Raw genomic sequence first — 72,089 nt, forward strand, 5'->3', positions numbered from 1 at the left:
CACAACCTGAGTTTCTGCTGGCAGGTAGGCTGCATCATCAATTTTTGGATGAGGAAATTGAATTAGGCAGGATTGGTGATTGGCTCCAGGCACTGTGAAGTGCAGTGTAGAGATACCAGCACCAGTATGGATATATGTCAGAAGGGTGCTCCACCCAGGCTAATTAGTCTGCTGGGGAGCAAGGTCTGTCAGGCTGGGCAAAGAGCTATGCTAATGCAATGCTTCTGCTTCCGTGTGGACACCGCCTGCAGAGATCCTACGGCCGGCCTGCAAAGTGCTTCAGATCCCTGCAGACCCATTTCAGCCTCAGGGGAGGCATGCAGTACATTCTGCGGCATTGGAATAGAGTTCCCAGAACCAGGTTTCCTGTAGTTGGGCTCAGCGCTGAGAATCAGACATAGGCTTCCTCGTTCCTTTATTTAAAAGACATTCATTATTTAACAAAAAAGGAGGTTTTAATTAAAAGGACCCAGACTCTAAAAATATGCCACTGTAGTCCATGAAATACTGAAGTCAGGAATTTGCTGTGACTCAGTTGCTGATTGTAAACGACGACCTAGGGAGGGAGGGTCTGACTCAGCAGATGCCGGAGCCTTCAAAGGGATGAGAGTCCTTGCCAAGGAGTTCCACCCTTTTTTCCTCTGTGAATGTGTCTTAAGTATCTCAGTCTTGTATTGCATGATGTATAAAATGCATGTATGCTATTGCATTGGCACATCCAGAATAGAGAGCACTGGAACATCAGATTGTCCTGAAGGATTATGATTGTATCTGCGTGTGCACAGCATTTCATCACCGGGCAAGTAGCAAAACCTTCCTATACAATTAGAAACCCTTAAGCTTTATTAACACCAAAGCTGCAAACATTTCAAAATAGGTACTCTAAAATAAAAAAACCTAAGTCTTCATCAAAAAAGTTTACGACACAGACATCACTTACACCAAAACATCCAGTCTCCCAGCATGCATCTGGACTTGAGGTAAATCACAGGCTTCCTCTGGGAAATCACCCTCTTTGGACTTCTTCATTCCAGGACTAGGTGCTTTCTAAGGGGCCAAGACAACTCTCCACACCTGTTGCCAACCTGTTTCGTAACTTCTGCCTGTGTGTAATCTTTTTAACTAAAAAGATAAGAACACAGGGAGTTGGTCTATATTTAAAGAGTTTTTCTGGCGTGACTATGGTATAATTACGACAGCAAAATCCTTACTGTAGGTTCAGTTCTACCATCAAAAGCCCTTTTTATTGTTGTTATAATGTAATCTGTTCAGCAAACTGGTTTAATTTATACCAGCAAAACAACTTTTTTTGCTGGTATAAGCTGTTTCTCCATTAAGGGTGTTGGCTGTTGTGGCACTAATGGCAAAGCTACATCTAAGTGTAGCTGTGCCTAAAGGATGAACAGCCATTTTCCCCCTTGCAGGTTAGGGCTAAGGCACTCTGAATACAAAAGGGATTAAGAGGCATATGATGGGTGGGTATTGGGTCAAAAGAGAATTTCAACCCATCTTTCAGGCTGGCTTCTTTGCATAAGCCCCGTGTTTTTACATCTGTGTCTTCACTCCGGAGACTTTTTGGCTTGCAGCAGCTGACAGTACTGAACTAGGCACCTACACACCCCAGCGCTTGTGCTGCCATTTCACATTCGAGACATTTTTTGGACTGATATTCAGAGAAGAGCTGTTCTTTTTTCATAGAACTGTGTGTTAAAACCCCCAAACCTCAGAGCAGCAATACTCCCCCACAGCCCATCATTTTTGTATGCCAAGCTAGTTAGTTGTTTTAATCCAGCTGTAACTTTACATTTATATATGCTGAATTTCATCTGCTTTTTTGTCATGACCTGGTGACTCCTGATGCGGGGGCAATGCAGGCAGAGAAGCTGCTATCAGAGAAACGCAGGTGTTCAAAATCAGGCTCTCAGCACTATTTTCTTCACCCCTCAGTCCCTTCCCATAACTTTTGCAGCATTTTTTTAAAATTGTTTTTCTCTGCCTTTTTGTGGGCTTGGAAGAGACCTCCTGTCTGTGGGAATTTGCTGCGCTAATGGGCTGTGCAGCCCTTTGGCGCCGGCGGGCAGCGGAAGGGGGGAGGTCAGCGAGAGCTGGATGCTGCCTCTCCCTGGCCAAGGGACCACCTCTGCCAGCAGCCAGTCCTTCCCCTTCACGAGCAGACACACGGTCACAGCTGCGGCAGGTGGTACATCACGCTCTGCTGCTGGTTCCTGCTCTGCCTGCCAGCAGCATACGGGCCTGTTTGTGTCCTCCCGAAGCAGACTGTTGAGGGAATATTTTGTCTCGTGGCTATAACACCTGCAAATGTTTGTTGAGAAGTCAGTTCCTGACTTCCTGAGTAGAGGCACTTTATACTCAGTACATGAGTATATACCTGAGTATAGGCACTTTTTGGGTTTCCTCAGCTACAGGAGACCTCTGCTGGGAGCGATGTAGGTTATGCTCCAGGATTTATGGGGAAACTCTACCCAGTGCAGCAGCCGAAGGTAAGATTTGGGATTTGAAATCTGTTTTGGTCCTTCCCTGCCAGCGTGGTGAAAGTGCTCATGTTTGCAGTTGACAGATCGAGGACAGATCAGGCCGTGCCACTAAAGCCTTGGCAGAAAAAGGCCAGAGGTGAGAAGGACAACTGCAAAGGTAGCTGCGGCAGGGTTTAACGCCAGACTAACTCTGCAAGCTGCAGACAGCATGTCAGCCCAGGCTGCTGAAATTTAAACTGCCTCCTGTATAATTTATCTCAAGGGTTGCTTTGTTTCCTGGAGCAACCCCCAAAAATCACCTGTAAAAGCTTATTGCAGCAGGCAGAGTGCTGCAGTTCCCACTCTGGTGCCTCAGGGTGGTCCACATGGAGTGGGGTGGTGTAGGGCCCTACCACCCCGTGGGTTCCCCTGGCATGGGAAGACAGTTACAGATAGCCTGAACACTTTCTTAATGGTGTATTTTTTCATGTGAGGTAGTGATGGCACTGCCCCAGGGATGTGCGCTGGGGGGGAGATTCCACCCATGGGACAGCGGCAGAGTTGGCCACAGATAATGTCTCTCTGAAGGCATAGTTCATGCCATGAGGAGACGTCCTGGCATACAGGATTTGTAGCTTTTTAATAAATACTTGTGATATATTTGTTTTTATGCACATGTCCTCGGTTTTCATATTTAATCTAATTTCAGCATTCTGTGGCATTAATACCAGAAATAATAAAATAGGATAATGAAAGGAGAGTTATAGTCTCATAGCCAGTGCAATGATTACCTGTTTTTTTCCTTGAGACAGAAATGCTTCAACCTTTTTAGAAAACCTCCTAATACTCCCACAGCAGATCACTGAAGCCATTTTCAGGGTATCATATGCCAAAAAACACACGGACAATCTGGAAGGAACAGGTGTACTGGCTCCTGTTGCTGCTTGAAGAGGTAAACAGCTAATTTGCTGCTACTGCAAAGGAGGTAAACATTTAGCACACAGAAACTTTCCCTTGGAAAAAGACCCACCGGTGTTGACCTAAATAAATCCCAACAGTCAATCTTTTTAAAAAAAGTTTACTGCTCTCCGAGGAACTGACACTGATTTTGCTTCACAGCTACTTGTGAAGAGGAACTTTTTTACGAGGCCTCCCTCTGGTTTGCCTGGATGAAGTCCAAAAAGGCCGTAGGAAGACAGCATACCTAGGGTTCCCAAATCATTTTGAAACATGAGCAGAGCAAGTCTGGAAATGCTTAATGTCTAGTATGTCCAGGTTTATGCACAAAAAGAAGAAGGTGGGCTTGGTAGTGCTCTCCGTTTGTAAATGTATTGGACATTTTACTCTCCGTGAGTGTTTTGGTGGGAAGAAACTTTGCTGAAATGTAACCATTGGAGTTGACATTTTTGTGCTGATGGAATGCTTCAGGCTGAGATTTTCCATGCAGTGTTTTTTAGGAGATGAATTTCGGGCCAAGCTGTTCCCAAAATGAGACAAGGTTAAGAAAAAATGGTAACTTTTGCTGCTGATTTAAAAAACAAAAACAAAAGTATTTGCAGAGATATATTTCTAAGACTCCACCCCTGCAAAAATCTTCCTAACTGCGGCCAAATTATAGAATTGTGGGAAAACCGAACATACTTGGTGGTGATTTAGTCAAAGCTAGCAGGTAAACCTGCGTGTGTTCAGCATGCTGGTGCCTGGGGCGGAGGAGGCTGCTCTGTGCTTACAGCCGCTGCGGCGCGGCCAGGACAGCGAGCGGAGCCCAGGAAGCCGGTCGCCGCCTGCCCCATGCCTTTGGAGGCGTGAAGAAGAGAGAAGAGTTGGATCTGGGGATGACAATGCTATATTGGGACAACAGCAACAAAGGTACCATCAGTAAACGGCTCTTTTGCTTTACTTGTTTTATGTAGCAAACCTGAACATCTTCCTCACGATAACTCTTTGTCTCTCTTTTTTCTCCGGTTGCTTATTCTCTTAATCCTTTTGTAATACTTTGCTATCGGGGTTAACCATCTTCATGCCTTTACACATAATCTAACTTTCTTCAGGTTATGAATGTTTTCTTTAAATTGCAGATAGGGCCAGTAGTCCAACCAAAGGGTTGTACCTTTAGCGGTAACTCTGAAAATCAGAGTTCTCGTTAAACGTGACCTGCAGCAGTTGTTGTTTTTGATCAGATTGATACCTACTTCCTGTCTTTCCTCTATTGCCTTTTTCTAAATCTTCAGAGTGTGTTTGCAACAACTGAATCTTTCAGAGGTTTGCATTCAATTTGAAAATTGTACATCTGAAGATGAAAGATAAGCTCCATATTTTTGTGGTAAAGTGAGGTTTGCCAGGCCCCTTCAGAAATGACAGAAGTGTTTCGTGGTTTGTTTCAGTTAGCATGGGCTTCAGTCAACACACGAGCCTTTTGGTGCCCTCACTGAGCGCACAGCCTCCTCCTCTATGTATTAGTGCAGGGTTTTTTTAATAACACCTGCAGAGAAGTGGAGAACTCTGGTTTCTAGTTTTGGCTACGTGGTTGTAAGACAACTGCACCAACACCAGTTTCCAAGACACCTGTGAACAGCTGTGTTTTGCACCCACTGTTGCAGCTTCTTGGTTTTAGGGCTCTATATTGTCAATATCTCAAACTCTTAGAAGGTTGTTATTTCATGTCCACTGAACATTTTCACAACACTGTTACTTTAGACAAACAGTTTGTATATGAGATTTTCTGTGTAGTCCAGGATCCCAAGGAACTGTCGTACCCACCTCATGTGTACTGGAGAAAGCACACTGCAGATGGCAACATTATTGCTGTGGTCAGGCTGTGCACATTTTTGTGTTAAGTCTTTTTTTACTGAAGGACATTTTTTCTTTTAAACGGAATTGACTTTTTTTAAGTGTTAGCCCAGCAGCTCTTTCCAAAGCTGCTTAGAGCCTCTGTTTAGTTTCTCTTCTGTTTCCCAAATCATGTACCTCTTTACACATTTACAATTTCTCGCATTTTTCAATTGAGATACTTGGATGCCAAATAATAGTTTGCAGAGCCAGGGTATCCCTATGGGAATGCTGAGCAAGTACAAATGTTACTAGGTTTTCCTAAGAGCACCTGCCAGAACCCTGCTGATGCCTTCAGTACAGAAAAGGATCTGGCATCAGATATGTCTCCAGAAATTTTTCCTTTGTAGGTGTTGGATTTTTTTTTTTTTAATATATGTTTAGTTATAAGAAGGTCTTTTGTTTCTCTTACAGTGACCCCAGCTGAACTGTTAGTTCTTTTCCCTTGCTTTAGGAGGAAGTCTATTGAACACCTCCTCCTGCTCTGGCTTGGAAGCAGGAGAAGTTCCCCGTGGCCCGAATTGCTGACTGGCTCCTCTCCTCTAGTTCTGAGTCCTTGGCCCAGGAAGATATTTTCAAACACCTTCTTACTTATTTTGATTATAAGTCTCTCCAGTGAAGACCAGCTCTTCAAATGACCTATGCTTTCTCTCATTCTTACCCCATTGATGATTCTTTTTTCCTTTGGTACTGCCTTTCCCCAATTGTTATTTATCAGTACCTTTATCTGCATAGTCCTTTACTGAGGAACAGTTGCTTCACCCATGACATCTCTATTATACAATATTCTTCTAATTCTTCTATCATTTCTCTAAAATAATTTTACCTTTCTTTCATTTTGTTAAAATATTAAATAGCATAGAGCTATGATCTAACTGCTGTGAAAGATCACTAAAAATGTGTTTATGTTTCTGCTCCCAGTTACCTTTTGAAAACTATCAAAGAACTAACTGTCTTTCTCATTTAGTGTGTATAAAGCTGAATTTAGTATTGCTTCTCTTTCTTAATAAAAAAAGTCATGTGTCTCAAAGTTGAACTTCTTAGAGAAATTCAGGGTTATTACTTCAATGCTGGTGCTCCTTTATCAGCAAAACCTGTAGTTTAATTTTAAAAAAGTTGTCAACATAGTTTGATATGATCTGCTTTCCATAACCTGTTGATTGGTATTACTTCTATTATTTGCCTTAATTCTATATTAAGCAGATCTCTGATCTGCTCTTCTGTTGTGTTTCTGGGACCTCTGTCAGAGTGGCAGGCTGGGCCATTTACACTTTTAGTCATTGGTGTAACAGTAATTCTCTTCCAGATATCTGAAACTTAACTATTGCTTTAAGGTTATTGAAAACCAGTATTAAAGGTCCACTGACCTTCTCCACCAGTTCTTCAAATTTTTAGACTACAAGTTACCTGAACCAGTTCATTTCTGTACGTTTAACATTGTGTACCTCGATCTAACTTCTTGAGTATTTCTGCTTCTTTTACTGACCTTTTTACAGTTCTTAACTATTAACTGATACTTATTCATTGTTCTCAGCTTTCAGTCTTTTGAATTATTATCCATATTCTTATGGTTATTTTCATCTCCTTTTTAAAGCAGATTGGCATCTTAACCACAATTTTTGTTTATTATGGTGGCTGTTTATTATTATATCATATAATATATAGTGTATAATATTATACTGTATTTATAAATAATATGTTCTTTTTCAGCATCTAGGAAAATTTTCTTAAACATTTCCCAGCTATTATTGATAATTTTCTATTTAGATTCCCTCTTCCAGGTGATTTTGTGCATAACTGTTAGCTTTGTGAACTTGGAACTTTCATAGCGCCAAGCGTATAATTCTGTTTGCACATAATTACATTTGTTAAATCACCTAAGCAATGGCTAATTTCTATTCTCTGATCAATTTTTCTGTGGCAGAATGAGACGTAATGCAGAATTCCCTTTGTGTAGATACAACACTTTCTGAGTTAGGAAACTGATATGTAAAATGTCTTCAGGACAATCTGGTTTTGGCACCAAGAGACATCCAGCATATTTCACTCTGCTTGAAGTCTGTGTCAGTGCAGCTTTTTGTACAGTTTGGGCAGATACTTAAGGAAACAGGCACTCTGCGCTCTTTTGTGATTGCATAGGCTGTCTGTAACCTCCTCACATGCTTTTGCAGTTGGGACACTTGAGGCATTTGGCTCTCAGTTGTCCATGAAAAGGTAATGCTGTTTTTGACAGAGAGCCATTTTATGACATTCTTGCTCATTGAAACCTTCCTAAATTGGAGGTGAATCTTGATTTTAAAGTTCTCACTATGAAGATCTTCTCACCAGGTTCCATCAGTATAAACTGAGGTGAGTTTGTGCTCCTACATGAGTGGTCTCAATTCCTGGTGTCTGTGACCCATGCTTACACCACTGCTGTACAGCCAATTACAGAATTTCTCCTCTTCATGTCTCATAGCGATGTAATTAATATTGTTCTGAACATCTTTATTTTGAACTGGACATTTAGTTTTATTCCTCCTTTTTCCATTTTTTCTTTTTTATGAGCATAATGTACTTTGGTCTAGTCAGCAAGTAACTTAGAAAACTGATCTCTTTCTACTGAGATGGAGGTAGTCTGAACTCTAGTCTACTTTGAACAGTAAGAAGAACCAGTAGAGTTCCACAAATCCAATTTCATTAGATATTCCCTATATAACTCCTGACAACAAAAGATCAGAAATTGTCCTATAGATGATAGTCAGCACCCTTACATACCTTGAATTCATCTTGAAAGTTGCTCAATTCTATGCAATTTTAAAGCAGCAACTTTGTGGGAAAATAAATGATTATATAATTAAAAGTTGTATGATGCACACAAGAAGACTGCAGTAAGATGGCATATGCAACATCTATTCTAGTACATCGCACTTTTTGAATGCTAAATATATGATGTTTATGCACTGTTTTTGTACATGTTATATTTCAGGAGTTTTCAAACCTTTGTGTTCTATGTATCACAATAAATTTTTGTACCAAAGTATGAACACTTTTAGCTGGAACTCTTCCTAGACATCTTCTTAGAACCCTCAGAAAAAAATCCATGGACCCCAACAGAGGTGTGTGGACCACAGATCAGAAGACACTGACGCATATAATAACAATTCATTTGGTTATGTTGCTGAAACATTTTCTGAAAAATAGATATAATATTTTTCCTAAAAACTCTGGATTCGTCTAGTCTCCTCCAGTAGCTTGTTTTGCAGCTGGACTTGCAAAAAAAGTACACTTTGTCTCTGTTTGCTGGTGGAACATAGTTTGCTAGCTGGGTTGCAGGTATAGATGTGGTCTCTGTTCCAGCTTAACTTTGAAGGTAAGTTTCTAGTTTTTGAAAGGGACTGGGAATAACTGAGAAAACAATGAGTACTCCCCCACAAAACTCTCCGATCTTCTTGAGAAGGGTCTGTCACACTGTGGTAGAGCCAGAGCCTTGGCAGGACTTCCACATTTAGTTCAATTGCAATAATTCAGTCTAGAGCTGTAGAACACATTAATCACGGTGCATCCTTTTGGTAGAAAGGACAGAGGGAAAAGCAAGCATATTTCATCAATAATACCAACTGATCATCTGAGTTTAGCTACAAGTTGAGCAAAGGTGAAAGAGGTGGCAAAAGAGAGCTGAAGAAGCTTGAAATAGGCATGTTGTCTGCTGCTGGTGCTGCTCGTAGAGCCAAATGCTTGAATTTCTGCCACTGTGCATTAGAGGAGGCAGCGGCAAAGGGATTAATTTCTCCTTGGCAGATGACTAACTCTGCACTGCTTCCAAAAGAGGCTGCCAAAGAGGACAGGAACTTGCTAAAGGTGCTCAAGTATGCCAAATGCAGAGGCTGTGTGAGTAGGCAGAAGTTTACTTCAAAAAGAGAGGCCTTTAAAGAGCACTTCTGGGGCATGTGGGGTCAGGAGCTGATGGAGGGCTGTGAGAAGAGGAGCAGGGTAATAACGTGCCGCTTTGACGGAGAGCCACGAACTCTCCAATTTTAATCTGAGGGCTAATATCTACTCTCTCCCAGATCCCAGGCAAGGTGAAATCCATCCCAGTTGAAACCACAGGGAGTTTTCACATTCATTTCAGCAGGGCCAGAGTGTCGCTTTTCTTGAGAATGGAATAACATTGACTGAAGTGAGGAGAATGGTCTGAGAATAAATTAGTTATCTTTTACAGTGATTCAACGGTAAGTTGTTATTACTGCTGTGAACCACATCCTGCAATCCCTTGCATATAAACGTAAAGTTAATACTAAGCTTTGGTAAAAAAAACATTAGCAGGCCAAACCGCCGGCTGATAGCCACACAGGTTGAAGGGCTCTGCACAGCTGTAGGGTGCAGGGTCTTATGGCCCCGCTACGTTTCAGTGCCCCTCCTGTAGCAGCTGAGCTGTTAGCTTGCCAGAAATGCCTTCAGTTTATCGTAATCAGAAAGTAAATTTAGTATGTTTTACCCTGCTCTTAGTGTCGTTGGAGATGCAGTTACAGTTCTGCCCTAGAGTTAGAAATTCGGTTTTAACTGCTGGCCTGGGAGTAGAGCTGAGAAAGAGAGCGACATACAGACAGGGGGTGAGTGAACAGTTAATTCTCCGTTTGATGTTGCCTGAGTTTCTATTTCCTCACACAGGGCAAGGCTCCATTTCTGGTAGCAGGGGAACGGCTGATCATGTCCAAGGCTAAAAGAGGCCAGAAGTTCTTTGTAACTGTCACGGGGTCATGAGCTTTTGTCATGGTTCCTGTTTAGCCACATTGCTGGAAAATGAAACAATTCCCCTTAAATTCAGGAAGTAATGCTAGTTTCAAATCAATGTACATGAAAGAATTAGTTTCCTTATATTAGGAGGTGTCAGAATAGTCCCCCCCCCAACACACATAAGCAGGTTGCTTCAGGAAAGATGGGGGCTGATTAGGTGAGTAAGATGTCTTACAGTATATGAGAATTAAAAGGCTTCTGTTTGCATGGGACTATGAAAACTTGTTTTGTGGGTTTCATTTTACATTTATACCCTTTTGGTTTCATGTTAGCTTTTTGTGTTTGACTATGCCGTGCCCCAGAGTGAAAACCACACAGCCTACTTGGCTTGCAGTAGCAACAGTGTGAAACAGCAAAACCTTGCGATGTGAAATCACAGCAAAGTCCCCATGATCACTGGAGAGCTGACCAAGTTTTAAGAAGACTCAGACTACTAAACTACAAGTCCCACAGAGCAATGGGGCACCGTGCTACAAAAGCAGTTTAATGCTGAACGACAACTAGACGAAGGTTTGGTCCCCTTAAATTTCAGAAACATTAAATAAAATACCAGAAAATCACAAAGCTGATTGTTATCAGAAGATGCCACTATGCCACATTTCAGTATTTGCAAAAGAATCTGTCATGAAATAACCATTGGTTTAAATTTCACACAAGTTATGCTAGGATTTGTATTAAATGTCATAAATAATCAGGAAAGAGGAGTTGAATAGCAAGGTGACAACTTTTCCAGATGACAGTTTAGGAGAGAGGAAACTACAATTTAAATGAAAGAACCCTAATTGTAAGCGGACAATGAGAAACTTTATTTTAGTTATTACCATTCAGGGAAAAAATCTTGGAGACAATGTAGACAGTTTATACAAAAATCTCAGTTCAATGTTCAGAAGGGTTGCAGAGGTAATTAACACTTTAGAAATGATTAGAAAAAGAATAGACAAAAACAACAAATATAATAATGCCACTATATAAATTCGTGTGCCCATCCCAAATACTGGGAGTAGTTCTGGCCTGTCCATTTCAAAGATGATACACTAGAATTGGGAAAAGGTAAAAACTAAGAGCAATAAGACAACCAAAGTAGACTAGCACTCTTTGGCTTGGAAAAGAGAAATGATCATGAACAGAATATTGCAAATATTTATAAGATCTTAGAGGTATAGCAGAGCAGATTGTTTGCAATTCTGTTAGTCCAACAGATCAGAGGACCTACAAAAATTATTAAATGAGACTGCAATATAAACACAAGGAAAATCTTTTTTGCACACCATACAATTATGTAGAATTTGTTGTTACTGAATGATGTGGAGATAAAAAATATACAGGGGCTCAAAGGTATTAAATGAAGAAAGGAAGATTAGTCTATCAGTAGCAGATAAACATAGTGTATCACTCAGGTCAGGAAGGCTCTAAGTCACAGACTGCCAGAATAGGGGAATCTGTGCCAGGGAACGGATCGTGCTGGGTTGCCTTGTCTACTGTAGCCCACTCGTAGGCATCAGCTGCAGGCCATGAAAGACAGGAGCTGACCAGTGTGGCAGATCTTATATTCCCATTCACTTATTTTGGGAACTCCCATTTTTCTGTTTCCACGTCCAAATTTTCATTTTGGAATTTCAGTTTTGCTTACCAATTTAACAAAAACAGACCTGGATGAATTAGAATTTGGGACAGAACATCCTAATTTTGCTTAGTTCTTGTAACTGTCACATGACTCAATCTTATGTGCATTGAAGAGGGACCCAGCCGAGTTAAAAAGGATTTTGTAACCTCTTAAGGAGGAAGCTTGTCTTTAGGAGTAAATGTTTACTCTCTGAAGCCAGACAACTTTATGTAATGTCTTCACCCTGTAGGAGATTTTTGTTTGCTTGTGTATAAGCTAAAGGCAGTAGTTCTGCACCTGAGCAAGATACTAGTTGGCAAGAGACAAGTGATAAACAGAGTTTCTGGCCATATGTTTGCTTCAAAAGAGACTAGCAAGACTCAGAATTCTCCCCAAAACTTGTTGCATGCATATGATGTAGCCGTATCTGTAGGTGAGCCCAGTAACGGCCTTTCGACAGCTGTAGTGGACCATAGCTGCTGGGTCTGCTCCCGTTCGAGGCAGAGCCCTGTGGGACCTGCACCCTCTGCGGCAACAGAGAGCAGTGCTGCTGCGGGTGCAGGTGCGCTGATTTGCATTGGAAATTACCGCGTGGCTTTCCCAACAGTTTAACTAGGTCAGTTAGGGGTGTGATTGTTTACTCAATAATTAGCCTTGAGTCGAGGCACCTCTTTCGTGGGGAATGAGCTAGGAGAGTACCTTTACACGGGCAAAACGGAGTCCAAACTCAACAGCTTGTATCTCTTTAGCCTAGTGATAAAACTCTCATGTATAGATAAAGCCCAATAGTGTTTAACCCTGGAATAGATGCCTTTTTTTTTTCCCCTTCCAGTAATTAAATTCAGCTCCAAGTACTGACATTAGAGCATAGCTCTGAGAGAAACTAAGGCATGTAAAACATCATAAGCTCATTTCTAATGTGATATAAGAAACCAGCTATCTGTTGAGAGCAAGATCTCCGGGTGAACAGAGGGGAGTCTTTAGATCGTTAACTTAAAAAAAAAGAAAACGAAAACCCCAGATGCCCACACCTACTCTGTTATTCAAAAACCTGAATATCATCAGGAAGTAGTGAGTCATCACCTGGCCATCGCGTTTGCTTATTGTGCCCCTTTTCAGTACTATGTATCTCCTGAATGTGGAAATTAGGCTTCTTTTTGCCTTTGGACAAAGTACTCGTACCACTATGGAAGCACATACTGCACTGCTTTTATTAGCAGTACTACTGGGTGCAATGGCACGCAGGGCAAGCCCTTAGCTCCCCGTGTTGTGGGTGAGCCTCCGAAGGCGCCACGGTGACTGTGTTTGGGCACCAGCTCCTCAGCTTGCGGGAACAGGGCAGGCGTTTCACAATGCCGCCAGCAAGTCTGTGCAGCGGCTCGGTTACGCGACGCCGAGGACGCCCCGCGCCGCGCACGCGGGTGGGACGCGGGACGGCCACGGCCCCTTGCTCCGGCAGATGGAGGTTGCTCTGCTGCTGTGTGCGTGTAGAGAGCTGCACTGACAAGTGTGTTGGGAAGACCAGGCTTAAAAGGGCCCAAACAAGTTGCCCAACATATTTTTAATAGATTATTGCCGTAAATAAATGGCAGAGAATCAGTGTTATTACTGCAAGAAGGTCATGGAAGTCATTTGTATTTTAAAACAGCCTGTTAGCGTACATTGTGGCATTGCTATTAAAGTAACCAGTTCAGCCTAATATAATACATCTAATTATATGACGTGAGCCTCATCTGATGACTTCTGCCAATTATGTCTGACAGGGATATTTTAGATGAGAGGCCATGTGTTACAGCAATTTCAAGGGATGAATATAACATAGCATATGTTTTCAAAAATAAAATATCCACTATGTTATTTGCTGTGATTAAGTACCTACCAATGCAATTGTAAGGTAGGGAAGCAGGCCTTTCTGGTTAGTGAATTATGCCTGTGCTGAGTCATCGCTGGGTTTTTTAAAGGTTTATTATGAATGAAGGGCTGGGTCAATGCCAAATTCCTTGTTTCTGGCTGCTTCTTTTGTGCCCTTGCAAATTGTTCAAATCCCTGGAAACAAGCATCTTAATATGAGAACTTCTAAACTCGCAGGAAAAATATCTTAAACTCAAAACTTCCAAGACAGGTACTGGAAGGAGTGAGCCTATGGATCTGAAAAGAGGAGGCTATCAAAATGAAGAATATGACGTAGTAAAATAGTGTAATTTAAAATTAATATAAAGGTTGACTATGGGAAAAAAAGAATGACAAAACAAGCTGTTAACATCTTCCACTACAGAGCAGAGATGCAGCCTCATATGAAAATGTCTGGGCAGAAGATGAAAGGAAAATAAAGGCATCTCCAGTCCCTCTGAAGGTATCAATGGGATAAGAAGAAGTGGGTAGAGATTAGAGGGCTATTCTTGGTGCCTCCTGTTGATGTTCAGCCAGACACTGAGCAGAAAGAGTTCAAAATCTGTGGGCCAGAGAGAAATGAGAGAGAGCACAGGACAGAGAGAAAGACATATGTTTTATGTGATGTTTTTTAATGTAAACGTGTACACAAGCTTTTGAACCTCACCGCTGGGCTGGAATGATGTTCCCCCTTGCACCTGTGCTCAGCCTGCTGCACCTCAAATTGCAGAGAGGCAGAGACTGCCTCTGCCCGATTTAACCATCTTCTGAGGCAGCGACGCTGGTCGACTGCAATTTCCCCAGGAGATTCCTGTGGCTGGGAGGCCACAGAGCCCAGGTCCCTTGCATACAAAGCACGTGGTTCTCCTTGGCCTATTAAAAGAAAAGGGATACCATCACGGTCATCTGCACCTGGAAGGTGTTGCGGTCGCAACCTGCTCGAGTCTATCATTATGTGTGTTATGTACATTCAGGGCAGATGGGCAGCATCAGGCCCCGGCGGAGGGAGCTGAGCAGCTCTGGGCTGCTTGGTCCTGCCTTGGCGGTGGTGGTGGCGCCGGGCATGGGCATGGGCAGCACCACGGCTCTGCTTGCACAGCGGTGGAGAGGCTGCGGTGAGGCAGGAGCCCTGCGTTACGCCCTGCGTCTGGGGCAGGTCTGCTTCCCCCAGGCCCCTCTGATGATCCGAGGATTTTCGCAGACCTGAGCCTTGACTCCTGCTGCCGCTTCACGGGGATCACACGTGAGATGCTCTGCTCGCCTGCGAAGTGCCCGCGGAGCCTTACTCTCCCCACGGGAGCGAGAGCAGCGAATCTTACCCAGGCTGTGTTTTTACCAATTAGACTTGCACATTAGTCTAAAGCACTTATCTGAGATATGAGAAACTTGCATCCAAATCCCTGCTCTGCCGGCTGGCACTCAGACGTGCCTGTTTGTCTCCCAGGGAAGCCTAATTACTTGACTTCAGGGTATTCTGGGACAGATGTTCTCAAAATCTCTCATTTAGTTGTTTCAACTTCGGCTAAAATATTTACCTTGTTAAGCTGCCCCTACCCTCACCTAAGTGTGCAACCACTTAACTATGCAGTAACTTTCTCTTTTTCTCTGCCTCAATAGGTATCTAATTGTTTCAAGAAAAGTGGAACAATTTTAACGGGAGGGACTCAGAGAGCCCTCCAAATACCCACCACAGTACCTTTGTAGCTGGAATACTGCTGAAAATTAGAAGCTGAGTGTTAAAAGCCTCCAGGCAGAAAAGAGTTCTTCCACCTCTCAGATGAAGTCTTTAATCACTAGATTACAGGATAAAAGGCAGTGTGGGTGAGGAGGGAGCATCATGTTCTCACTGTGTTTTGTGGGAAAGGCCTTTCTTAGGTGTTGAATGCCAAAGAGTGCTCGTGGTTGAGAGCAGTGTTAGCAGAAGATGTCCTCTGACGTGGGATCCCCTAAGTCTCTTAAACACTTAAACTTTGCATCTTTCCTTGGCTTGTCCGTGATAATTTGGGTGGCTCCCTGTTCAGCATGCGAGCCGGTGGGTGCCTATGAACAAGGCGCAGACAGACATAATCATTCTGCCTGTGGCCAGATGAGAGCCAGCTGTGATCCAGCAGCTGTATAGGTCATATCAGTGCATTGCTGTGCTTGAATCAGTACCTCCGGCTGAAAGGCAGGGCATATTTGCTCCAGTGCAGCAGTGATAACGCTGCCTCCGAACCAGGACTCGCTTGCCTCCAGCCGTCCAAGAGCACAGCAAGGGGAGCTCAGGTCTGTCTACGCCTCCTTGTGCGAACCTGGTTAGTAATTAGTGCCTACCTCTCTGCTTGCTCTAAGGAGTCTGGGTGCCAAAGTGTTAGGTGCTGCAGCTTCATGCATTGTACTTCCACAGGTTTAGCTTCCCAACGGGCCAGGATAGTCTGGTCTGAGCTGAACTAAGATAAAAATTGCATTGGGCCTCTGAGCACAGAATAAATATTCAGACACAGAAGACTGTGCCATGACTTCTGTTCAAATTTATCTATTATCTTCAAGTATGTTGTTTCAGGAGCAAGTGTTCTTATTCAGTCAGAGTTTTTCCAACATGACTTCAGCTCCAACAAGTTTAGTTTAGCTCAGGTGTTAAATTGAGGCATGAACATCATTCAGAAAAGTTGCTGCAACTTTTTTGCTAGCACCTAGATACAAGATAAGATCCTTATTTAGCATTGGGAAAAAATTATTTCCTGTTATATTTGATGAATGTGTCTCATACTGTAATGGAAGCAGAATTTCTGGAGGTACCAGACATCCATTCTTTGCAATTTCTGGTGACTGGGTGTTCTGTGCTTCATTTTTATGTTCTTTTGGCCAGTGGTGTAGTGCTGTGTAATGGGTGAGAGACTCAGGTTAAAGATGTGAAAAATATATTAGATTAAAATTTTTATATATATACATATAAATATATATATTATAAATATATAAAAATATCTAGGATTTTGTATTCGTATTGTACATTTTTGTCTGAGATGCTGACTATATAACCATACTTGCCAAATTCTCCTAACTAGTGTGTGCGTATGTGGTTTAAAAATGCAGGCAACCCCATCAAAGGGCCTCCAGCTTTTTGATTCTCTGAGAAATGAATAATATTCAGCACATTTTTTAGAAACCGCATTGAAGTCAACCCTGAAAGTGGCCCTGGACATTTAATATTCAAAGAATTTTAACAGCTTCAACATGAACTAGGAAAAAGTAGACTTGCATTTGGTATCCTGCTGTCTGTCAAAATATTACCCTCGTGTTTTTCATCTTAACAGTGCTTTGCAGACAATAAATGGACAGTTTTAGGTGCTTTAATCTTGAACTCTAAGCTTGGTAGTGCTTAATGTATTTTACATCCAAAAAAGCCTATGGTTAAAGAATGTGGGGGTTGCAATGTCAAGCACTCAGAAGTTAGGAGAATGCTGCTGTTAAATCTGCTTATGCAACTCTGTCAGTGCCTTAATCAAAGGGGTAGGTTGATGGTCTTCCTTGCTCCTGCTCCCTGACCTAACACAGTTTGGATTTTTTCTCAGCAGAGGTGCATTTGCAAGAGCAGAGGCAGTTCCTTATTTTGCTCATGAGTTGTTTAGTGAATTTATAGAGCCTCTTACCAGTTTAGCAACATTGAGTGCCCCTACCTTGACGTGGCCTAAGAGCTGGCCTAGATCTTGAGTCTAACCCGGGGGATGTTTCCATGCAGCGTGCCAGCCTGGCTGTTCAGAGAGCTGCTGGTGTCCACCTAAACGCTGTGGGTGGCTGTCTCGTGGGCTGCCGTGGGGCCAATGGTCTGAGGAGCTGCTCTGCTGCATGCACCTGATTGGGGCCTGGGCCCAAAGAAGCGTCCTGGACTCAAGACTGGGGTGGTCTGGCTTTCCAGGCTGGATTGCTTGATTGTATACCACAGCTTTTTCACAGGGCCCATGTTTCGTTCAGTGAAGACCTAGTTATTTGCTATGCATTTTTATCCATCTGAGGGAGCCTTAGCCCTGTTTCGAGGACAATATCCAAACCCTGGTTCAATGCATTTGGCTGTATTCTCATTATTTGTTTTGGTATGGGTGTTACCAAAAGCCTTCCGGATGTTATTTTGTTATCTTTGCAGCTTCCCTAAGAGTCTGGGTGATATTACTATTCTCTTTTTGCAACTGAGAAAATAAGGACAAGCATGCCGAAAATATCTTCTGATGTTTGTTGTGCTTCCTGAGATCCTGGATTTCACAGAACTTAGAATTAAGCCCAGCCATCTTCACCTGCGGGCAGAAGCACTCCTCACTGCTGCATATCCACCCCAGCTGCGTCAGGTCTGACATGGGAAAACTAGAAACACACAATAGGTGACCAGCCGTTCACATGTGACTTGGTCTAAATGCATGGTCTTGTAGCAGACAGGCTTCTTCTGGAAAATGCTCAGAGAGAATCCACATCTTTAAATGGCCTTTTTTTCAACCAATTAAACTATTTTCTGTAACCTTCCGCACTGTTCCACTGTCAGTTTCTGCAGCAAATGTGGTAAGCCTGCCACAGACAACATCTGAATTCACTGCATGACCCAGTCTTTCCAGGCATACTGACTGAAGCACCAACTTTATTTGAAATAAAACAGCATGTGACTGACCATCTTTAATTCTTCTATCTTTGGAGAGTTTGACTTGTTGGTGTTAGCAGCTTTGCTGTGCAGTAATTTATAAATGTACTAGTAGATTAGGTAGAGAATATTTGGGGAGGAACAGGGTAGATGTGTTTATGGTCCTGAAACTAATGGTCCAAACACCCCGTGACGTAGGTAGGCAAGTATCTTCTTTTTACAGAGGAGCACAAGGGTGTGGGTTGCTAAAGTAATTAGAAGCCAATAGCTGAATTCTCAGCTGTGCTCAACTCATGTTTCCAGTATTTAAAGAAAACACATGCATGTTCCCCAATTCTGAAGCTTCCAGGCATCCAAAAGCTTCTAAGTTGCTGTGGTTGGTGCCACAGAGCAGAGATTTAACTGCCAGAGAAGGATAAGTTGGGTGTCCTATGCCCTGCACTTCCCCTTGGTCTGGCTGGTCCAGTTTGTGGTACCCAGAGAGTTTATGGTACTTCCTTCGATGGGAATCCTCAGCTGGGCTGAGAGGGTTTGGTTAACAGCTGGATCAGAAAGTGAGGATCTGGCCCAAGAGCTCTTGGTCACAGGTCTATGCTTAGGTCATTAGAGCACAGATTTATGCAAATGCTGGGAATGGTAAGAAAGAAGTTTTTATTTTTATCTTTTTTTGTGCTAGTAGAAGAAAATGGAAAAGGGAGGTAATCTTTTCTCCTTTAATTGTGTGGTCTTGCTCTATTGAACTTAATGGCAATTCCCATATACTGCTCAATGGGAGCAGAATCAGCAATGACTGCTTCTTATTAGAATATCAGTTTGAGTGGATTTCCTTAGCTTTCTGTAGAAATGCATTCTGTCTCCTTGATGTGATCTTCCAGCCTGGGAGGAGACAGAGGCTGCTTGTGATACAGAAGAGAAAAAACAGAAATAATAATAAAAAATTACTTTCTTGCAACCATTGGGAGGATGTAATCATGGACTGCAGGTCCCTGGTGCAGGCTGGGGTAGCTTCAGGATCTGATTTATTCCCTGAGGCTGCACAGAAGACTTGGAGAAGTTTAGATCACTCCTGTGAGCGGAGATTACAGCTGTGCCCAGCCCTTGGGGAGGCAAAGAAGTTCCTCTACTCAGAGAAATTTGCTACCTCCAGCCAGTATAGCTTGAAACTTCAAATCTGTTCTATATTTTGTCATTTGCTTCCACTATACCAGTTCGATACAGCTGCAAAAGAGCCTCTTGGAAAACAGCATTAAGCACAGCCTCATTCTGCAATCCTCAGGCTTTTCCCCTACCCACTTTGAACAGCTTATGCCCTGCTGCCCATGTACTGGTGGTGTTTCTCACTGTGATGCTGCCTGTGAACTGGTAGCATTTCTCACTGTGACTTGGCAGTCACAACTGAAAAAGCTATTCCTTCCAGGGAACTCTTAGCTGATATTGTAATAATAATATTGTATCGCCTGACTGTCTTAACAGGAAGAAGATCTTAGTTTGAAAGAATGCTCTCAGAACCTCTGCTTTAAGCTTCCACAAACACACCAAACTCTTCAGAAAAACAGCTCAGAGGTCTACCAGGTACATCTGAGATAAATAATCCCAGATAAATCTGAGATTCAGCAGTAGAGACAGATTTTATGGCCTTAGGGCCTGTTAGTTGAATTCTCCCTATTAGACTGATCCTGACTCCCTTTTTCCTCTTCTGCTCTCTCCCTCACTTTGCTAAAATGCTTTTTTGCTCAACAGATACTAAGTATGCTTTTCTCCCAAGTAGATAAATCAACTGTTATAACTGTATTGAACTAAGGAGAAATTTGGCCTGACCTGAATTTAGTTTGGATTTTGTGGTTTCTTGTCAGACAGATGAAGAAACCAACCTTTTCCTTTTTTTCCTGCCCATTCCAATTGGCCTAATAAAAGCTATCACTTCTCTCTACAGGCCTCACCTCCTTGTTAACCTGAGACCATCATTGCTACAGTGAATAATAACAGTATAATTCTTCGCTATGTTTTTAGCCCCAATAACACATTTAAATTTTCAACAAATACCAACTCTTTGCGTCTCAGTTTTGAAGGCTTAATTTGTCTTTCTGGTAAAAATCTACAACTACCACGGCACGTCATATACCAGTTTGTTTGTCTAGGGACACCTCAAGGAGGAAATATTTGAATAGCATCCAAAGAAGCCCTACAGGAGGCAGAAAAATGCCCCAGGGCACCTGGAGAAAAATAGGCCAGGAGAAAAGCCTGGGGCAGAGGAGTCTCTCAGAGGTGTCTGGGATCCTCTGGGGGAGGAGATGTCTTTAGGGCCCATGCCTGAGCCAGGTGGCTGTCTTGCTGGGCTTACCTGCTTGACTTCCTCTGCTCTGACAGCCAAGGAAGAGCTGGGATCTGAGCCTGCCCGGATTTCAGGACTGGGTACTGGTGTGTTTTCACTGGACAAGTTAATGAAGGGCCTCAAGGTGAGATGAATCTGTGCAGATGCTTTCTCAGTGTTAAATGTTTGGGTCACCGTATTGCATGCACTCATAGACTGTATTTTTGGGTAAAACTCATCTTGTCTCAGCCTGATCTGACCATTTTATCCCAAGAATGCACTTGCCCCCAGAGACAGCAAATGGACTCCAGGCTTCACCTCCCTGTGTCTTCTGTGGGGAATTTCGCTTACATTTGGTTTCATGGAGAGATATTTTTGAGAGACATTATTGTTAATTGTTACTGTGGACTTTATTTACCTTTGCTTTTGATTTCCCTGCCTTTCCCTTACTGCGGTTGCTATCTGTGTACACTCATTTTCTTCATGGTGCCTCTGTTAATGTCCATACTTTCTCTGCAGATGGATGTTTTGTTGTTTGATTTGTTCTTTCTTAAGGACCCTAGAACTGTACATTAATTCTATTTACTTGACCACTAGATGAACACTGAGAACCTGGTTTAAGTCCACCACCAGGTCACCGACCTGTGGACCTGCAGCTGTGCAAGCAGCCAAAGACCCCAGACCTGAGTAGGAGCAGTAGATAAAAGCCGCTTTTGGAAAGGAGTGAGGGAGCTCTGTTATGCAGTGGCTTTAGGGGTCCTCCAGCAAGCACCTCCATGCACGGGGCCAATCTGGCGCCTTTCTTTCAGGAAAAGTAAGTGGCTTGAATCGTAGACAGGATAGAGCAGTGCGACAGTGAACCCTGATGAGAGCTAGAGGTTTGAGCTCTTCTTTCTCTGCCTCTCCTCTAATCTCATCCCTCCTTGCTGGGGATTACATCCGAAGGGCTGCTCTGATCCTTTGATCCTTCTTTGCAATGAGACTATCTCAAGAAGTGGCCCCACCACTTCGAAGTTTCTGCTGTATCTGTGAAGTGAGGCAGAAAGTTAAGTAGAATATCAACAGTTTTTTTTTAACAGTTTAAGCTATTTTTAAAAAGTGAAGATCAATCTTATTCTCCAAATAGAGTTTCTATAATTTATCTATTTACATTGTAAGTGCAGATAGTATTTAAAGTGCCCTTTGTCTGCCTTAGCTCTTCTTGTCTTTCATCTCATCCCCTTTGGGAGGGTTTTGTTGCTGTGGTTTTCCTTCCTTTTGTGGACAGTGCTGAATGCTGAAGAGATGATACTTCCTCTAAATAGAGGCAGTGATGTTTCAGCAATTCAGGTCATCATCATAAATCAGAGAAAGCGTGGGACTGAAAACCAGACATTTTAGCCAGAAAGAACCATGTATTTAAAATCCTGAGGCTAGTTCTTGCTTGTTAAAGCTCAGAGATAATGCCTGAGGGACTAGTGATTTTTTTAACATAGAATATGCAAAATCAAGCTGCGGTTGCACTTAATGATCAGGGACATAAAACTACAGTTCTGTGATACGGCCAGATCTTTAGGGGGAATACGTCCACTGACCACTAGAAACAACTGGGCAGGCTTTATGCAGATTAACTGATACCTGGTGTCAAGGCACTGCTGTAGGACAACCAATTTCTCTTCACTAGTTCAGCCCTCAGGATAGATTGGTGCTGTCCCCTATTAATGCCTAACAGATGTTTTGACAGTGTGGAGGCCCAGCGCCTGGCTACAGCGGCGTGCCCTTGTGCGGTGAGGAGTTAGCGCTGCCTCGAAAGCAGATCTGCAGTGAGGGCGAATGCGCCTGTGATCAGAATGAGAATCATGTGAGCATCAGGAGCACAGAGAGTCCCTGACAAATAGTAGTAACCTTTAAGGAAAGCTGTGTAAATGATCCTTGTCAATACTACCATTAGATTAGTGAGGGACAGTGACTACTCCAGGGCTATGAACTGCATTATAGTCACTTAATAGAGCTCATTGGTAGTAAACTGACTTGGTGATTTGCTTTTCATCAGCTCTACTGGCTGACTTTTGAGACTCTTCTGTTCAAATGGCATGTGAAATCTCTTGTGTTAGCTGGCTCCAGTGGGGTAATTTAGCAGAAGATAACACAGAAGAAAACAGATTGGTAACAGCTAGCTAGGTACCTGTGAATTGTAAGTAATGCTGGCAAGAGCTTCTGACTCTTCGCCCTTCAGGTTTCAGTTGCTTTTTGTACTTCTGCAGAAATAGGGTATCGGTCTGATATTTTTCCTGTCTTTCTGTTTGTGCAGGTGTTTATTTAAAGCTGCATGTGTGGTTTATAGCTGCACAGGCCAAGGCCCTGGGTTTCAGAGTCCTTCCCCTGGCAGCAGCTGCCCACTGTGCCGGGAAGTGGGCTGCTGAGATGAACCTGGATGGAGGGATGATGAGTGACTGAAAACAGCAGGCTCTGCGCTTTGGCTTCTCCATGCACCCTTAGAGCCAAAGGCTTCTAGATAATTGCTGTCTCCAGCAAATCCTTGGTTTATATACCAATATAGATGTACTAGATACAAGATGGTTAAATGCTCAAGCACCCTCTAAAGCAGCTGTTAGCTTGAGCAACATCTAACCAGAAAACCATGTCAAGGACTAGTTTTTCATATCCCTAGAGTCAGAATAGGTAGAGATTTTTCTTGTCTTATGAAAGCAGATCAATAGCAAAGTTATACATAATTTGCAGTTGTGTAGTGGGTCTTGCTCTCCCACCTATGGAAAGCACGGGCCGACATGGTCAGAGAACAGGACAATGAGCTCGGAGTTCCCTAGCTTTAATGGCAGCCCTTACTGGCAGGCTGCTTCGGTGGCCTCCAAAAGATCACTTAGCTTTTCTGTCTCCATCTTTCCCTTATCTTCCAGAGGTGTTGTGAAGACTGATTCATGTTTCAGCTGATCATGAGCTCTATTAAAAACTGTATGAATGTCATTATTGGCTGCGGCAATATTGTACTTGGCAGCAAGGAAGTGAATTACAATTATCTCTCTCCAAAGAGGCTGCAAGACACGTAATGCTTCCAGTTCTCCCAGCAGGGAAAAAGGACTTTGACCTGGTCTGTGCCAGAAGGTTTTCTCAATGGAAGTTGCATTCTGTTTGCAGACATTTGCTTCCCTTCATGGGTAACTTGATGGTGAGCAGAGAAAACCCCTTGTCCCTGCCCCTTAAATAATACTTCCTCCCTGGGCAACCTAAGCTGTCATGCCCAGGAGCCCTGCTGAAATAAAAATGGTGTAGACATGTCATTGCTCCTATCGACTACAGCAGTCCTCGAGCAGTGAGCCTGCAGTGGTTCACCCCAACCGCTCTGGCCACAGGTGCGTATGTTCAGGTCAGCGCCCGCTGCGCGCTTGTGCGGGGTACTGCAAAGTGCTCCCAGTGCCGCTGCGTCTGCCTGCAACGTGCAGCGGGGTGACCCGTCGTGATATAGCTCTGCTGGCGGGAGCTTTAAAGGCTGATATCATTACACAGCTAAAACTACACTTCTGCGGTCACAGCTCGTTTCACTCAGAAATGGTTTTATTTTGCCACCTTGTTCCTAGTGGATACAGCTCAGTTCTTTTGTGCCCTAGAGAAAATATAGCCATATCCTAGGGTTGAGTGATAGCCCTGCTGAAAAACTGGATGGAAAAATTGGTTTCACTGAAGTATATTTTTTTGATCCAAAGTGTAACTTTTTACTTCACTTGTGGTTTGTTCAGACCTTTCAGAAATGGGTAGATGTCTAAGAAGAATGATTTTATAAATAAATGTTTCATTTTGAAGCATCTAAGAAAAGATTTGCGAAGTTTAAGATTTTTTTTTTCCCCCCAGGCATGTGAATTTGCCAAGTTCAGTTTGAAATCCAATTTCTCTGAATATCAACAAATGCTAGATTTAGGTTGGAAAACATCACCAACCTTTTACTGCAGAGTTATGGTCTGAGGCCAAAAGTAAAGAATTTCTTTCTTAAAGAGGTGTAACAATGAGAAACGAGAAGCCTCTCTTGATGAGTACAAATTTCCTCAGGCTTTTGGAGTGATTGATATCTTGTGGAATGCCAGTCTTCTAGTCAAAGACAGTTTTGAAACTTTACCCAAATAATATCCTAATCTGCATAGTTGATTAATAAGCACCAGCTCAAATGGTAGCAAATGCTGTGATTGCGAGCTCTTAGGCCTCCTGTACTGCTGTATGGTGCTGCTTTAGAAATGCTGCCGTTTTTATGTACAAGTGATCCTAGCAGATGCTTTAGCCTGGCTCTTCGCTGTTTCTTCTCCAGGAGCTGATGGAGACAGGGCTGGCATGGGCTGGGGATTGCTCTTGGTGGGATTTTTTCCTTGCCTGGAGAGCCAGTGGATCATCCAGCAGCTCTTCTGACTGGCCACCAGCTGGAGGATAGTCATGGGGCGTTCTCTATCTCTGTGCCTGGGAAACACCGAGGACACACAGACAAGATATTAGTGGACTTCAGAGGAGTTGGGATCCTGATTAGGAAGTATAGTCAGTGCAGTGCATGTCACCTGTAGCTAGTGAGCAGTCACTGTTGTCACCCTTGTTTTCTGGATCCTTTCCATTCCTTTGCCACTCTGTTTTGATAGTAAATCTGTTTGGGAACAGAGATGCTGTTGATTTCATTTTTCTTCTCACCTCAGTAATCTGGACACAGTGGACTCATGTAAAAATCATAACTAAGATGACTCATTAACTGAATCCCTAATGCAGGGAGTCAGATGGAGATCAGTTGTTAGCCATTATACATCACAGAGCAGAGGTGTCACGCACTAGCTGTGAAACTCTTCCTAACAAGCTGGCTGACAGCTCTTGTTCCCCCCACAATTTCTGCTTTGAGAGTGAATTGCAGTAATCCCACATTAAGGTGACACAGATGTGGATTCGTTTCCAAAACTATCTAGTCCCTCTGGACTTCTCATTTTTAATTATCTTTTTTTCCACTGATGTCAGTTCAGTAGCAGATTTAAATGCTGGTACTGCACTGATTAAAATTGTGTTCCTAAAACACCCTCATCCTTAATATCATTTTATGAGATGCTTTAAGTTTTTATATTTTCAGAGTGAATTTTGAAGCATATATTGGCTAGTTCCAAAATAACTTTTCTCTACTCCAGGTATGCAATGCCTGCTATCAGGCAGTCCGTTCATTTTATAAAAATAGCTATGACTGGTTGTAAGAGATGCCAATGTATTCATGAGAGGGTTGCTGGAGCAGCTGGCTAGTATTCCCTACTTCTTTCCTCCTGTTAGTATGAAAGTTTGTATTACTCAGACCTAATTTTTTGGAGAAACTTCCTATTGACAGGTTGTGGCAAGGGGTTCCACAGTGTTGCTGTTAGAGACCAGTGACCTCCATTTTGCTTCTGGTGAAAGTTGTGCAGTATTTTGAGAAGATAAACAGAACTTCACAGCTGGCCCTCATCCGTCCATTCACTACACTTCCCTCATTGTGCCTGGTGTTCGCCTCCTCGACCGACCATCCAGCCCATGGGACCACCCTGCATACAGGCTTCTTCTGTTGACCCCATCTCTGAGCTCAGTGCTCCTCATTTCTTTTTTCTGTCTTTTGAGATACAAGACATTTCCATGGCTCACCAATTCTCTGCCATTCTTGGATGCTGTTAAGACACTGGTTTTGACCTATAAACTGTTAAGACACTGCCCTTGAACTATAAATCCCATATGCACCTAGGAGCTATTTTTGTATGTTCTGTATCACTGAAGACAATGATTCCAATGTCTTTTAGGTCAATGGATTACTGTCTTTTTTTTCCCATGATGTGACCATCAAACTTTTAATTGAAATGAGTAGAGAGGCGTTACAATGGCTACAGTGGACCAGCTGTAGGCCACTTGACATGACTTTGCAGAGAATCATGACTCTTCTGTCCACAAATTGGAAACACAAAGCACAAAGCATTAAATAGACCTGAGCGAACTCTTTGAGCTTTTGGCAACGTCATTCCTTATCTCTGGAATGGTCGGGAACTGCCATCTGTTCTGTCTGCTCCTGTTTTCTGCCAGATACCTTGGATGCTTACCTCTGGCTGAACACGCACTTCGCATTCAAAGTCCAAAGAAGAGGCTGACTTGCCAGCTGTTCCATGCTGCAGGTCAAGCCCCCGTTTCCTACCTCTCAACAAGACAGACATATTTCAGGAAAGGATTTAAAAATAAAAATTCTTTTTTTTTAATTAAAAAAGAAAACATGGCAATTTTTCTCCATAACTCCTTCTCTCCCTTCTTAGCAATTTTATTTCCCTTCCTCTTACAATCAAAAAAGTTAAAAGAGAAAGGAAGAAGGGTATGAATAGCAAAAAGTGGGTTTTGGGAGGGGGTAGATAATGAAAAAAGTGAACAGACTTTCTTCCAAAGCTTACTTACATTTTTGAAAAAAGCAATTTTTCAGTGCAAAATTTGTGAATGCCATTTTTCAGTGAGAAATCTCCCCCCCTTTTTTTTTTCTGTTAGCAAGTCCAACTGAGTGCTACTCTTAGAAAATATTTTTTTCTATTTAGGAGGGCAGATAAGATACTTTTCTGCAACAAACACAGTGTGTTATTGGGACCATGTAGTTCTGACAGCTCTTTTTAAATTACAGGCCAGGGCTGACATGTGGCTATGCCAATCTAATAAACCCCAGAAACATAATTTCCATGACGAGGGGAGAGTTTATAAGATACATTACAGTGAGGCAGGAGACACCCATGTTTTCCTACACACGTTTTTACTTCAGCAAACATACAGCTGTGTGTAATATATGGAATAATTGTATGAGGAAAATGCCAAGATTTACCAATGAGAGACAATATCATTGTCTTCTCAGCTAAGGACACTTATGTGTATGCAGCTTCTGGGTGAAGGCTGTTCTGGCTGAGGTTAATGGATTTGCCTGAGCTACAGACCCACTAGCATAAGAGAAAGGCAACCTTTGGCATGACAGTCTGCATACAAATGGGGTGTTATGGGGACTGGCTTTTCAGAGGAGTAGTTGTCATATGCATATAAGCCATAATAGACAGGCAGGATTGGTGGGATTCACCCAAATACTCAGCTACTCAGGCTCTGAGTGGCATTCTCAGAAGTGCCTATATTTGTCTTTATATCCTTTGGTCACCTTAGGACTCTGATACCTTTGGACCTTGATACCTGCCAAACGAATGGGAGTGCACATTGCAGGAGCCCTGCTGTCCCTCACCCACAGGAGGATGAGGGGTGGGTGAGGAGAGGTCACAGAGATGCGGCTTTGCTGGCATGCAGAAGAGCAGGTTGTTAGTGGTGCTTGCTTACTGTCTGTGCGTGCGTGCGTACCTTCAGAAAACACATCAAGCTGCTGCTAAGAGTGTTGGCTCTTGTTGCAGAGCAGGAAAGAGAACTGTGTTAAGCATTACTTCCCAACTCATTTCTCAGGCCACTAGAATTACCTTTACGGCTGCTCCTGCAGGTTAGCCTGACGGAGCTCCATGAAGGTATGCCCACCATATACGTATTATTGTAGGACTAAAAACAAAGCCACCCTCGGAGGTAACAAAGCGCTGAACAGGTTGTGTGGGCACGAAGTCCTGTTGTCCTGTGGAGAAACATGTTGGAGAGAGGCTCGGTGCAAACAAACCCACTAAGCTCCCACCCAGGCCTCAGGAAGGAGGGTACTTCCATGCCGTTTTCAGTGCAAAGAAATGTCATACAGTTACAGTTATCACAGTGGTTTGAAAATAGCTGTTGTCCACAGCATGCCATTTCCCTGATATGTTTTTGCCCTCACCTCACAGTGAGGTGAAGCTCCAGGTATAAGCATTTTTATTGTTGTTGTTGTTGTTGTTATTATTATTATTATTATCTCTGTAACTATACTCTCAAATGATTGTGTGGTCCTACATGAGCCACAGGATGCATAGACAAAATTGTCTCCTCATTTTAATGTGTGATGGAAAGTTCTAGTCTCTTTTCATTGTTTTACTTTTTTTTTTAATACAGCAAAATTAAATACAAGAACTTCATAGCACAGCATTAAGGAAAAAAAATTAATTGAGCAAAAGTCAGCAAATGCAGAATTATGGTTCCCCCAGCAACTGTAATGAAGGCAGAGAACACATATATACGACGGTATTCGAGTTAACGCTGCTCACTGTCTGGAATACAAATCCTAACTGTGTTCAAGAGGCTGAGTGATGATTACTGTGAGAACCATAACTTTACATTTCCTGACTTTTTGCAATTAAAATCTCAACCTGGATGATGCATTAGCATAGGCTTTGCATTTAATTTGCTATTTTCTCTAGAATATATGTGTATGTTGATTACGTTTGAACATTTCTTACCTTTTCATCTCATTTATTCTTTTGTAAGGGAAAAATCAGGGGAAAAACCATTTACCACATCAGCTCCCTTCTTCTCCCTCACCAGCGAGGGGAAAGAAGGAAAGGAGAAGAACAAAAACCTTAGTGAGAGCAAGGCAATTAATTATATTTTTAGCTTTTCTAAGAGGCATTTACTGGTGAAAGTAAATTTCTATCACTGCTGTTCTATTAATATTTGTATAAGGATTGACCAATCTGTACAGAGATAGGTCTCCTTCAGACCTTTAACCCGTACAGCATTCAGATAAACATCATTTGAACAGCTCTGGGGTGCCTAAAGCAAGTCTGAAAAGATGTTTGGTGGCCCCAAGCTCACCAGTTATTTAGCCAACAGAAATTAAACTTCAGGACTCAGCTCTGCAGTACTTCCATCTGTGTGAAGTCCCAGTGGCTAGAAAAGCTCAGACTTGTGAACACTTGAAAGTGTATCTTCATTATAGGATCTAACCAGAATATCTATGTAATGTTACTGTTACTACTCATTTCACTAAATAGCAATTTAATGGGCGTAATGATGCTTCCAGCCTTGGCGAGCTGATGTGATGTGGGGTGTGGCTTGAATCCCGCATGACCTTTCATCCAGAACAGTGTCCCTCACAGCTGGATAGAAGATCAGACTGAATCACTCAAATTCTGGTACCGTTTGATTTTTTCTTTTTTTTTTTTTCATTTTCACCTGTCTGGAAGGAAAGACAAGTTCTCTCACAATTTACTGGGCAGGAGTCCTGTGGCAAGAAGCTGTTGTGCCTCTGGAGTGCTACCAACCTTGTGGCAGAGCCCCAGGGACTGGCCTGGCTACTTCCGTCCCTCCAGCCTGGGTAGGTGTCACTCGGACCTGCTCTATAGGGGACCTTGTCCTCTTCCATAACCGCTCTGTCCAGGAGCAGTCACTTGCACCTGCGTGGCTTGCAGTCTATGGACCTAATGGTAGATTAGCAAGAAGGAATCGATGCAACATAACCAGCCCTGTTTATGTTGTGATTTATATATTTTTTCTATTTGTTGTTAATGCGTTGATGCTTACATAATTTTGTTCAGCCTTTGCTTTTGTTCTTTTGAATTTTAACCTTTCTTTGTGGTTCTTTTTTTGCTTTGTGTTCGACCATTTCATGTTTGTGACTTCTTCCTATATAATTAACTCTATTCCCTTTGTTCTAGGCCTTGTGCTTTTATATCCCACTCCCTGTAGAGCCATCAAATTTCTTTTAACCTAAAGACCCTCTGCCACCAAGGGTAAATCAGCCTTGTCTAAGCTCATTCACTTGAGCCCACCAAAGAGAGATTCCCCTCCCTTTCTGTCCATCCTCATATGAGCTCATGTCCATGTAAAGATGTCAGGCATCAAAGTTCAAAGAGAAAAAAGCTTGGCATACGCTTTCCAGATGCTGTCAGACTGTTGCTTAGGCTCTAAAGGAATTAAATTATTTGAGTACGCATGCTGCTGTCAGAGGTTTGATGCCTTCCAAGAACAAACACTGTTATCTTTGAACATATCTAGTATGGCTGAAAATCACGAAATTCTCCCTAGTTGGTCAATTTACCAAAACTGCAGCAAAATGTGAAAAAATGTGATATATACCACTACATGTGAATCCATCCTATTTCTATTAGAAGCTGCAAAATTCTAGAAAAACAGAGGTGACCTAAAGTGATATGAATGAAAACACTAAAAGGAATGGCTTCTGTAAAGGGAATGTTTACACTTACAGTGTCCTTTTATAGGTGAAATTTTTACTTCTTATTCTGACAGGGTGGATTTTGTAAAACTTCACACATCATTCATAGGACAAATAGCAGACAGACAAAATTCATTTTGCTAAAACCTATCCTACATCCCATTGGCAAACTGCATTTTGTCAAACTCTTTTGTTCATAATTTTCACAAATGACATTTCATCACATTTTTTGTCAACAGAATGTAATTTTATTCCAATCGTTCTGTCAACAAAGAGAAATAGCATAAAATCACTTTGCTCACAAACATAAATTATATGTTGATTTTGTTTGTAGAAAAAATGGAAGTATCAAAACTTTTTTCTGTGGAGACAATGAAGACAGATCACATTCATTTTGTGGACAAAATATTAATGTTACAAGCAGCAATTCATAATTTCTAGGCTGGCTGCAAGGCAGAGCACATGTGAAATTCACAGTGAAAGTGAGAAGGAATGTATAAATATGCCAATTCCGGCTCTAATACGGGGCACTCTGACACTGGGAAAGCATTTCATTTACTGAATTCAGTGGGCTTTGGATCAGGCATTTAAAGTGCCAAATCTTGTGTGTGGTATTGTATACATGGAAAGAAAGGAACTCACGCCGAAGTCCTTTTCCTTTGCTGGCTTTTTGGATCTACTTTTGTTTTATGTAGAAATAGGATGAGAATCAGATCCAGCTTAATTCAGTTGCTTGCACATAAGTGTCTAGTGCCACTTGAGAGGTCCTGGAGTGTGCGAGATGTGCTGAGCGAGCAGGTATGTTAGAGACCTATGGGAGGACCTCTGCCTTTTTGGGACGCAGCTGCAATGCCAAAGAGGGTACTGTAGGGCATTTCAAATGGCACAAGGGAGCTGTGTTTAGGTGACAGAACCAAGTCCTCAGTGTGCTCTTTCACTTACTGTCTGACGTCCTGATAAGTTTTCTTTTCTTTTTTTTTTTTCCTAAATAGTGGCTTTCTTGTATAGCGTAAGTAATGCATTCCTTTCAAGATACATCCTTTTAAAGTGACTATTTACAGCACAGGGCCATTGCTCAAGAGCCTACATACTCTAGCACTGTACAAAAAAAGGGCCTGGGTATTTTAGAGTGATTGCCAGTCACTTTCCATTTTCCCCATTGCACTACATAACCACCCTTCTCCTTTATGTTCATCTTCTAGCCTAATAATCTGAACACAGCAAAATAGGCACCTCAAATATTTGTCTGGATTCTGTGTTCAGCTCACATCTGTATGTGCTTCTTGTTTCTGATCCCAAGAACCTGTACAGAATATAATTTTTTTTTTCAGATGGATTTGGGGAATGTATGCTTTTTTTCAGCTACTACCTTTTCAAGAAACTTGTTACCTGGTCAGGAAAGGAAAATAATACTGTGCATTGACTCCTCACAACACAAATAATCAGAAGCAAATAGTCAACATAAAGAAAGAACAGGAAAAAGCTCATCAGATAAAGATGATTGTATGGATGATTTTTGGACAATTGTAATTATCTTACGCTTTTTTATTCAATAATCTGACTGCAAATGGAGAATAAGGCTCACACTCTGGACTAGATTGGGATTTGGGATCCTTGGATTGAGATCCCAGCTCTGCCAATGACCTGCTGGTTAACTTTGGGGAAAATTGCTTTATTTTTCTATGCATGAAGGTCCTACCTATAAAAAGGAGGTGCTGGTTCATGTTGGTTCTGTAGTGCTTAATACCTGCGTGAGAAATGCTGCAGAGAAACTTGATATTGAACTGAATAACCAGCCACCTCCTTTTCCATCTTTCATGCTCCAGCACTTTGCCTTCCTTCCCTGCGCACTGGGGCAATTGCTGATGGGATTTCTCCAAACTGCCTCAGAAGCTGGTCCTTCCCCATTCACTTGTGATGGAGAGCTGGCTGATGCTCCTGCTCCTCTTGTCCTGAATACTGTCATTTCCAGCTCCTCACACTTTATTCCTTGAGGCAATCCAAAACACTGCTGCCAAAAGCTTGCCAACATCCCACCCATGACTCGGCTCTGACTAACACTCGTATCAGAGCATTGGCTTCCAGCTGCCTGGCATGCCGTTTTCACATCTCTGTCTCTCCTCAGCTCCACATCAGCAGTGGCAAATGTTCTGCCAACGTGGCTTATCAATTGGCTTATCACCATGGCTCGCCACTCCCTTCGCCTCCTCCTCGTCTCCCAAGCTTGTCCTTACATTCCCAGCCACTTCCAGCCTCTGTGGCTGGTGCACTGGAGGAAGGAATGTGTTTACGCTTATCTGCTTCCTAGAGCCTGTCCTCACAATCTCTCTTTGGCCTGACTACCTCAGGCCCTGCTTCAACTTTGAAAATATTGCATATTCAAATAAGCTTCTAGCTTATGGAGTTTTTGGAGCCACACCGATTTTGAGGAAGCCTCTGAAATTCTAGTGCTTTTGTAGCTGGCACCAAGTAATACGTTACAGAGGGGAAGAAACCTGTCCTTCCCTTGTAGTTCTGTATGCAGCTTCTTGCACTAGAACAGTTTGTACTTCATTGTAACATTCAGTGACTTTTCTGAATGCATAAGCACAAGTGTTGACTCAGTTGAAGTTCAATAGACTTTCTGTGTATGGATTTAAAAGAGAATAGGAGGAAGTGATGAACAACTGTTTCTGAATACTCCACAGCACTGTAAAAGGAACTTGTTGAGACACACCAGGGAGCTGCACAACTTCTCATGACTCTTGAAACAGCAGGTGCAGACTATCTGAATCTTGCTTGTAAAATAAAATTTTTAGAGGAATGGAAAAACCAACTCTCAGCATCTTTTCTGTGGAAAGTATGTTAGCTATTAACACCAGAAGGTTTTAAGTTGTCAATAAGTAACAATCATACACTAACTAAATTCAAGCATGCAAACTCACAGTTCATTTTTTAAAGCTTCCAGTATTTTTCAAGACACCTTTTAAATACAATAAGAGCACAGTTTTTGTCCATGGCTAAGACTGGCCCAGAGGAAGATGTTATGTCATTAATAGCTTCTATCACTGGAGGTGTTTTTTAAAAGTAAGTACAACTGTACGTTCAGTCTTATGCAGTGATATACCGTATTATCTGCTCTCAGAAGTCAACTGGAAGGCAGAGAAGAGATAATTTAATAATGACAAATACTGCATAATTGCACATACAGTCCAGCAGCCTTCCACTAATTGAACATCCAGGCCCTCATGAGATCAATGGGAATTTACTGTTGACCTTAGCAGGGATATAAGCTTATATGTGCTCAAAACACCAGCTCGCTTGCCCAGAGTGGTGTTGGCTGCAGGACAGTCCCTCACCTTGCAATGTGCTCACATTGCAATGTATTCATGTTGTCCTTGAAGCAGAAGAGTGCTCAGATTTTACAGCCTCTCAGGTCTCTGGGTTTATATTTTCACCCGTTCTGCCGATCATCCCCTGTACACTAAAGCTGTGCACTCTTTGGCCTTTAACCTTTCTTTCCACACGACCTGTCTCATTTCTACAGTAATCGGTTCACCTCAGCCCTGAAGTACTAAATCAGTGTGCTGTGCGCTGGCTAGATCTTACAAAGGTGCTGACTAACCACCATGGGGACTATGATCCAGGCATCCCTCTGTCTGTCTGACAACACCCCGCAGTTAGAGAAGATGAGGATTGTGTATTCAGCAGAGCAAGCTCATTAAAAAGTTAGCAAGCACCTTCCATAAATCAAAGATTTGGAAATGGCAACCAGAGTCGGGCAACTCTTTGAAGCTGTGCCAAATGGATGGGAGAATTTGACTGGGTGCTCACAGCCGCAGTGGTAGCAGTGTCCCCACGATGAGTGACAGGCATCTGAGCAAGGACATCCTGATTTCTAGGTTGGAGGCAAAGGGAAGGAGGATGATGGTGTAGGAGATTCCTGGTGGTAGAAATGACCCTCAAAACTGACCGTGCTACAGGTGAGGTTGCTGAAACAGGTTCTGTAACAGGTCTCATGACAGGGCCATCCATTCTGGGGCCTTAACGGAGGATCTGTTTGAGGACGGAGGAATGGCTGGGTGACAGAGCAACTCTGGAGCTGAACGCTAGCAGCAGCCAGAATTAGGGAAGTACATCTGTGCTTTTGTTGTCCTTATGGAGGAAATTACAGGGAAGGCAGGAGGGATTCTCTGGTTATGACCAAGAAAGTAACTGTTACAGAGGCTACTGTGTGTGACAAACTGTCTTTTAACATCATCTGAGGGAAGAAGCTGTGCAATTCCCTCAGCCCATCCTCTTCAGTCTCTGATAAAAGATGGGAGCCAAGCAGAAGACGAAATTAAATATGCAACTTCTGATTCATTCTCACTAAGTTTGTGCTGATTACTTAAACAAAAAAAAAAAAAAAAAATCAAAGCTGGGATTACAGGCTTAGCCAGGGGAGTGCATATTTCAGCACATACTGGGCTCTTTGTCATTCTGTCACACTGGCAGAATGAGACTATTAATGTATTGTCCCAGACAGGCTGCATTATAAATCCCAGTGGCTAAATTAAATGAAAAAGTCCTTTAAGGAAAACAGCATGCAGCTTGCTCTCTGTTTCTTGCAGGAATATCTAGGTGAGATGGAGGGGAAGAGCTTCCCACTTTTGTGGGTGAAGCTGTAAAAGCTTTCCATACAGGAGAAACTCATAATAGTCAGTAAGGTTTGTGGACAAAGCAAATTTCCAATATCTGCTCACTGTCTTACAAAGTCTCCTGACTTCCTGAAGTGCTATGTGACAACAGGAGACAAATATTCCCTCTTTGCACACAGGTAAGGAATTACTTCAAGGGCTGTAATGCTTCCCCGGTTACCTGTTCAGCACTCCTGATGGCCATCTGGGGCATGTAGGGGCACAGGCATCCCACTTATAATTCTAATACTAGGAGAAAAACAAACTCTCTGCTTTTGCAAGGAGATAAACTGTAGATCTTACAGCCCTCTGCATCAATCTGACTTATTTGGGGGCTAAGGCCTGCCAAACAATTACCTGTGTGCTACTGACTAACAGTTTCAGGCATGCCTTGTGGGAGCTATGACCAGCAGTGACCCCAGTGCAATTTGGGAAGCCCTGTCTCATAATATCTATTATTAGTTCAAGTATGTTAGTTAAACTCACTGCCAGCAGCATAACCCACAGTATTTTTCACCTCACAAACCTCCATTTCCGCAGCACTCCCAGGTGCCTGGTGCTGAGCGGCTGGCTAAAACCCTGTCGTTCTTTGTGGAGATTAGTTGCTAAATGCTACTAAATAATAGTAACAGCCTGTTGTAGACCAATGTTACCTCCCTTGACCTCTGGCCATCCTGGCCAGGTGATGCCTATGGAAGCTGTGCAGCGCTTGCAGCAGACCCGTGCCACCGGCACCCGTCCCCTTGCAATGCAATGCACGCACGGGAGGGAGCGGGTCCCCCTTCCCAGGCTAGCTGTCCTCTAGCTGATGGTGACCGCCAACACTTGGGGAATCAGTGCTAATTACAGCTCATAAAAGATATCTCCACTCCACCATGCTAGGATCCAGGTCCCCCATGAGACCTGCTGTTGCTTTCCAAGAGCTGGAAGCGAGTGCCGAAATGTCCCCCACCCTTTCGGCATCCTGCTGGAGTACCAGCAGCCGGGAGCAGGGGCTGGGAGCTGGCCGGAGAGGGCACGGGCAGAGGCCTGCACGGTCTGGCAGGCTGGGGGCATCCGTGCAGGGCTCGGGGACGGACGGACAGGACCTCCCTCAGAGTGAGCTCCGAGTATCCGCTGTACCCATTACATACCAGTGTTTCTGTTTGTCTGAAAACCCAAAGGAAGGGTGAGGACCCCTTAATCTAAGCATTTTTCAGACAGTAACAAAGAAGACAGAGTATGTCACAGAGAACTACTCTTTTAATGCACAGAAATGCTAGGTAGCTTAATGAATGTTTACCAAAGGCTTTGAATGCCAGCTTGAGGAAAGGTGCTATAGAGGCAGAAAATGTTATTTTCTCATGATGTTTCTTAGTTGTTTTTCTCCCACTTGCTTTTTGCAGGACTGAGCAACTTTGTAATTTCTCTCTTTTTTCTTGCTTGCAATGTTTTGTTCCTCTCTTTGTATTTGTCAAAGGTAACGTCATAAATGGAGTTACTAACATAAAGGCGACCATCCCTTTCTAGGAGCCACTTCTTTCACAGGTTTCTCATTCAGCGTCTGCTGGTTCACAAACAAGCCGCAGGTAGCTCTTGATAGACGAGCACTTAAGTCCCGCTGGCGCGTCGATGCCGCTTGGCTGCGGGTGCGTGGGAGAGCGCCGGGGAGCCCACGCAGCCCGGCCGGGGCTGGCGCGGCCGCTGTGGGCAGGCGAGCGGTGCCCCGCCGAAATGGCCCGGCTCATCTGCATACAGCTGGGAAAATCGGAGGCTGGCCGGACCCTGCTCCTCCTCCCGCGCCTCCGATTTTCCCAGCCTGGGCAAAATTGAGTTACGTCTTGGGCTTCTTTTATTGCAGAGCTGGTGTTAAATATCAGTTGATCTGGCAACCCTGTCTGCCTACTGCTTCATTCTGAAGGAAAACAAGGCTAAAATAAAAGGACCTTTTCCTCTTTTATTTGTCGTGCTACTAATTGCTATATTACAGCATTTTCCAAGACCAATTACATACTGTTTGGGGAGATTAGCAGAGTGCAAAACCTACCGTGGTTTATTATGCAGTGATGGCTCATGCAAGAAAACTGGCTGAATTCAAGCACTTACCATTTTGTGTATTTATCCAAATCCAGGTTTCATATATACATATATATAATAGGAACCGCACAACAGTCAGCAATGTTTAAAACTGAATTTCTTCCCCATAAGGGAATGAATAAGAGTCATTTGTCATATGCTTCCTTTAATTCATGGCTACAGAACATTTTAGAATTGCTTGATGTAAATCTGTCTCATCCATTTGACAACTCTGATATTGAGTCATTCATTTTTATTCTATGACTTAAAAAATTCTATATTGCAGCTGGAGATGGGTGGCTAAAGTGCTAGTTTTGGACTATGGCTCGAATGTAACAATAGCTTTTGACCCTCGCTCCAGTCCCAAGGAAAGTGAATTTGGCAATCTCATTTCGATTCATAGTGAATAGCTGTTCACATAAAAAAATCAGCACCTACCATTTGTCATACTTGGCAGCTTCTGCTTAAGAATGGTCCAGAACTGCATTACCATGGAAACTAAATTACCTACTCCTACTCCTGGCTCAGAAGGTGATTTTAGCCGGTTGTGGAGATTTCGTATCATCGACAGACTGTGGTGGGGGCAAGCTGGAGGGACTGCAACACATACAACCCACAAGGACGCCTCTATGAGTCCCCAGTTTTGAATATTGTCATCTTCTGGTCACATGTCATTGGATTCAGGCCAAATGCTTTTCTTATACATCGTGATTTATTTGTTGTGGTTGATGCCATCCAATACATATGTTTAGAGTCAGTTTCTACTCTGAAGAACAGGCAAGCAAGGCAGGTTCCATATATTCCTCTCTTATAGTAGAAAATTAAAACAAGATAAGTAAATTGCTTGAGATTACGCAGGAAAGTGGTGGCAGAACTAGCAAGTGAATGCCCCTTTCTTCAGAATCAGCTCTATGTTACTTCCCCAAATCATCTTGTCCTTCTTCAGGATGATTCCTAATTTACATCAGGTGAGCTGGTAATACCACATAGTCTGCTATGTTTTTGTTTCCTGCCATCTACCAAAAGATTCACAGAACAGTATTTTATTTAACTTGCTCTGTCCTGGGATGAGCAAACACAATGTATTAGAGATCAGTTTTTACTGGACACTGAAAGTTTTAAGGTTAATTACCTAGATTTTGTAACTATAAGCAAAAAGTCTGCTGTAACCGCTCTGTCCTTTAATAAGAAACTGAAACAAAATACTGTATTGATGTGTTGGGCTGCATATACTACTGTTTTCCTCTTAGGTACTGCTTCTCAGCAGGATGTACGCTAGCAGAAAGATCTGAAAATAAATATACAAAATGCATTTTCAGATGGATCAGTCATAAATTCATAGAGCTAGAAACTCAGCAAAGAGAAGCAAAAGGACTTTACTGGAGCTCGTGCAGTAGGTGAGGAGGGAGAGCCTCGGTGTCCTGTGGCATTCGGCTCCTGGGGCTGGCATCCGGCTCCTGGATTGCACCGCGAGTGTCATGGCATGGCTGCAGGGATTCAGGCGGCAGCCCTGTAATCTGGCTGGCTTTGGTTTTGTGAGATAACAGCCCTACAAAAGCAATGATGTCTTGCTAAAGGGCTGGTAAAATCAGGCAGAAAGATGCACCGAAGTGCAAGCAGTTGGGGTCAGTGCATCGTCACCGCTGCACCCATGCTCAGAGTGTGCGGGGGCACCAGGATGCTGTTTCAGATGGGTTTTCTACCTTTTCCTTCCAAGTCAGGCCACCAGAACACAGTGTAAAACAAAGTGGGATGGAATTGCAGAAACTTGGTAGCCTTCAGTGCTGAGTGACAGGGAGCACTGTAAACCTAATACCTGCTTATTAAATGTAAGCCCTGATTCATAAAACAATGCTGCATCCTTCCAAGAGACTTTCTTTGGAGGTTCTTGTCTCATTAAGCTGTTATTGGATTGTTGACCTCCCAGATTAAAAGTCGCTACAGTGGCTTCCCTTATTATTTGAAAACCGGATTTTGAAATTTTCCTTGGAGAGTTTTCCGAATGACCTCAGTGTGGGAAGCTCCTTTCTTTTGCTCACTACGCAAGAGACCAGACCAAACCTGAAAGCTCCCTCAAGGAAGAAGCAGGGACATCTGGGCTTGAGGATGGGAGCTTCTACAGAACTTGGCGTGGGGAGAGTCCTCCTCTGTTCCCTACTGTGCCATGGATCCAAACCACCTACTTGTCTCTGTGTCTTCTTCGTCTGGGTGAGCATGTGGATCTGCTACCTGAGTCTCTCCCTAGCTGGACCAGAGGAAAGCTGTGTGTGAAGGGGGGTCTCCATCCTTGGAGTCTCCATCCTTGGAGATGTTCAAAACCATCTGGACAGGGTGCTGGGCAATCTGCTCTAGATGACCCTGCTTGAGCAGGGGGTTGGACTAGATGACCTCCAGAGGTTCCTTCCAACCTCAACTGTTCTGCAATGCTGTGATTCTGCGGGTGTGCTGTCTGGCCTGGGGTGTAAGGATATGGCCTGCCATGGCTGCCTTCCCCTGTTGGCACTATGGCGTGCCCGCCCAGCGGGGGAGCGAGCCCTCATGCACACATGCCGCGGAGGTGGATTCTGTGGGGGTACGGGGAAGGTCACCAGGGCATGGCCACAGTGGGACATCCGGGCACCCTCCACGCCATGGCCCCCCGCATGTGCTCCTCTCCATCCTGTCTGTGTGCCCATCTGCACCAATGGACCGCCCTGGCCCTTCGCAGGGCAACAGCAGCAAAGCCACTGGTGGGGACCCAGCATTTGCCCCTCCGTGGCACTTTGCTCCAAGGGCTGCTGAGGGAGGACACCCGTCCTGCTTTGCCCTTGCTGCAGCCCTGGCAGTGCACTTGGGTCCCTTCTGCTCTCCCTTTGCTTTTTATATGTGTCTTTCCTATTTAAGTGTCACAGATCACTGCACCAGCTGATTAGCCTAGACATGGATGGAATATAAAAGAGCAAGTCCCCAAGTTGTAGGTAAGACCTTTTGTGAGATTGACTGACTGAAAATAAAACGGAAATTGGCTCTGAGCTTTTGAGAATCCGTCTCTTCCTCAGGCCATGGGAAAGCAGAGCAAGGGATAGCACTTCATAATTAATTATGAATTTATAATTAATCTGAAGCCTGAATCAACAGCCTGCTAGTAGAACTGCTATTACTTGCTCTGTCTCCCTGCAGTCCGTCAGAGAGTTTGAACCTCAGAAGCAGGTTTCAAAAATTCAGGGCCTTTTCCTATTCAGCTTGTATATGGTTTTAGCCTATTAGTCTTGCACGCAGCTCTGTTTTTTGAGAGTTTTTTCTGTTCTGGGGACTAGATCAATAGCTGCGTTTCGGGTCTCTAGACTGTATGTGTGAGCACAAACAAACTTACCCTCCCTACACTCTGGGTAGGAATGATTTGTTTATTTGCGTATGCTTAGGTATTGTTTCAAAGGTTAGTTCTTTTGGCAAATAAACAATGCAAAAATGTTCCATACTTCTGCTGTGCATAATCTTATGCTCATCTTATACAAAGGCTTTACTTTGTACAATAAACGCAACAAAACTTCTCTCCCCGCAGAATTCTGCAGGGCTTAAGCAGATTGGCGGGGTGGGATTTTGAAAAGCATTCCAGGCTGACCTTTCTCTACCTCCCCCCTAAAGCCGGTGGTTAAAATTCCTGCTGACTTCAAGGAGAGCAGAGCTGGGTCAGTGTCGAACACTTTTGAAAATCCCACCTGTAAAGCCTGCAGAGTTCATTATAGGGGCAAAGTTTTGTATAAAGCCCAGCAGGGACATACAGAATTTGTTAACAGCTTATTAATGGCCTTCACAGAGGATGTGTGTATTGAATTTAATTGGGCTGCATCCCAGTAAGGTTCTGATATGCTTCTGATTAATTTTCACTATAGTCTACCCTTTACTTCCCCTCTTAGAAACTGGACAGACACTTCATGTTTGGACTTGCATTAAAGACTGGCAGTGAGTAAGTAGTATACAGGTAATTAGTATACAGGTAAAAGTATAGAGGTAATCATTTATTATGCACTGAGGGAGAGCAGAGAGCTAGGTAGGCCCTTAGTTAAAGTAATCAGATGCTAGCAATTTTCGATCAATCTCTCTTAATGTAGACTGAAAATAAAGTAGTGTTAAATATGATATTTATTGTGTCTCCTTCCCATTGTGTGGGTACAAGCATGCCTAAGTTTCTTTGTATAGGAACCGGTTAGTAATGTTAAGACCTAAAGTAGGTTTTGAGCACAGCAGCACACTCGAAAAGGCAGGTTATATTTATTCTGTGTTGTGTCAAGGGTGTGCTGCTTCCTAACTACAATTAGACAGTTTATCTGGAGGTCTGGGCCCAAATAATGAAGATGTTCTTACAGAGTATAAAAGGACTATTGTGCTAGTGCTTGGGTCTTGAAGGGTAAGAAGGCCTCTCCCTCCTGTTTTTACTTGGACTTGGTTACTTTTATGTAAATCCAGTGATGAAGAGAGCTGACAAGACTGTGACATAAAGAAATTCCACCTTTTTTACTGAAACAGGGTTTTTATTGTAGAGTAATAATGTATTAGTCCTCTGCAAAGGAAAGAAAGAGATGCTGTTGAAAATCCCATAATTAGCAGCTTAAGGTATAAACCATATAGGACTCTGTGTTCTGCTATAAGCCCCCTAATTAGCTTTGTAGGGTCTGTTTAAAAGCAAACAGACATGCATCCTTATCACTAAATAATTATTTGTAAATAAACTCTTTCTCAGCACATCTTGGGAAAACACAAGATTATTAGTTGGCAGAGTTGAGCCAGCTGAATAGCTAAAAAAGCATGAAAAGAACTACAGAAGTTCTTTTCAGAATCCTGCTCTCGTTGGCTTTATTTCTCTGTAGCTTGATTTATCAAGAGGAGAATACAGTATTTGGTTTCCCCACAAGTAAGCTCTTTTCATGTTTTGTCTTTGAAATGAAAATCGTCTTTTGGAACAGATATCTGCTCTATCAGATAACTGCATGCTTGTCATCCCTAACAGTGTGCTGGCAGGAAGGCTGGGCGAGGATTTTTCTGCAGTACATTGAGTACACATTGCTGGCACTAGATCAAGAATCAATTCCTCTGATATCGAAATATTGACTTTGCATGGCCACTCTGATTTAAATGCTTATCATTCTTGACTTTGTAGGCTACATACATTCTGCAAACATTTTTCATGTGGGCCTGAGAATAAACATCTTTACAGCTGCCTGGCCATTTCTAGCAGAGAAACAAAGGGGCTGTATGTGACTGTGTGCATGCGAGCGAGATTGCCAGTAGATTAATGCAACTGCCACATCTGTGTGCAGCCCATTTGGAAGAACTTTGGTAGAGTATTTTTAATACTTGGAATTATGCAGTGTTGTCCCTTTGAGTGTAAATATTGGTTTGATTGCTCAGACTAGATGGGTGTTGACCACAGAGCTGAAAAAGGGAGAACGCAAACAAATCCTAAAACAATTATTAAAACATTTTAAAATCTTTGTGATGTAAGATAATAATAATAATAAAAAAGTAAAGATAATTTCCCATAGGCAATCAGAACACCTATTAAGTTCGCAACAATGTTTAATTGGCATTATAGTATGCTTCAGTGAGGAAGACAATGGATCTTGCGGGTGTGCAAGTGGAACACATTTGCATTGCATAGATGATTAAAATAGATTTGATTGCATTTGTCTGAAGCCTAGCAAGTGAGGGCACATCTGCCGCGTTCGATGTGCCCTGTGTTTCCTAGAACTAATGGAGTGCACTGAGTCACCGTGAGACAGGCTTTTACCTCAGAAAGTCCCACTGCACCTTCTGCTGTGTGGCCTGCTTCTTTGTTAGCCCTGGAGAGTTCTTCTTATAAAGAATTGATGTAAAGTGGAGCAAGACGGGAAGGATTCAATGCAATGAACCTGTCTTCATCTGGTTATGTGAGAGCCCTTGGGCTTTCTGCTGCTTCAAGGTAGAATTTATAAGGTGAGATGAAAGGTAATTTAAGTCATTAATTTGTGTTAAGGGCTGGCAGAACAACAACAGTGCATTTAATCTCGCTGTGGAAAAATTGGTGATTTGCAAAGTAGGGGTCAGAATTAGGGGTCTGATTTCTTCTTCTGCTCAGTGTAAAAAGTACTGTTTGTAAATTGAGATTTTTATTTACTTAAAACACAAAGGTGGGTTAATTGACTTTGAAAAAAAATCCAAGAGCTTTAAATATAATATATAAAGCTATACAGAACCAATTAATTAATGGTATTAAAATGTTTTGCTTGTGCTTTTCATTACTTTACCATGCAGTTTCAACAATATAAATATGTTCCCTCCAGCACTGCAGCTCAAACTTGTTACTTGTCTCAGACTGCTTTCCCTGCGTGTGCACAGCACCGCGTGTGCATCCCCGGGTGTAGACTCCATCAGCCTGGCTTGGAGCACCAAGCCCTGCACGGCACCAAAGGCTAAGGGCTGTCCGGCCCTTCGTGCACGGGATGAAGCCCTCGCCTCCCGGTGAGCTCACCTCTCCCTTCCCAACCCACGCTGCTATGAAGCCCCGCTGGATGGCACCTCGATAGCTTCCTTTTAATGGTGCTGTGCTTTTTTCCAGACAGCATGACCATCTCGTGGTGGAGGAGTAACTTGCGGTGCTCTTGTCCCTCTCTATTATTTCCTTCGCTGAGCCTGGTTTGTCTCCTCACCTCTCACCTGGGCCCTTGTCTATTGATTTCTGCTCTTGTTGTTTTCTGCGCTCCAAGATGCCGTCTATTTTTGTTGCCTTTGTGTTCCCTCTACCCTCGCTGCATGCTGCTCTCTGCTGTCCCTTATTCTCACAGCATCTCTTCCTTTCATGTTCCAAATGACTGCTCTTTCCTCTTCAGAAATACCTCCTAAAACCACACTCCTCTTAGATCAAAGAGTGAAATAAAGATGAGCTGGCTTGACTGGGAGAATCTGCAAAAATATTCTTCTTCAGCTGATGAAAGCAGCTTGTCCTGGGCACGAATATTTAGGAATAGCTGGATACATTCAAAGGCAGCAATGATGGCTTTCTCACAGGTTTCCTGGGTTGCTCCAGTGCTGCCATCTCCTGCGGTCCTTGGGTCAGGCCCTAGCATGAGCGTGGTGGAGGGCCTTACTCTGCCTCTCCTGCTCCTGTTGGGCAATTTGCGTTCCTCATCCTGCTTTTCTGTCCTGGTCCTTGCTCGTATCATCCTTGCCGTGACTGTGGCCCTGCACCGGCTCTGATGTTGCCTCTTTCTTGCCTTTGACCCTTTCTGTTGCTCATTTTCCTTGGAAATGGCCATGGCTCTGCCCTTCTCTGACCAAGTGGATCACGTGGACCTTCTGCCTCGTCCTTGTCTCTGGGGTCTCCCTGTAACCTCTCTTTCCTGAGGTCCTGTTCTCCTGACTGTGGCCCTGGCTCACCAGGCTTGACTGCCCCTGCCTGGGTTGCAAGACACACACTGCACGCATTGCATGGGGGCCACAAGGAGAGGCAGTGCACCGATGCCGGAGCTCTATTCACACAACGTCTTCTTTGGAAAAAAAAACAGAGAATTAATGTATGTAACATTGTTAATAATGCAAGTTTGCCTGTTGTGAACCTGATTTTAATAATCTGTGTGCTTTGTTTTTTTCCTGTTTCTTGAATAAAGTATTTGCATAGAAAAAGAGTGCTCACAAAAAATTTCTCACCATTTATTGCCAAAGCTTTTCCCCTCAGCTTTGTTGCTACTTAATCTTAGCCCCTGGAGGCAAGTTGCACATATTAACCTGTCAGAGAAATGTTAAAATTGTGTGACACTTAGGAATATAGTCAGAAAGTCCATAAAACCATCATAATGGCTCTGTTTTTCCTCCTCATCTGGTCAGGAACTATAACAGCATTTCTTCATATACTGTACGACCGACCCTATTGTTTGTTTAACATGGAGGGGCTTTTCAGAAGAGAGGTTTTCGCAGCGCTGGCCAGAGAAATGCATACCTTCACTTGTGTTCATCTCTGTGCTGGAGTCTCTAAGAATTCAAGATGCAGACGATGGAGCCACAATTCAAGGCCTTTTTTGAGTACTTCTGCAAGGCTGTGAGAAAAGCAGCAGAATAAAAGCTACAGCTGAGTCCTTCTCATGCTAGCTGATGAGTAAAGTATGGGCTGTAATTTCAGTAGAAAAATTAAGCAGCTGCCTGACCTGTATCTGCTTATGCACAATTCCCTTTTATAAATTACTGACGATTATTTGTTTGCTGTGAATCTCTTACTGGACTGAGACACTTTATTAACCTATAGGGGAGGTCTGCATCCTTAGGAGCTGTTGACCATCTTTTCTGAGGATCAAGAGACAGGTAAACACAGGCCGGGAGAAGAGAAGCTTGGGTAGTTAGGAAATTTGATTAATGTCATCTCCTTTTGAATAATGTTTTCACTTATATGTTTGCTAAATATATATTTAAGCATCCAAATTTAGACACCTGGTGTCAGAGTCTGGGAAACAAGCATTTCAGATGAGCACCCTGGACTCCGCAGTCATCAGCAGTCCCCATGTAGCAGTCCTCACTGGTGTGGATACTGCTATTTAGATTTCTATAAATTTCTGTATCTAAGTTATGCAGACCTTCATACCAGTCCATGCCTATCTTAATACAAAAGTGAGCTAAAAAGTGCTGTTTCTGGGTGACAACATGGACAGCAAAGTGAGGAAATGTGGCTTTTAGCTTCAGTAGTGCTTATCTGAGATACATGCCTGGGATTTTCTTTATCAGGGCATATAAACAGATAGTGGTCTCTAGGCCCATCCATGAAGAAATATGCTTTGGAATATAAAAATCATAATTAATACACAGATCATGAGTTTGTAGATTTCATTTTTATTCAGATAAGGAAAAATGTTTCTTGTTTGCAAGTCAGTAAGCATGTACATGCTGAAAAATTGTTTACCGTGTTTCAGAAACACAAACATAAGGCTAAATTAAGCTTGATCAGCCAAGTCTGACTGTATCCTCTTTAATACAGCACGGCTGGCAACTCTAATCTTGAAGCTTGCAAGCCATGAAAAAAGCATAATTTTCAAACACCTTTGGGAGAGAGGATCCTTTCCTGGTAGCTAAGAAGTTTTTCTCACTACCTCAGAAAAAAAAAAAGTTCATATGCAACAGAAAGATCTTTATTTGAAGGCAAAAATAGTGCCTTTCTGTCATAAGCTCCAATTAACTTGCTGTGATGTCGCTCTGGTGATGGACACAGAAATAGACATTTGCTTTCCTAAATTCTGAAGTAGAAAATGAGGCATGAGTCAGGAGGATCCAAGAGGGCAGAACTCATTTTTTTTTAATTACATTTATTCAGGTTATATCATCCAGCAGATGTTCAAGTTTCATTTTGAGAAGTTGAATCCTCCTGAAATCCCAGCATGTCATTTTTGCATTTCTGATGGGACTTTTTCTCTTCTCCCTGATACATATATAAGGTTTTGGATCTTAGTGCTGACAGAGAAAGTATACACAGTGAACAGTGTTCCTCTTCACTGTTGAAGGATATAATAGGCTACCAACACTCTGCCTGTAAAGGGGTTGAGGAGGAAACACTACAAAAAATGTGATCAAATAACATGGGAGTTTTCATTGACAAGCAAATAGCCAGAGAAGTATTTGACCTTTTCTCAGGTTGGTGTACATGCATAACAAGGCCTGCTTTTGAGAAGATCAATGTAATTCACAGCTGCATGGCAATCTTTGGATGGGTGTGTATGCTTGTAGTAATGCCACTGGGTAACTGAGTTTCGGGCAGCCACATCTGTTCCCTGCAGTTCTAGATGTGGCTGGCAAACTTAAAGCTATAACCAGATGAGTGTTAGTTCTCAGTTGTTATGTCTACTTTTTAATCTGCAAGGCAGATTTGGCTGAGGGCTGAAGTTGGCCCTTCAGAGGTACCATCCTGCTGAGTACTTCCTAATCTGTCTGCAGTGCTGCACCAAGCCCTCAGTTCCTGTACCTCAGCTCCTCTTCTCTAAAATAAGAGTAATGTGACTCTGTTCTTGACCTCTGAAAAAAAAGGCATAATGTCTTCTGAACCATTGCAAACACTTTGGTGCTGACACCACCAAGTGACTACAAACGCTGCTGAAAGTAGTCAGCACCTCTGAAGAATGGCAAAGACACATCCCTGAGAGGAATCATTGAATGGGCTTGCTGAAGATTTGATGGACTTCATGCTTATAATATTTCTGCTGATTTTCCTGCCTCTAGTCTTTTTTTTTTTTTTTTTTTTTTTTTTTTTTTGAGGAAGGTTAGGAAATTTTGGGCTTACATTGCCTAGAAATTTCTGATTTTCAGTTCCTCTTTTGTTTCAGCCCATGGCTTTTTAATAGAGATGGACATAGGACTGGACTTTGTATATATGTCATTATTTTTGACTACATGATCTGTAAACACAATCTTTCTTTGGGAGAGCACCTTTATATATTTTGTTGTGGATGGTTCCTCCTTATGCTCTCTCCAAGCACAAATGATTAGGTAACAACTGCTTGGCCGCATGACTTCAGATATGACTCCTATCTTTTTTGCTTCTGAAGGAATACAGAGTGGCTGGGACAGTGTGATTAAGGCAACACAGAAAAAGTCAGAAGCATAGGTTAGTCCAAAAAGTACAGGAAAAACTTGAATATAAGAACCTCTGGAAAGAAAACACTTTATCTGCTCTATTTTAAAGTTATTTAAAAGTCTCTAAGGTCTCTAAAGCCTATTTTCTATGTAAGTTTAGGATGCCTTGACACCATAATTCTGTATTTCAGTATTTAAAATGTAGGAAATGAATTGTGGATAAAATGGAACTGCCTGAATGAATTTTGACAACAGTTCTTGTATGCACTTTTTATTTTTTACTTTTTTATTTTTTACAGATGTGGACGGTAACTAAGCCACTAATGTAAACTTGTATCCAGATAGTTTTAAAACATGTATTGTTGGCCTGGTTCATAGTAATAATGTAGTTTAGTTATAAAAAAGCTTTCATTGCAAACAACTTTACAAGCTTAAAATATATATCAAACTACTGAATATATAGGAACCATTTTCATCCATACCTGAAATGCTCTTACATGGAGCGGCTGATTCATAGCTGATTCAGAACACAAATAAAACTCCTGCAAATATATTTAGGAAAGGAAGTGAAGGCTATTTTAAATTTATGAGGAGCTGGAATTAGAAAGCGCCTAGACCAGTGGAACTTAACACACAAACTCCTCCAAAGAGAGAGTATCATATCCTTAGATTTACAGACCAAGCAGGGATTTGATTTAAATTTCTACTTCCAAAGAATTGCCTTTTCCCAGCATCACATGAGTAGCAAGCTGTACTTCTGGCTTCTCTGGCTTGACAGTGGCATCGCTGTCAATCAGCATTGCCAGATTATGTGGCTCTTATGTGTGTCTTTAAGTACTCACACGACCTTGGGCCCACCTGTGACTAGCTTAGAAGTGGTGGCCATAGGAAGGAGCTTGTGTGGTCGCGGGCCATCACAGTGCACAAGGACCTTGGTAGTTACTGGCTGGCAGATGAGATTTTTTTGCATCAGTCTCTCTGAGGCAAACATGAAAGCTCAGTACTGCACTGAAACCCTGAAGCCTCTTCTTTTTTAGGGTTGTTTGTTCTTTTTTTTCTCTTTGTTTAAGCTTTTTTCCCTCCCCCCATCTACGTACATTTAAGATTCTCCCAAATGGATGCAAATGGCACTTATTACAAGAACAGAAAATCACTTCTGGTTAAAAGCTATCCCCAGCATGTTTTAATGTTCAAATTAGAGTACCCTCCCCAACGCTGAAATGGGCCTTATAATGGAAATGCTGACATCCTCGCCATACCCTATATGCCTGTTGCTCTTTTGTCCTGCCAGTTATTAAAATCCAGCCTGGTTGCCTAAGAGACAGGGTAGCTACTTAGCAGATATTTAGCCATCAGTAAAAATTAATGTCTTACCATGTATTTATTGGAAAAATACACTTAATTAAGTGCTCAAGTTATACAAGCCACCCACCAACTACAAGTGCGTTCTGGCAGCAGCAGTATTGTTACCGCGGTTCTGCCTCATGATGTTATTTTCTTAAGTAAATGCATTTTTCAGCCTAACAGTTCTGGCTACAGCATATTGATAAGATAACTCTGCAGTAAAGGGAGCCATAGTATTTTTAGTCTCCATTTCCAGCTACCAGTAGTTCATTAGTGACACTGTTGTGAGAGTGTTGATTCATTAAGAGTCTTTTCATTAACAGGCTGACATTCATATGTAAAAGAAAAAGCCAGGAAAAGTAACAAGGCACTCAGCATTTTCTGCTATTGCTCTGGTACTTTTATCATTTGTAATGTCAACAGATGAGTTAGAAGTCTTCAAGGCTGTGATTTTAAGCTGAACCCAAATGTGTTCAGTTTGGTTTGGTAGCGTGCACACTCACTATGATTCCATGGGTAAATACCCATTTTGCAGGTGTAAGAGGTCTAGTGGGTGGAAAATGCTTGTGAAAATCAGATGTGAAAGTTCTGTTCTTAAATTGCTTTTAATTGGAGCCTTAAAAGCTAACAGGGAAACACAGGGGAAAATATGACTTTTTCTTTGTTATTTAAATAGGCTGTTGGCCATATCCCTAAACTTTATATGGCTTTGGATAGATTAGGAGCTCTCTGCTAAGCTCTCAGATATGTCATGCTCATGTAAATTCCTAGCAAATATATAAATATGAATTTTTCATTGTTTATAATTGTCATTTAATTGTAGGACCAAATTCAATAGCTTAACATTTATATAGCGCTTGATACTTTAAGCATTGTACAAATATTAACTAATTAATAAAAACATCTGAGCAACCCTTCTGAGACTGTCAGATTCCAAAGGACTAAATTCCTCTTTTTTAAAAAAGAGACTGTTCAGACAAACACACTGTAAGCCTTTAAATGGCAAATCCAAAATGACACAGTGGGACACCATTTCATGCCTGAAACCTGAGCACAAAGCCTTCATTTTTCCAAGATTTTTTTTTCCCCAGTCTTGTAAATAAATACTAGCTAATGACTTCTCTTAGGAAGCAAAGGGGAGGCAGGCCAGAGATGAGCTTGACATTGGCACTTACTTTGTTTTCAGCTGCAGTATAATATTTCATTAGAATATAGTATTACATTGACTTATGTATTCATTCAATCATGAAATTCAACAGGACTTTTCAGTTCTGTCATCAAAAAAAAGCAACAAGAGCAGCAAAGCAAACCATACGGTTTTGACCTTTGCTCTCCTTGCTGAGAATTCGTCAAACAAAATCCTGGCCCTTATGTCCTTTACGAGTTATTTTGGCTCTGAAAGCTCTGATTTAATGGTGCACAGCAATGTGAATACCTCTGGCATGCAATCAAATCTTTAAAAAAAAAAACCCCAAACATATTGTTTGCTAACTTTAAGCTATACTGACCCTTCAGTTTTCCTACACTTGGGGCTTTGCTTCCCATGATGATCTCTCATTTCTGTTCACCTCTGTCTCAGTCAAAAGGATGACATTTCATAACACACGTGGTCACCAAGCTGTTATTACAGTATATTTTTATATTCAGTATTGTGTCTGTAGGGCAGTCAGGGCAAACCAAGTCTCTGCTTTAGGCACATTACAAGTTAAGATTAGAGTGACCTAAGGGCAAAAATAAGCTAGGCAAGAAGGAGACATAACTGGGTATTTGTTTTGAAACTTTTCTCCTTGGAAATTGTGTTTCTGAGAAATTAAAAATGTTCATTTATTTATTTTGTTGTTGTTTAAAATAAAAATGCTAACACCTATTAACTTTTCATTATTTATTTTTTATTTCCTTTTCTCCTCTCTCCTAACAATCTGGGGCAGTGAGGAGACAAATACATTTTTAATCATAGTTTGCCATTTTGAGAACTCACCAGACTTTTCTATGCGTATTTCTCATGAAAGAAAAAAAGGAATATGTAGCATAGTCTGTCAGAACTTTTTGTATTTTTAAAAGAATTTCTAAACAGGCTTTCCAGTTTGTGAGCAGTGTCAGCCGTAATAGCAAGACCGCCAGCATGGCGTAGCTGCTGCATAATCACTCTAGGGTTATTTCACTTGGGGTGTAGTGTTAAGGATGAGTGCTCTGGGAGCAGGGAGCCTCAGAAAGTTAATCCAAGAAGTAAATTGTAAGAAGGGGCGTGAGGAAGGAAAATGCAACTAACATAAACAACAGGAGTCTCAGAACCCATCAAACAGTTTGATCTGTTGCCGTGTTGTCAGGATGTCTAATTAAAGTGTTGCATATAAGATATAATTTGAACATGGTGAAAAAAATATTAAAGTTAACATAGGTGTGATTTCACAAGAGATATGCCATTTATTTTGTTTGACAGCCTGGGACAACTGAATGAGAATGAAAACTGGAGTGTATGACTGTAGCATATTCATTATCTAAGCAGAATTTCAGCTCTAAAGCAGCTTTCTGCAATTCCTGATCACAGCTCCACTTCATATTGTTCAACCCGCTACATCAATATTTATACATTTTGGATAACCAGCCAATATCATACAGCTCAATCTACTTTTTTGGAACATTTTTTCTTTCCAGAGAACTGTGTTTGAGCTTGTCAGTTCTACAAATGTGACCTCAAGCACAAACTCTGGGCCCCATTATAGCATGAATGGCTGTTTTGACAGCCGTCCTTGCATAGCAAAGACAACAGTTTAATATTATGAAATGAAAGGAGACAAAAAAAAACCCTTCAAATGAACCACCCTGGATAGAAGTGGCTGGTTGTACTACTACTGGAGCAGAAGGGAAATTAATAACTGCTAAGTGTGAATTTACAAGGTCTGTTCACATTAATAAATTAAAATCCTCTCAAGACATCAGCAGGAGATCTTAGCAGACTGGACAACAACACTGGAGCAGAAGCACAAATTATTCAGAAGTATTTGTAAGTAGAACAGTTTAGGATTGCCCATGCATGATGAAAGCTGTGTTGTTCTCTTTTGAACGGAATCCTTGCAAATAATGCTTCAGGGAAAAAAAAGAAAGAAAAAAGCAAGGGACCCTGAAATGAGAAATTATAAGCTAGCCCATCCACAGAACAAAATTCTTCTTAACTTTATCAGTCATTGCATGGCTTGTGCCCTGAATCTGTATTTTAAATATTTAATAAATAATTCATACATTAATAAAAATACATCCTTAGCCAAGCCTAGCATTTCCATTAGTACTATTGCCAAGTATGCCATGCATTTTTCAACTTGCTTAACGTCATTTCAGTGGTTCTGCTGAAAAGTTACCCTTGGCCCCTTTGTGACAACCACAGGCAGCAGGTTCGCTTTAACGGGGCTGTGCAAAACGCGCTTCCTTGCTCCTCCGGCCATGAGACGCCTCGGCAGTCTTGTTTCCAAAGAGGAGCAAAGAGCAGGTTCCCACCCAGCATTTTGTACCTTATACTTCTACCATGAGCCAATTTGCTTCACTGTCTTCTAAAAAGTCTCTGATTATTCAGAGCGAGTTTCTCTTTCTTCTCTTATTTTTGAGGTGGTGGCAGGAGTCGCATGGGGGTTTCCAGGGCAGGAGCCAGCTCAGATGTGAAGCCGCAGCCGCTGCTGCTTTAGCGACGTGAGGTGCTGGGCATCTTGCACTTGTACCATCCAGTTCGCAAAGAGGAGTTCGGGTTTTGTAGCATCATGGAAAAACTGTGTTTTGAGGAAAACTGTAGAGGAAATCAATATGGGAAGCGTAACAAAGTCCCGGAGCATGTATATCAGGGACCAAACAGCTGCAGATTGAGGGATGGATATATAATAATATATAATCCTGTATTACCTAATAGTATACAGTCCTTCATATACAGGAACTGCTGGGCAGGAAATGCTTTTATCCCCTGTGTATATTTGTTTTGCACTGTTTCTTATGCTTTTATGACCTAAAAGCTCCTAAGCTGTGGACCTTTGCATTTGTGCATGGCTTCAGAGTACCTGAGGTTTCCTCTGACCCCCCTGTAGGGAATTTCATTGTATTACTGAGGAAGACTGAGTGATCTGTCCTTTCCTAGGCCAACTATAACTTCAGCAGAAGTCTGAGACGACTGGGCCCAGTCCTCAGGAGGCAGGAGTCAGCCTCTGCCGCATAGCTGGAGTCAGTCTAGTTTCTCTCAGCTTTTGGAAGGTTATTTGGTGCAATTTTTTGAAGACATTTAAAATCCTACTTCTTGATGCAATTTTCCCAATTAATTTGCTTTGCTTTGGTTGCTTTTTTGTTTCTTTTTCAAGTATTTTTCTTTTGTTTTGAAAACTAATATTCTTTTTCAATAAAGGAAGAACCCTCTGCTTTTCACAGCACAATTTTAAAATGACACTATTCTTTCAGTTAGAGAATATGTTAATGGTTTAGATTTCTCTCATTTTTTCTATTGCTGTTGATAGCTGCAGCTGCTCAGGTATTTAATATACTTCTACTTTTAAAAATACTTTTTGATAAAAAATAGTATAAACTCTCCCAGTCTACTGTTCAAGGAACCTTACGATTTGCCTTTTTCTAATCATATTCCAGGAGAAAGCACCATAAGCCTTCAGTGCAGGGCACCATACAGTGCCCAGGCTGGGTAGAGAAGAAAATCCCTGGGGGCAGTTTGATACTGTGAGGAGGTGCAGTTGCAGGGAGGGAACACTGTGGGACCATATCACACTGGAAGACCTGAGCTTTCAGATGCATTACAACAGAAAGAATAAGAGCATTTTCTGTCCATTAACGTGGTGGCTGTCGGAGCAATGCTGCGCAAGGAGCAGTGCTTCCAGCGTGGAGCTGGTGAAACAGCGGGAGGTGGGGATGCAGGTGAAGGCGGTGGTAGGGCTTGACATGGTTTGGAATAGGAGGGGATGCCTGCACTGGAAGAAAAAATGCAAATAGTGGTACTGGGGAAAATAGGAGGAAAACGAGGTTGATAAGGGCATTTTCCAAATAGGAAGAAGATACCAGGTCTGGAGAGGACAGCACCACTTCTGCTATGAGCCCACGAGCAGCTAGCACCTTAGCAGTGCCCTGTGCTGACGGAAGTAAGCTTCCCCATCTGCCTTTTGCAGGAGGAGAAGTTGAGGTAGACAGACCTGCTCAAAGGCATTTTCCAGGCCAGCGGCAACGCCGGGGTATGGCTCACTCCACAGAGAGCCATCCGATGCCGTACCTGCAAGGCCCATCCATGCTGAGGTGAGCAGTGCTGGACGCAGCCTGCGCCTGGGACCTGCCGTTGTTGCTGGGGAATGGCACCAAGGAGCCACGCGTGGTGTTTCAGTCGGCTGTACTGTGAACTGTAGTCAGACTTCTGGTATTTGTGTTGGCCAAGGAGGAGAGGCAGAGACGAGAAGTACTCAACACTCTGTCAGCTCGCTGTGACCCTACACTTCCTGAGCAGCATCATGTCCCCACTCACCTAGCACTGTCACATCTGTATTCACACACTGTGAAGTATTTTAAATTTAAAGAATGGGGCGACAGGAAATGGAAGGCCAAAAAGGGAAAGAGAGGAGGCAAAGCTGACAAGGTTTTGTGTGTGGCTGAAGGGCAAACATGATATGGTAGGGAGAAGTCCTGGAAAGGGGAGGAAGAAGGATGATTAGATAGCCCAATACATTTTTTCTTCGGCATTTAATTTCCTTAGGAGTATATGCTGTTTTTTTATGACAGTGACAGATAACGAAGGAGTCAAAAGATAATAAGCTCAGTATTCAAAGAAGATCCTGAGAAGTGGAATGTTATAGGTCTATTTGGAAAGTTAAAATTCTCTGGTGATAGGAGATGGATGGGTTGGCTGGATGCCTCATGAGATTTTCCTCAGTCAATCTAAAATTAATTCCCCTTCATAATTAAAATACATTTTATATTTTTAGGAGCAGCTTTTTAAGTGTTTTTTTTCCTACTTCTCTTTACTGTGTACAGAAAAAGGCCATTTTAATTACTAGTTTGCCTGATTTAGGATGAAACCCCCCCCCCCCCCCCAGGGAGGTTCATGTCTGCCTGCCTTAGCTACTCATTTGATCTTCTGCCCATTGTATAAGCTGTAATGTATTTATCCTCACAATAGATCTTTAAGGCAGTGAGCTGCTAGTGTTAATTTATAGATAAAGAGCTGAGGCACAGTCAGACAATGCCATTTTCCTGAAATGCCACAGGAAGTAGATGGTAGATGAGGATATCAAACTTCAGCCTCTCTAGCCTTGGACTGTTCTTGCTGTGTAGACAGTTGGGGTCAATGCTTGTATCAGAAGATGTGCAGGAGCCACATCCACACTCTGCAATCTGCTCAGACTGCGCGGAGTCCTACAAGTGACGTTCAGTCCCGGGGACCCTCATGGCACGAGGGGCCAAGTGGAGTTTTCAAAAAGATGCTGCTGTTTATGCTTGATCCTCTGGCAGTCAGTGATAAAACTCCTACTGGTTTCAGCTAAAATGGTCATGCCGCTGCTGGAGCCCTCTGGAAAAACTTGAAAGTGAAAGAATTTGTCATCCTGTTTTATTTTTTCAGCATGCTTTGGTGGAAACTTCCTTTGGGGTCAACACAAACCAATTCCCCCCCCCACACACACACACACACCTTCCCAGTTTTCATTTTGTCTGTCTAACCAAGAACACCCCAGTGCTGACACCAGCCTAAGAGCCTGCTTCCATTTCTATTAAAGACAGTGGAAGTCTAGCATCAGGAATGGCAAAAACAGCAGCAGCTGACCCTCATTTAACATAGCTGCAAACTGGAAGATGGAAATTCAATAATATATGTTGGCTGATTTCCTGGTGCTCCCAGACACTGGATCACTGCAATTCATCTGAATTCCAGTTCACCCCATAGATCTACAATGAGGCAATTAACCCTTTAAATAGATCAACTAATTCCAGAGCAATCACATAGCATGTTTCTATATTTTATCAGTTACATAATGAAAATCTTCCTCTTGTCCTTCTGTTTCCTATTGCATTCTGTGCTGTATATAAATACATCCAGTGTCTGCCAAGTCACAGCTGCAGAGACCTACTGCACAAAATGGAACAAGAAAGATCTGGAGACACACATTGGGAGAAATCCTCTTTAATACAGTGCTTCAAATTGAATGCCTGCAGTGCTACATGGCAAATTTAAAGCTAAAATCCACACCTCATTAACAATGAATCCTGATGAGTAAGTTAAGTAGAAGAAACATCAATAATTTATGGTGATGAACTCAGCATTTTCTCTCTTCCTTTTTCTTTGTGTATTACATCTGTCTTTGGAAGCCTGTAGTATGTTACAAATGAAGTGCCAGGGATGAGTTAGAAAGAAAAAAGCTAGGAGCTTTTCCAGGGAGACAGAGAATAAATATAGAGCTCCACAAATGCAAACACACATGATTTGGACAGTTAAGAATTTTTAATCACACAATGTTTTATCTTCTCAGAACTTCCCAAGTGGCAAAATATATCCTGAGGAAGAAAAAATGACAGCAAAAGAAAAGCGAAGAGAACCAGAAAACAAAATTCAAATCAGAAAGCCTACCGTAGTACAGTTCAGAATTTTCCTCTGAATGGTAAGAGGAGAGTAATAGTCATGACTGTGATCAATTTTACTCAAAGAAAGCTACCCATTTTATGGTGGGCAAATGTCTTGCAGATACCTTGGCTGAAATGAAACAGGGAACGAATCACACAATTAAATTTCAAAGTGCAAATGAGTGATGCAGCTTATGTCATTTGTAACAGACCATTTTGGTTGCATTCTGTGTTGCTGTTTGTCACTCTGTTATTTTTTCAGTTGCCTAGCATGGCTTTACCTTAAAGCTTTATCCTGAAGTTGTTCCCAGATCAGATACCCCGTGTGTAACAGTAGGAAGGACATTTTTTTAGCAGCTCCACTATATGTTGATGATCTGTTTTATGGAGCTCTATTATGATTACCTCCCTTTTTGCATAAGCAGTTGGGAAATTTCTGCTGGTGAAGGAAATTGAAGATGGACCCAGGTGTTCTTTTGATGAAAATTTCTTTATTTTCAAATTAAAAAATTCTGCCATGAAAATTCTGCCACCTTGATAATAAAATTTTTAAAGTTAATGTCATGAAGCTTTAAATGAAGTAATTTCTTTGTTCAAAATCCCCAAACTCTTTGCATGCTACATCCATTCTTTTATTCAAAGTCATGGTAAGAGAAAATTTCCCAGTGTGTATCTCCCCTTTGCCTCCATTGTGGATGCTTTGGCTGAGGTCCGCATATGCACAAAAGTGTAATTAAATCAAACCTCAGTGTTCTTGTAGTCAGTGTAATTTTTAGGTGAGACGTCCATTGTTTCAGCAATCACTAAACAAAGAGGCATTTAATTGTTCTGAACAAGGCCTGCAAGGAGCAGTAACATCTTTTATTAGACCAATCAATAGATGAGAAAAACTGTAAAGAGGCAACTCAAGTCCTCCTTTGGGTCTGAAATAGTAGCACTTTGCAAAGCAGGACAACTGCTCTGAGTTTAACTTGATTATGGTAATCAGTTGGATCAGCTGAGGAAAGAATGAGTTGGTATCTGTGGAGCTGGGGGTGGGGGAAGTGTTAACAGGGACAGACGGTCTGGGTCGTCTGTGGTGCAGGTAATGGTGAGTGTGAGGTAAGAAGTGGGGAAAGTTATAATGTGATTTGAAATTTATAGCTCTAGTGAATATATGCTTTTCTGAGTAGCTAGTAGAATTATGAAGTTTTATTCTCAGGCTTGTCTTGCAGGCCTGTGTCTCTCTTGAGTAACAGGATTAAGAGACTAGCAACAGAGTATTTTTTGTGTGTGTGTGAAAAGTGCTCCCCTGCTGGGACCTGGGTGTTGCTGTCTTCTGTTGACTTACTTGTGAGTTCACTGTGGGAAACAGTGATTATTTGGCTCTTACAAATGTAATTCTGTGAGGGAAGAAGGGTGCATTTCATGACTGCACACATCCCAGGGTGTGTTTTCGAGGGATCCTAGGGCTTTGGGTCTATGACTGGAAGTATGTGTTCTGGTAGCTTTGGAGCTGAGTTTCCAAATTCTGCATTTGTTCCTTATGGGCATGGTCTGGTTCCTTGTTTGTGCACTGGTCTGTAGGAGGTTTCCTACTCATATGACTTTAATCAATGCTTTAATGAATGATGCTGCTTGAAGGGGAGCTTCAAGAAACTTTCCTGAGACTAGGGTTTTCTTACAGCTGAAGTTAACTTTCTGCATGGAGTCTAGTTCAGGGTGGTAAGGAACAACCACAATGTGAGGCTCCTTTTGCTCTTGTAGGAAGCACAGGGTATTTGTATGGCTTCCCTCCCTGCCGCCCAGGCAGTCTGTCTCCTTGGAGATAGAGGTGTTCTTGTTGGGCTAAAGTTCTCTTGAGTTTATCGAGGCTGATGTTTTGCATGTTCTTATTTGTTAGCTTTTTGTCTTGTACAGAGGAAAGGAAGGAGTCTAAGATTAATTGGCACTTACTGACAGCAAAGAGTTTAGTCAAAACCCAGTGAGGCAAATGCAGCCCTAACGTGAGGTGAGGAAGATGAGAGGGCCGAGCAGTTGCTCTGAAGCTTCAGGTAGCATGGAAGCATGTGTGCTAACTGGTGTTTAGTGGCGGCATTAGTTGTCTTAAAGATCTCGGTAAATCCACATTTTTCTGTCCCATAACCAAAATAAGCACAAGAATGAACTTCTTACCAAACAGGTAAGAAAGCATGTCAGCTGTATTTTTAAATGCCTGATTAGAAAGATGTTAACAGTTATTTCTCAGGGACTGTTTTACAGAGAATGTAAAGGTGTATGGTATGTGTACCTTATAACTGGCATCTGTGTTGCCTCAAGAGTGAGCCAAGGTAATCCAGGACTCCAACTTCCCCCCTCCTGTTTGGAGAATTTTCCTCTGAATGATGGTAGGTGCAGAATCGGGATGAATTACATAAACATAAATTTAACTGTTTTTAGCTCTTTGAAGATACTGGCTGAAATAGGTCAGAGGGATTTTGTTATTCTCAAGGGTCCCCCCCAATTTTTAGGGGGTGCAATAGAGGGATTGGACATAAAGATGCAAACAATTATGAAGAAACCTGGGGTTTCTACTTCCAGTACCACTCTGGTACTCCTATAGTAGGTGCTCCTATAGTAGTACTTCTACTGTTTGTCTCGGATACAAATTTACTGGGAGGAAGGACTGAAAAACTAGGAAGGAAAATGTCATGAGCATGGCCTTGTGCAATTGATGTGCCCCTTATCACATGATGCCATAGCTGTCATATGCCTGTCTGCTCTGCTATGGCCTCATAATCAAAATGGCAGGATGAAGTTCAAGTCCAGGAATACTGGATTCATGGTAGATGCATATTTTCAAACTTTTCTTATCAGAGGGGAAAAAAAGGGGTTTTAAGTAGGGGATGAGGAAGGGGGGAAAAAGGGTTTTTAAGTAGGCAATGGGGAAGGAACTCTCAAATGGTCTATGAATGTTTATAGCATAATACAAACAGATTAAAGAGCATTCCTGAGAGTTAATACCTCCAGACAGTGCCTCCAAAAGACAAAGATGTAATGTGCTTTTTCAAAGCTAGCATCTTTCACACTTCTTGCATGACACCTGCCTTCCCCTCCCTACCTGCAGTAATACATTGGGCTCATCCCTGCTGGCTTTCTGGTCTCACGTCATGCTCTTGTTCTGCACCACGGCTTCCAGCAAGCAAAATGCTCTCTGTTGCCTTATTCTCTCCTGTCCTCCTGAAAAGCCATTTTCCTCCGCCTCCAGCAAAGCTGACCTTGTCTTCTAACAAATTCTGCAACCATCTTCTAATGGACATTTACAGCATCTCTTGAACCAGGCCTGCTCGTGGTACTTGTATGCAGAATGTGCTCCTTTCCTGGTGATGGTGACCTCAGTCTGCACCACTTCTTGCTCTGCAGAGACCTTCTCTCCCCACAACCTGGCCTCTTGCAGTTTGGGCTATAAATGGCCTCATCGCATGTGATGGGCCTGGGCAACTCTGGAAGAGAAGGAGCAGCCCTTTCTGTAGTCCTGGCACAGTTGCCTGAGTGCATTAATTCAGCTCACCATTGCCCAGGGTGAGAAGGAGAATCAATCAAATAGGTCGGATCAGATAATCATCGCTGTGCAAGTGGAGCATGACCTGCCCATGTGGCAAACTTTGTACCCTGTCCCAGCCATCCAACTCCTCCTCCACATTTCTACTGGCATAAAATATACATCCTCCTCCTCCTCATATGGTTGCCAGAAAGGAGGAGATACTCTGCAGTGGACCTGGATGGGATGGGAGCAATATTTATGAGGTTTCTCCTCTCCCCTAAGAGGTATTACCATGCACCCTCAGGGACTGAGGACTGCTGCTCTAAGATGATCTGAAACATACTCTCTTGCTTATTTCCATCTTTTGGTTCCAAAAGATTGATATTAAAGTATGCCCGAAACACTGATAAAGCAGAACACAAACTCATGAACAACTTTGTGTTGTTATCCATGCTAGTCAGTGAAAGAGACAACTGAGATTTTGGTGTACGTCTCTGGAGATTTCCATTGGGCAGTCGCAGTGCTGTCTATAAACAAACAAGACTACAAGAATAACAGAATCTGATTTAGAGGAGGTAAGAAAATGGGCGAGTAGCTACTCTTAATGTGAATTGCTGGAGGAGGTGGGCTGCACTCTCTCCCCTCTGGATGTTGAAGGTTGCCATGCTGTAAATGTCAGGTACTTTGAGGTCTTGGTAGTCATTTTGCTCATCTCAGTACATGAGGTCCCTGATTTATATGTCAAGTCTGAAAGAGATATCTAGAAAATCTTTGTTAGGCTTGCAGCTGTTGCCAGTCAGGAAAGTCCTTGGCATAAAGAGTGTGGGACACATTAAAGAAAAATTAATAGGGTAGTTTTTTAAAGTGCTATGAAACCCTGAGAAGCCAAGGACACCTCACTTCTCAGAGGGAGAGAGAAAAGAACATAATACATATCCTCTTTGGAGTGATTACTTGATAACTTATCAATAACAAACAAGTCTCCTAAGTGCTCATCAGGTCCTTGGCACTAATTTTGCTTTGTGCTGTAAGATAATCCTCCAAGTAACTTGGCTGCAATCTTAAATCAGTGAAGCACTTGTGTATGGGGGGAAGTGGTAGTTTAAAGTATGAGACTGAATGATCCTTCATTCAAGTTAATATTTCTGTTACAATTAGCTTGAGTGATGGATCAGCATGTGCACAGATTTCCTTTGAGTCCAGAAGCACCTTGTAAGGATTGTGAACAGCTATTGGTTTAGTGTGTGTGTGTGTGTGTGTCTTTGATATTGTCTGCATTTTTAAAAATAAAAAAAATGCCCTTTTATATGAAGTGCTTTATGTGTATGATCTTAAGAGGGATCTGATCATTTGTTCTCACTAGTAATACTCCCACGTCAGCGAAGGGGTTTTAATTAACTTGATGTTCTAGCTATTTTAATTACCTTTGTAGTTTCAGGTAGAGGCAATATCCACTGCTTCCCAGCCTCAATTACAGAGCAGTGATGCACTGCGCAGGTATGGGAGCAGTGTGCTCCACCACAGCGGTTCTGTATTTCCATGGCTCAGGAACTGGTTCCAAAAATATTACTGTGAACATATCTGTTCAAACTGCGGGAGTGTTTTAGGATGAGAGGCAATATGGGGAAGGAAAGCATAATATTCTTCTTATTTCTGGGGGGGGGGGGGGAAGGAGGAAAACCCCAAACCCCAAAATGAAGTATCAGTGAGCATTACCGGAAGCTTAGCATAACCACTAAAATGCAGCTCATGCCCTTCATAGTTATGTGCTGAATGGGGGCAGGGCATCAGTGCTACAGTCCATGTAAAGGGTAATGTCTGTGGATGTCATTTGCCTTTATTTTAAGACAGAGTCTGAATGCAGTTTATGGCACTCTGAGCCAAATAAGAGAGTCAATGGCTCAGATGCTCTGGTTTCAGCATAGTTTGCCTGGGTGCAGTCCCTTAGGGAGGGTGGAGCTGCCAAACTAGATCACTGAGTAAGCAAGCCATGTTGTGAAATAAGTCCTTCAGTGCTTCATAGGCCATATACTCTCTTTCATTAAATAATGTATTGAATTGTCCCTAAGCCAGTCCTAGATGGTTAGTGGTTTGGTAACCAGCCAGCATCTTGTTATAAACTTTCTGGCACAAACCAGTAATATTTGTAAGAAATTCTACTGATGTCTTAATGTAAGGAATTTGGAAACACTCACTTAAATGTCCCAAAAGAGGATGAATTTTAGTACTTTCATGATGCTTTTCACCAAGAAGTTCTTTACAAAAAAAAATTGAGTTAAGACTCATGTTCAATAAATAACCCAGAAAATCAGAGTCTGTAATGCTGTCTCTGTGTTCTGTTGTTATTATTTTTTCTCCCTGTTTAGTGGGATATCCATGAGCAGGTCATGATTGTATCATCTATTATATATAATAATTATATATAACTTCATGCACTTGGCATAGCAAAATTCAACCTTTGTTGCTTAATACCAATTTGTAATGTTAGTCACAAAGTCCTGGGGTTTTTTACATTTTCTTTTTCCCATAATTGTGTGGATATGGAAGAAACTCAGAAATGGATGTTTCCAGATGAAAATCAGGGTTTCTGTCTGGTGTCTATATAATTCCTCAGTGGAACTCAAGAGGCTCTATACAGTGGTAAATGTCCATACTAAATACCTCCGGCCTGAGAACTTGGTTTTGCAATTCTTTTACATATGACTGAGAATTGGCCTTCATGCTAGTAAAGCACGTGTGGCTGAGCTTTTCCCCAAAGGGGAATGAATTTGCCTGGGAAAAAAAATAAAAAAATCTGATCATTCTCCGGCATCCTTGGTACAGTAATTTTATTCTGTGTGGACACAATGATTAGTGTTGCAGTGTTTGGAGGCTACTATGAATGTCAGAGCCTTGCTGTGTTGTACAGGAGCTGTCATTTGCAGTGCTGGTTCCCTTGCAGAGCTTAGGCAGGAGATTGCTTTGGCATCTGCATTTAACTGGAGAATTGATAGGTGGCAAGGCTCATTACAGCTTCCAAGAAAAGCCTCTATGAACCCAGGTACTCTGCATCAGGAATATTTGAAAGAGTGTAGTAACAGTGTCCAGAGTACCTAATGGGTCATTAGGTGTCATTACTGGGACAGCAGGAATGTTTCAGAGGGTTTCTTATGGATTTATGGAAATCATGCAAGGCTTAAATAAAGGAGACAAGGTGTCATCTTGTAGTGTTAAGTATATTAAGTGTCATTTTGTAGGATTAAGTATCCTAATTTACCCTATACCCAGGGCAGGCAGTTACTTTTGCCATCATGCCAATCAGTTATGGTTAACTCTTGGTATAGAGTAATTTTCTATGGTTGAAGTAGCTTATTCTTTTGGCTAATGGAGGTTAATGAATGCAATGATTTGTGTGGCTAGTTTGTGAGTCACTGAGAGCCAAGTGTGGTGGTTCATTCTGGCAAAGGTTATTAATAAAATAGGTGTCCAGCACTACATTTGAAAGTCCTGGGAGAATCGGGCTCATTCCATGAGGAAATATATAATGTGGTGAGTCCTTTGCAAAGTTAGCTGTTATGCCAGAAGCACATCATTCACAGGCTTTGCTTCTGTGGATGAGACATGTGGAGGAAGAAATTTCTTTTTAAGGAAAGACCTGCCTTACAAAATACATGCTGGAGGATACTTGACCTAGTGAAGGTGTCTGGGAATAGTCTTTTCCTTGCTTTCCCCGCACGTGTGGGCCCCCCCACCCCCTTGCCTTTCACATTGGCCATTGATGGTTTTAGGCTCTGGTTATGTCTGCTCAGATGGGTATGGACAAAAGTGAACCCTCCTTGGGTCTGACTATGTGTGAGCCAGCTTGTGGATGGCTGCGTTAGTTTCATTGGGACGACGTTGTGGCTGAGATGCCTTCTCTTGGTCTCTTGGGGCATGTCGTGACCCCTGGAATGAAGTGGGGAGTGTTCAGACTCTGGGTAAAGTCTGAATGTCTCTCTGCAGTGGTCCACATGTTCTTTGAGCTCTTGAGTAGAAGGGCTAGTTCCTGTGCTGGAGATGGGTGGTCCTCAGTGGAGCTTACTGAGGAATACAGCAGCTTGCAGAGAATCAAAGGCTAATCTAGCCTGGAGGGGTGTCTGAAGATCACCTGGATGTCATCCTGGAGCAAGTCCATTAGAGGGCCACCAGGACAGTCAGGGAGCTGAAGCACATTACTGGGTGGCTGAGGGAGCTCTTTTTTTTCAGCCTGGAGAAGAGATGGATGAAGGGAGATCTACTGCTGTCTGCAGCTATCTAATGAGAGAGTGTAGAGAAGACAGATTCAAAGTCTTGATGCACAGTGAAAGGACAAAAGGCAGCAGACCCCATTTGTAACATCGGAAATTCCAGTGAACTATTAAGAAATGCTTTTCAGTGTGAGTAGTCAAAGGCTGGAGCAGGTTGCCCAGGAGGTGGTGGAGTCTCAGTCCTTGGAGATACTCAAGACTTGCCCTGTCAAATGCCAAGTAAGCTGATCTAGTTGGTCTTGCTAGAGTTGGACTGTGTGACCTTTGGCAGCCCCTTCCAACCTGAGTTTTGTGATTTTTATCATGCACAATAGATCAGTGCTGTCTCAAAAATGAGCCCCTGTCTACTAGGGAAAGTTGTGTGACTGCACCCCTCCCCCCCTTCCTGCAGAGCACTGAAAAAAATGGGAGATGGGACATACTGCAGTAGATCTGCCCAAAGTGTTTTTAGTGGAACATCCTCCTTCCCGTATTTTTTTTTAAAAAAAGTTTGACTCTACTGAGTTGTAATAAATGTTAGAACTTCTCACTCTCAGTTCATGTAACCTTTTTTGTCCTTTTTAATTACTAAACATAAGATCAATATCTAAATAAAAATGCCATCTAAAGCAGATACTGAAATGTGCCAGTTTTAAAATGTTGAAGTGAATGTTTGACTCTGAATGTCCCCCTTTTCTTTAGGATCATTATAATGGAAGGTGAGGCAGGACCCTGAGAGATCATCTAGGCCATTCTCTGAGGCTGATTTAAACTGTTTTCATCAAATGTACTTCTCTGATATGTTTTTGTTTGAGATCTGCACAGTTTCTCTAGTTCTTCTCTTTATACCACAGTAAACTTTAGTGAGGTCAGTAGCTATCCTGGCAGTGAAGTGGAAGTGAATAGACTCTTTATTTTAAGACCTCTGAAATAACCACTGAGCCATCCTTTGGAAAATACTGGTGTCAGGGAGGTCTTGTTAAGTGCTGCTTGGTTTCCAGGGGGGCAGAGAAACAGACCACTGTATTCATGAGCATTTCATGCTGACTTTCTGTGAAGTGACAAAGACTGCTTCGCTGGAGGGCAGGCTAGCTGTGGGGGTGAGATTAAATAGCTGAATCTACCTCTCTAAATACCTTGCCAAGGGTATCTGTGCCTCTCCTGTCTCTATCAGCCTGCTCATTGGGACTTCTGCTGGCACTGAGCTTGGGTTAACATGGTGGCAGGCTTTATCACCAGGGTCCCCTGCCACTTGAGAGTACATATTTAAAGGCAATCTTGAATCCGGAAGGGAAGAAGGAAGAGTGTAATGCTGTGCTGTTTCAGCTGCTAATTGTGCCCAGATTAGTTAATTAGATAATTAACATAAGAATGCTCTCTTTTCATATTAGAACATTGTACATTTACAATAGAGCTGTTCATAAGTAGAGTGCTATGCTGTGGGAAACACTAATTAATTTTGCAAATTTGGACCTTTAATTGCTAAAGTGCTGTGCTTTCTCAATGTTTGTTTTAGAGTAATGTTAACTGATTACTGCCTGTTCAGAGAAGTATTTATTCTCCCTGCCAGTTGGACACATTCCTCTTGCTGTGCAACCAGAATTTTAGTTTGCTTGCAATATTAACTATGTTGCACTTTAAATGAAGCACCTGTTTACCCTTAAAAAAAATCGCATTCTGACATCACCACCATCAGTGAATAATCACTGTTGCTCTATGATGCATGAAATTATCCCTTGCCAAATGGTGAGAATCTGTAGTGATGTATCCTCCAGTCAAGGAGAGCTGATCTCAACATCCTCAGAGTAGCCTGAGAGAGATGAGGGTGCCTACCAGCCCAGCTGACCCTGGATCCCCTTCTTGCATAAAGGAATGCATCCCATCATTTCCTCTTATGACCTGCCTTAGTCAGATGTCTTTACTGTCTGCATACTGGATTGTTATAACAAAATTAATCTTGGCTTGAAAGCAGGATTTGAGAAAGCTGCAGTTGGCTGACGATGCAGCAGCCTACTTCCTTTGCAGCAGTCTTCAGAATACATCAATCCATGTGCCAGGCACTTTGCTGGTTCCCTAATGAACTCTGGGTCAGTTCTCAAGCACTGGGCCTGGATTCTCAGAATCACTTACGTGAGGAAGGAAAAATCTAGGTTATGTCTGCCCAGCCTAGATGGTGTCCTTGGAGGATCCTTGCTCACGCTTTCTCAAGAGAATTAGATCTACAGGCAGCTCTGCAGCGTGAACGCTGTCCGTGCCTCCTGCTGAAGTTGTGCTGCTGGAAGAATCCAACAGCCTCTGGAGCAGACAAAGCCTCAGCAGGATTCTTGGCGCAGTGAGATAGGCACTTGCTTGGGAGAGGGGAGATGTGGATTTGCTTCCTGCTCCAAGGCTTTTTTTATGCAACTCATGAAAGGCTTTCGAAGTAGGAAATCGGAGCATAGGTCTTCCATGCTTTGGGTGGATCCTTTGATCACTTAGGTATCAAATAGGTTGCCAGTTACGGCCATCTCTTGTGTGTGGGTGCAAGTAATTGGGAAACCATTCCCACCCTGCCTTATTCTTGCAAGGAAACACAAAAAACTTCTAAATTAGGAAAAAAAACCCTCTGTGATGCCAGGTCAGGAGCACCTAGAAGGTGAGATTTAAGATATATCTTTCTCTTTATAGTTTTCTGATGGCTGACAGCTGCAGAGGTATTTCTTCTAGAGTCCATGCCAGAGCATCCACCATATTACACATAGGGCTTAGCTGCTGAACTTGGGGCTGTTGGGTCTAGTCTGAATAGAAGATGTCTCTACTGCTTCCTTGGTATGGCTCATAATTCTTACTTTCATATCTCTTAGTCACAGGTAAGACATTTATTCAGTTGAGCTGGATCTCGCTCACTAATACTGGTTGAAAAGCTTCAATCAGCAAGCTTATCTCAGCAAAACTCAGATACCAAAGCCAAATACAAGAGTGGATTTCAAATACACTTAGTCAAAAATACAGGAAAGGTTGAATGTTTTTTCTAGTACCTTAACCAGCTTCAAAAAAAAAAAAAAAAAAAAAAAAAAAGAGAGAGAGAGCATGAATAGAAATATAGGCTGAAAAGATGCATATGAAGATATTTTTAATATAGGCTCAGTTGTCTTCAGAAACAGACACAAAACTTTTCACTGTGATCTTGCTGTCCCACAAAGCACATTACACCTTAGCAACATTTCTGGATGAAATAGAAACAACATGAAAATATGTCAGTAATAGCAGGATGAAGATGAAGGGTGTGGAAAGAGGCCTTTAGTAAGGAAGGGGTGATGTATCATGTAATTTCTACTGTCACATTTACTGGTTGCTTATATTCTGCTTTCCACCTAAACTGCTGCTGTTTTCATTGCAGAGTTTAAGGTGCTGCAATCATTCATTGAGGCAACAGTTCAAAGCTGCCAATTTGAAGATGAGACTTGGCCTAGTAGCAGAAAAAAATGAAGAATTCAAGGATAAGTCTGAAGCAGATTACAAGGGCCTTGAAAAGGCTGTAGAGAATGAAGGCCAGCTAATATGAGCCTTTTCATTTAAGTAAGAAATTAAGGTACAGATTTTCCTCTTCTCTTGCTGAGTTAGTCCTATTGATTCCAGGTAGGCTACACATTAAGTACTGTAACAGGTTTTATATAATTACAGTATTCGTCCTTTGAGTAACACACTTCTTAGGGTTTGTCTTGTCCTTTTCCTTAGATTATTTCTAGTGGCAATAGTGTTTGCAAGCACAGAGAGGCTGTATGAAATGTTTCAAAGAAGCTTCTTCAGTGCTTTCATGTGGATAATTATTTGGTCTTAATACCTGGCCTATCCAGCGAGACCCTTCTAAGTCTTTGGATTTCTGCACCTACAGGGTTCACTTTTGAGCGAGGGGCAGGATACAGGATTCAGGTCCTTGTTTTATTATATTCCGAAGTTATTGTCTACATCTGATTATGAGGTTTCTTAATAGCTCCATTCATTTGACTTTTCCTTTCCTCACAGTATTTTCCCTGAAGCAAATCCCTTCACTTATTCCGGCTCAATATTTACTGTGCTGCCCAGTAATATTTTCCCATGTTTATGGGAAAGTGTGTTCATTTTGTTTCTTTGAAAACATCTTCCATAGTCTTCAGAGGCTTATGCTGGCTGTGGTAAAGTCGTCTTTAGGCTTGGAGGTCAGAAACCTCTGATACACCAAATACGATGATTCACCTAGATAATGGATGAGGGAAGTTTCTCCAGTTTGTTCCTGTGCATAGTCAGTTGTGTATGGCAAACAATACTATTTTATGGTGCAATGTCCCCTATTTGTATAAACGTGCATAGAAGGCATCTTATGTGGTTCCCACCAAGGGTGCCGGCGTAAGAGGAACAGAGTCAAAATGCTGCTAAACTGAGGCCATATATACCTAGCACGGGAAAACTCTGTTTATATAACTAGTGGTTTTGGATATAGCTTTTTTTTTCTTCTTGCAATGTTTCAGTACTGGCAAAAGCACTAGCGTGGATTCAGTTTAAACTAACATAGAAAAGTGTCTTTGGTATAGTTTAACTTTTGGGGAAGGACTGGCAGAAGCACAGTTCTGTCAACAGGAGCTGCATCTCTGTTAAGAGAGTTTCCTGTCTAGTTATAGTGGAAAACACTTTTTAGTATCAGTGAAATTTAAGTGGGTGTCTTGCAATTACTGTGGGAGTGTGGGCAAAGATACAACTGTGGAATTAATAAGGTGTTAAGAAGGAAAGAGTATTCTAGCAAAGAATTGTCAAAAAGTATCGATGACTGAAGATGAAAATACAAGGCAACTCTGAGCTAAAATTTTGGCAGAATGTTTCTATATGAGAGGCGAGCTATTTATGGCAGCTTCCTGAGGAATTAGTGACCTTTGGAGTTGTGCTGAAGTGGCAGAAGCAGCAGAGTGACATTTGTTGTTTTCTGTAATACTGATTCAGACACGCAATGTTGGCTTTATCAAGACATTCTCTTTCAGTCTAGGTTACACAATCACAGCAGTGCTTGTGCAGTAAAAAAGTATATAGAAATGGGCAGTAAAGAAATGCTATGAGAAGCACTATTTTGAAGCTGAAGATTGAACAAGGGTTAGATTCTACTTTAAGTCTGGAAGTCTTGTTGACTTGAGTGGGTTTTGGCTCAGACACTGAAGTGATGGAGAGATGCCCACTTCTGGATGCAACTATATTTGTGGAAGAAATCACTGTCCACGTGTGCTCATTGCTGTGTGCAGTAGTGATTACTGTCCCCAACAATTTGGCAGCTAAAGTCATTTAAGCTAACTTGAGTTATTTTTTTCCTGAAGTAAATTAGAGATGGACTGCTCTGCCAGCAATTTGGGGAGGCTCTAGCCTCCAGGAAGGAGGCGTGCAGGTGATCCAGCTGGCACATCTGGCTCTGTAGGAGGACATCCATTTGTGCCTGTGCCCTACAGAAAGGGAAGAAGTTTGATGTCTGTCTAGACCATTTCAGCTAGTTAATCCACCTAGGAATAGCTTGTATTAGATTTACTTTTTTGTAACTTTGTTATCTCTAGATTAAAAACACCATAAAATAATGTGCTAGACTCCCTTTTCCTTTTCTTTAATGCTATGACCACTCTTAGCTAAAGCAAGAAATAATTAAAGGTCAATACACTTTCTAATACCTGTTCTCTGGAAAATGCTGTGATGTTCAAATGAAAGCATCCTTTCTGTTGAAAGAACACAAACTGGTTAAGGAAGAAAGGGTTGATCCAGAATGTTGTGCTTTTTTATTAAGAATTTTGAAATAAGTGTCTTTGTGCTGATGTGTACTTAGTCTAATATTAAACATTTAAAAATTTCATGTGAAACAAATTCAAGTTTCCATGCATCTTTAGAAATGTATGAGAATAGGCAGATGGTGCAGGTGACCTTGAGGTCCCATGTAGCCCTGTGGTTCATGACTTAATACTAGGACGTGTATTCTTAGTCTTAGCAGGATAACTTCTTTTAAAAGAAACAAAACAAAAAAAACTTGTGTGGAGGTTGTTGTTATGCAAGCTTTCTTACACTGATGACATAAAAGGCGATTTAGTTACTACATGTGTATTTGTATGCTTAGATCCATCAATACAACACACCAACTTTCCTACTGTATGCAAAGCCTAAGTGCCTGAAAATGAATAGAAAGCTTGGTTCTGGTTCCACTGTTTTTGGGTGCAAATCTTAACTCAGTTTTGCTCATTTCTTAATCTTATTTACTTTAACATAACTTAAAGTGAAGGACAGTGGTGTTCAGACACAGAGAAACTGCTTTTACAGGGAGACTGAATGAAAAGCTCATATTATTTCAAGCCTTCAGAAGGCCTAAGCTGCTGCCCGGAACATGTTGAACTCGTTTATTATGAACCTCTTATAAAAGAAGAAGAAGAGTTGCTTGGAGGATCCTGCTGTGTGAGAGAACAACACAAATGACTACAATACTAAGAAGACAAATGAGCATACAGAAGGGCACATTAGTAATTGCGACCTCTCATTATTGGGTACTGTCCTATTCAGTACCATAACTCTGGTAGTAATTGCTATTAATTATTGTAATTTCTCCCTCCTGAGCTTTCTTAGAGCTCATACCATGAGGTCAGTTTTCCTTGGCTGCCTCAAACTGGTAGATTTTTATTTTGATATTTGAGTCATGACTTTATGGAAATGCCTTCATTATATCTTTGTGCTAATACAGAAAGGAAGCAGGGGAAAATGCTAGAGGCTCCAACCCTTTGCTCTGATCCTTCTCTCAAAAAATTATTAAAAACAAAGCCTTTGAGTAAACAGCTATATCATTTCTGGGGCCCTGCCTGGGGCTGAGCTGGGCTAGGTGGAAATACCGTATTCGTCACCTGGCTGTGGTGCCTAGGCAGGCTCTGGCCGGGTACAGCCTTGGGGACTTCCAGCCAAGTGGAGCCCAAACTGGAGCTGGAAGTAGGTCATGTGCTGGGAACAGACTGCTAAGGAAGAAGATACATCCTCCATTCCCAGGTGTTTTCCCATCTCAGATGCAGATGGTAACTGCTGTGCTCAGCTAAGATGAAGCTGGCCAAGAGGGCTTCCTAGCCTTTAAATCTACAGGAAGAAAAGAACTAGATGAAATTATTTATAACTTTATCTTATTGATAAGCTTTCTTTACAGAGAGACTAGAACAAGTTTTGTTTGGTTTTTTTTGGTTTTTGCTTCTGTCATCTCTGACATTGAGACATCCAATTTAACTTTTTTTCACTACAAAGTAATTTTAATTAACTGTCCTACAGTGTGAGAGCTTCCCAGCTTAAGAAGTATAGTTATGCTAAATGCCCCTGTTTTCAGGCCTGCAGCAGCTTGCACTAGTGAGGTAGTCATAGAGAGGGAAAAATGCAAAACTGAGGTGGAAGGAGGGTCTGAATTTGGGTTCTTGCAGGCAGGAAACAAGTCAATAAAACAAGTGTTCAGTTCCAGACTTGGAAAAAGTCATACAGTATCTTTTCTACAGTTGCTTTAGAAGCAACTGTGCTTACTGTTGAGACAATATATTCATACCCAGCCTTTGAATTTTAGAAGAAGAAATCATAGACTGTGACTTCGAGAAAGTCACT

At 42.2% G+C, this 72,089-nt stretch overlaps 1 long non-coding RNA gene across 1 annotated transcript; it reads left to right on the forward strand.

The window, feature by feature from the left end:
- The first annotated feature begins 3,898 nt into the window (after positions 1-3,898).
- LOC135328405 (uncharacterized) lies at positions 3,899-44,888 on the forward strand. Its single transcript, XR_010389237.1, has 3 exons — positions 3,899-4,343; positions 43,559-43,736; positions 43,834-44,888. It is a non-coding gene; the product is annotated as an uncharacterized LOC135328405 (long non-coding RNA).
- Positions 44,889-72,089: the final 27,201 nt, after the last annotated feature.

This window comes from Dromaius novaehollandiae, chromosome 4, assembly GCF_036370855.1.
Source record: "Dromaius novaehollandiae isolate bDroNov1 chromosome 4, bDroNov1.hap1, whole genome shotgun sequence".
Classification (NCBI taxonomy): Eukaryota; Metazoa; Chordata; class Aves; order Casuariiformes; family Dromaiidae; genus Dromaius; species Dromaius novaehollandiae.